The 53,100-nt window shown below is 43.7% G+C and overlaps 1 non-coding gene and 1 pseudogene across 1 annotated transcript; both read left to right on the forward strand.

Moving 5' to 3' along the window:
* The first annotated feature begins 13,291 nt into the window (after positions 1-13,291).
* LOC146350681 (plasma membrane calcium-transporting ATPase 1 pseudogene) lies at positions 13,292-16,639 on the forward strand (annotated as a pseudogene).
* Positions 16,640-38,072: 21,433 nt separating this feature from the next.
* TRNAS-UGA (transfer RNA serine (anticodon UGA)) lies at positions 38,073-38,154 on the forward strand. Its single transcript has one exon. It is a non-coding gene; the product is annotated as a tRNA-Ser (tRNA).
* Positions 38,155-53,100: the final 14,946 nt, after the last annotated feature.

The raw sequence follows: 53,100 nt of genomic DNA on the forward strand, positions 1-53,100 counted from the left end.
TTCCTTCTCTTCTGGCTAACCTCTGGAATTTTGCATTTAATTGGGCATATCCCCCCTATCACTGTTGCCTTTGCTTTCCTTCTTTCTTGGGCTGCTTCCAGTGTCTCAGCAGACAGCCATCTTGCCTTCTTGGTTTTCTTTTTCTTTGGGACGTTTTTTGTTGCCACCTCCTGAACAATGTTGCGAACTTCTGTCCATAGTTCTTCCGGGACCCTATCTACTAAATCTAGTCCCTTAAATCTATTCTTCACCTCCACTGCATATTCATTAGGAATATTAGTGAGCTCATATTTAACTGCTCTGTGGGTCTTCCCTATTCTCTTTAGTCTGATTCTAAATTGTGCAATAAGAAGTTCGTGATCTGAACTACAGTCAGCTCCAGGTCCTGTTCTTACCGACTGTGTAGATGTCCACCACCTTTGGCTACAAAGAATGTAGTCAATCTGTTTTTGGTGTTGACCATCTGGTGAAGTCCATGTATAATGTTGGAAGGGAGTGTTTGTTATGCACAGTGAGTTGTCTTGGCAAATTCTATCAGCCTATGTCCTGCTTCATTTTGTTCTCCCAGACCATGCTTGCCTGTAATTCCAGGTGTCGTTTGACTACCCACCTTAGCATTCCAGTCTCCTGTAATGAAAATAACATCTCTTTTTGGCGTATTATCCAGTAGGTGCTTCAGATCCTCATAGAACTGATCTGCTTCTGCTTCTTCAGCATCTGTGACTGGGGCGTATATTTGGTTATATGGCTTACCCTGAATTCAAATTGAGATCATTCTATCATTTTTTGGATTGTATCCAAGCACTGCTTTAGCCACTTTATTATTAATTATGAAGGGTACTCCATTTCTTCTGTGGTCCTCTTGTCCACAGTAGTAGATCTGGTGGTGGTCATCTGATGTGAAGTGGCCCATTCCAGTCCATTTCAGTTCACTGACACCCAAAATGTCTATATTTAATCTTGACATCTCCCCAATAACCACATCCAATTTGCCCTGGCTCACAGATTTTACATTCCAGGTTCCTGTGGTGTATTGATCTTTAGAACATCGGATTCGTTGTTCACCACCAGCACCATCAGCCGCTAGCTGTCCTTTCGGCTTTGAGCTAGCTGCGTCATCACATCTGGGGCTAATTGAACTTATCCTCTGTTCCTCCCCAGTAGCATTTTGACCATCTTCCGACCTGGGAGTCCCATCTTCCGATGGTATACCGACATATCTCTGGTTGTACTGATCCATTTAGTTTTCACGGCAAGAATACTGGGGTGGGTTGCCATTACCTTCCCCAGGGATCGTATTCAGTCTGACCTCTCTGTCATGACCTTCCCGTCTTGGGTGTCTCTTCACGGTTTAGCTCATGATGTCATTTTGGTGCTCAAGCTCCAGCATCATGATAAGGTAACGATCTCCTTTGCTGAAGCCTGGTTGCCTACCCCTCACAAATTATCAAAGTCTAAGGAATGATGATGGCATTCCAGTTGTGAAAATGGTGAGAGATAATCATTTTACAAGGGTTTTGTATAGTTTGATAGCTGAAGGTATTTGCTTACTGAGTGTTGATGGACAATTGATACCCTTATAGCAGGGGTGTTAAACCTCTTTCAGCCCAAGGACTAAATTCCATTTTGGAGAATCTTTCAGGGGCTGCATTCCAGTGGCAAGTGGGGCCAAACATGCAAAAAAAAATATACCAGCATATTTTAGCTTAACACTGTGGTAACTAAGCCTTAGGAGAGGCACTTCAACTTTTTAGAATGGAGAGAAAAACTGCACAAAAGCCAGGAAACCACCAAACAATCAGTAGTAAGGGAAGGGGTGGGGCAAGAGGAAGGGGGTGGGGCCTTCTGGGGAACCCTGAAGGGCTGGATTTGGCCCCCAGGTGAGCTAGATTTGGCCCCAGGCCTGAGGGCCTGTACCCATGCCTTAGAGTCTAAAATTCAGGTAATACGTTACCTGCAAGGATGAAGGATGAAGGCCAAATTACACATTGTAATAAACGTGCAGTTGCATTTAGTGTGTCTGATGGTTTAAAAATTAAAAGTAGTGGTGGGGTCACCCTGTTCAGGACCATGTTACACAGGGAACGAAGTTTAACCCTTTCCATCTGCACCCAGGTCCTGGTGAAAATTACTTCCCCACTTTCTCCCAAATTGCTGTTTGCTCTTGGAAATAGCAGTCAGTTTGATTTCCACCCATATGCTGCAGTCATTGCTTTATTTTTTTTTTTAAGTATGTTAAAAGAGATCAGCATTTAACATGTAGTTTGGCCCTGAAACCCAAGTGCTGGAGTGTTTGTGTGTGAGAGTAAAGACAGGAAACAAGAAGCCAAAATGGCTGAGTTTTGTTTCAAAGTGGCAGACAAACAGCCTTGCAGAGATCCTAAAATGAGCTCTTATGTTTAGGGACTGATGCTGTTTAAAGAATAGTACTGCCTGTTTGGGTTCTAGTTCTCACGAAGTGCAGATGAGGTGGTAAACCTGTGCCTAAACTGGACTGTACCATTTCAGATTGCAGGTCAGGACTAACATAATGGAATGTTCCTCCATAGAAAATAGTTATCTGCTCAAGGAAGACTTGATGTCAAGAACAGGGGGTTCTAGCGTAGCATTTCGTTTGACATTTACATTTGAAGGGCCCATCAAGTGAGCCCCCACTTGGAATCCAAAGTGATGCAGTCAACACACAGGTTTGCTATTTTATCTAGTTTTTGTGAGAACTAGGTCCCAGGTATTTGCCTTCTCCCTGCCACTCAAAAGTTTGTCTATAAATAAATGTTACAAATATCTCCAGTATTCTTGCCTCACTAGAAAACTGAGCATATAAAAGGCTAACCATAAAATGTCCTACTGATCATGAAATGGGAAACATGAAATGACATCTGACCAAGAAAGAGAATTTTAGTAAGATACTCAACTCACAATTGTACTAGAGTATGTTTCCTAGGGCGCCATCGCACGAGGCTTTTATCATGCACTCGTGGTGGGTCACTCACAGAAGTTTGTGGGTCGTTTCCATGACATCATCAACCTCCAGGGCACATCCAGCAGTATTTCCCGGTTTTTCCATGTTAAAAAGATCCGGAGATAATGAGCTAATAAAATATCCTGGATTTTCCTTACTGTGCATAGTCGTTGCGCTATTAAAACAGCCACTAGATGGTGCTGTTTCACTGATCTCTATGGAACCTTGAAAATTGAAAACCTCCCCTCTCAGCAATCACGTGGTCGCAGTCTGGGAGCCTGCAGTAAATGCAGAAAAGCTCCACAATGGGAGGACTGCTGGGGGGTTTCTTTAATGTAGAAATGCCCTTAGAAGGAGAGTTCTAGTCTTCATCCCAAAGAATAAGAAGCCTGTAAGTTTCTCTTTCAAAATACTTGTTTTCTCATCTAGAAGATGCGCATATTATGACTAGTTCTGTTGCATTGGGTGCCTGTTGAAGAAAAGCAATTGAAAAACTATTGTTATTGATAATTCACTTTGATAATTCTCTTTTTCCTTTATTTTCGTAGAGTATTGCCAAGTAGAAGGCCTCTTTCCTTGATTCTTGGCAAATGTCACTTGGACGAAAACAGCAGCCAGCTGGGGATATTTCTATGAAGAAGGATAAACTGGATTCTCCCATTTCTTTATCCAGAGGTACATGACATTTACTTGCATTTGCAATTGTGAAAGACTCTCCCGCAAGAGCCCTTTTCAGACCTAGTGTTTCTGGGGAAAATACTGCTGGAAAAAATAATCTTGAGTCTCGCCCTGCCATTTGTGTATTCCCTTCACATTTTTGAGGAAGTAAAAGTGACCATATCTCTTCTGTACAGAAAAGGGAGGAAATGGTACTGTCCCTATGAACGTATCTAATGCAGTAACACATAATAATTAAACACTACCAGTACTATCAGTAATCTGATCATAATTGCTAGCACTGATAGATTGACAATAATAACTGGGATTAGATGTAAGAAGATAATCATAACTATCTCTTCATCAACCAGTGTAGAGGTGGATGTTCTCCCTTTCCAAGTTTCAGGGCCGGCAGATCATATACAGGTCAGGTTTGTGTACAAGTAGTACTTTCTGTTGGTTAGGTCATTAGACATGTATTCCTCTCACAACTCCCTAACCACAGAATAGCCTTTTTAGTAGCACTCGGTGGCTGCAGTCGCATGTCTCACTAAACCACCCTGCAAATAAGCTACACAATGTGGGTGGTTTGTGGAACAACCCACAGCACACCTGACAGACAATCCAGCTCACCGAAGCTTGTTCCATCCTTCCCCCTCACTCCTCCAGCCGGTATCCCAGTGTTGTTCGCAGCAGAACCCCTCTTGTCTAGAACCTCAGAAAATTGCACAATTGCATTCATAATTTTTCTTAAATATTACCATTTTTTGTCAGTCTTTCACAAGTGCACAAAGGCCTGAGAAGGTGGCTGCATGGGATGGAGTGAATGGAGCCCCAATGGTGGGGGGGTGGGTGTAAGTACTACTGGTGCCCCATTTGCTCTGTCCCATTTTTGCCACTAAAGTTTTTTCCCAATTTTGGGAAAATTTGCATATTTGGGGGGACTGGGAAATATACTCAAATTAATGGCTGGGACGTAAATGAAGGGGAATTTTGCATAAATTTAATGGCTGGAAGTTCATGGAGGGGAAATTTGAATACCTGCAGTAATGGAGCAATTAATAGCGGATCTGTAGCTGCTCCCTGCAACCCATGATGAAATTGCTTTCCTGGGTTCAGATGGCATGACAACCCATTGTGGGTTGAACAACCCCTAGAACAAGCCATGGGTTGTCAGGGTGGCTTGTTGCCGAAAAATAAGCCACCCTGAGGGAAGCAGTCTGAATTCAGATGACACAACAATGGGTTGTCGTGTTGTGTGTACCCACCCAGTGTCATAAATGTGTATATCTATTGTGTCAGCTTTGTATACAGGTAGACTTTTCAGATAACCAGGTCATCTGGTTGCACTGAGCATCACAAGCATGTCAGCTTTGTATATCAGTAGTACTGACAATTTTAATTAATTCTTTTCTTTACTCTGTGTACATCAGGTGTTTTTTTAACCATAGACAAAATGCCACTTTCCATGGCTCCTGCAAAAGCCAGCTCTTGAAAACAAAACAAAAAATTATGGTTTAAAAAGGCAGCCAGCTATGCTAGCAGTGGTAGGACCAGCTGGCTTTTTAAACTGCTAAAAATATATATTAAAGAACTGCACTGCATCAGCAGTGGAAAGTGGTGGTTTCTCTATGATTAGAAAAGAAAAGAAACCAAGTAGCACTACTATCGCCATGCTAAACATCCATTCTGCACCCACTCTGAACCACATAAACCATTTTGCCCTCCTCCCACCCTAAAAACCATTGACAGTTGGGAAGGTTGTCTGGCTTAGCTCTATCTTATACAGATTTTCTATAGTGCAGTGAAATCTGATTCCAGTTGTGGGTAACGAAAAGGCATAGGGCTTCAGTTGCTGCTATTGAGCAGCATGCTCAGTAACATGACATATAAAATTATTACAGGCATATAAAAAGAGTTGATACACTGGGTTCAAGTTTGAGAATGCCCTGAACAAAATGCCCTCTGGTTGGCCTCTTCCTGTATTGAAGAGCCGCAGTAGCAGCACTCTGAATCAATGCTGGGTGACTGGAGCTGCCCTTAAAATTTCCCACAATGCCCTAGAGCAATTTTACATCAAGGACATTGTGAGAAAAATAAGAGTTACCTATTTCCCAGCTGCTCAGCACAGAGAACTTTTCTACAGGAGGCATTTATCATGCACTTGTTATTCCCTACTCACAGTTGTATTTGCACTACTCCATTATATCGCAGTGCCACCTAGAGGTTATGTAGCAGAAAAGCAAGAAAGGAAATGCGCCTCATGTAGCACTCAGATCTCAATTCTGCGACAAAACTGAAAATAGATACAGTGGATTAACCACCTCATGTAGGAAAGCTGTTACAGTGCCAGAAAAAGCTTTTTCAAAGAGGTAACCAGAGCAGGCATCAGCAGTGGCCCCTGCCAGGCTCTGGCAGCTGTCAGATGGTGCCCCATGCTGAGACCAGATCTACCAAATCCCCAGGAAGGCCCAGAGAATCTCCCTTCACTTTGCTCTGATGCAAATGTTCCTCCATTTTCCTCAACATCTTTGGATTCCAAGCTGGAAATATTAGAGACTAATATTAGACTGGGAGGAGTACTTGCAAAAGGAATTGCTTCTGTAGAAAGCATCAGGGGGAGGGGGTTCTTCATAACAATGGAATGAGAAGCACGTTGGAATATTATCCGGATTTTCATGGAATCGGTTTTGGTCCTTCAAGGACACATGAAGCAAGATAAGCCCAATGTAGTGTACCTTTAAAACTGGTTTTCAGGGGTCACACAGTCCTTGAAAGGAACATACTTCTGGGTGGGGTGTGGGGAGTAGAACTGAACATCATCACTGGCTGGGGCTGCTCAACCAATGGGAAAGATTTGTTTCCTGGCCCATGTCCAGACGCCCCACTGCTGGTACATTATTATGAATGAAGAGCAACTAATTTTTCCCCATGTGTGCAGATTTCCCTGAAGAAGCCAAAATCCCCAATTCTTGAGTGCAGCATCTGAAGGCTCCCTATGGGAGCATCCCCCTGCACATTTTGCCACATTCCAGCAAACTGTCACGAAGTTACTCCTCTCTTCCCCTGTCCCCCAATGTGTGTACTTTTGCCTTGAGAGCCCAGAATCCCTGGTTCTCGAGTGCAGCATCTGAAAGCTCCCCCTGAGAGCACTCCCTCCCCCAATTTTGCTTCATTCCAGTGAACTGTTGCAGAGTTATTGCTTCCACCACCACCCCTTTCTCCTCCTCTGGGCACTTTCTCCCTTCTTGCAATGACAGGCTCCCAAGATCTCACCAGATTGGAGAAGTGACTTTACATAACATCAAAGAAGTGACTTTACACAATATCGGAGATGCAATTTAACACAACAATGGAGTAGCAAACATCAGAGAAGTGCATCATCAGGGAGGCTAGTTACTGGTGAAATGGGAGTGCAGGATGATTCTGAAGGCTGGAAAGGCTCAATGAGGTCACAGCCAGGTGAAAGACACACCCCTGGGCAGGGCTGTCATGCCAAAGTAAATGTGGAGTATAACGCAGTAAAAGTAGTCTCAGAAAATCCAGCTTTTCCAACAAAATCTCCGGGGTGGTTGCAGATTGGCCACAATGTCATCTGCTGCCAACAATCTTGAAATGCTCCCAATTCACAGCAAATCCCCCATGAGGACAGCCCCTGGGAAGATTAGGATTTAGGTAAACTGGTAGATGTTATGGATCCCTGGCAGCCTCCTAACAGATGCATTTGGCAGAGATAATCTTCTGCCTTCACATCCCTCTCTCCCTCTACACACACACACACACACACACGATACATGCACACTGCTTTTCATTCCATATCTTTCTACTTCGGCTGCCCAGACATATCCACATGGGGAAGGGATATTGCAGAATTATGTGCTTCTACACACACGCACACACATACACACTGTTCTCTCACTTAACAGGGTTATTGGAGGAGATTGCTAACATATGTCCTCCCTGAACACATAAGCAAGGGTAAGCATATTCAGGAATACACCGATTTAAGGGACTTTTAAGACTGGTTGTAGTGAGCCTTGGCAGATTTGTCCCAATGATGCAAGCTAGGGATGTCAGAGAAAACCACAATGGGTTCAGATAAATCCAGATTTCTATGAATCCAACCTGTGAATTCCTCAGCAGACTGGCTTTTTTGAGTCATGCTGACTGGTTTTTTACTTGGGGGGGGTGCAAATTCACACTTACACTAATGCACACTTGCACAACTGGAACAAAATTCTCCTACAGCCCTAAAAAAAAATGATTACATCATTGAGCAGACAACAGAACAAAAGATACCTGACAATCCATGAAACATAGACAGAATGGATATAACAAAATCTGTACATCCCTAATGCATGCGCAAACACACACACAAGCCTTTTCCAAAACAGGGGGATTTTATTAAACCTGCAAAAATAAAAAATATACATAATAACTACTTTGGGACTTTGCTACTAAAATGGAGAGGAGGAGGATTATGTACACTGTCTTGGGTTCCTTAAGGAGGAAAAAAGGCAAGATAGAAATGAAATAAATAAATAAATAAATAAATGGCATTATATGAACTCCAGTATGGAAGTAATCATTTCATTTATTATAAACAAACCTACACATAATAAGCACATAAGACAAAATGAATACCATAGACATCCATGCACTGGGTTTGAATGGTGGGGAAGTTAGTTCAAAGGCCTGCTCGGCGTCTAAACACAGAAGACTAAGCTATGGACATGCATGGTATGTCTGGACTTGGAAGGGTTGGACTAAAGTTCTGGAGGTTCTGAAGATGTCAGGACTAAACAAATCTGGGTTCTACAGAGATGAAGAATAAGGGGGTTCTGGAGAGGAGGAGGAAGAAAGGGGTTCTGGAGAGGAGGAAGGTAAGAGCAGAGAGGCAAGGGAGACCAATAATGGTCTGTCTCTAGCCACGGGCAGTGCACAGAGGCTAGCCCTTGGACACAGTCACCCTAGCAAAAGGGGAGAGCAGGACAAATGGAGTACCTAAACTAAGCACACTCACACCAATTACGTACCAGTGCCTTGTGCACAACCCATTTCTTCTTTCAGCTGTGAACAGTTAGAGCCAATGGGACTCCAGCTTACACTGTGTGTCAAAACAACTCTTCTGGGAGACCTACTGTATCTTGACTGCAATGGGTACGGAGTGGAAGCACGGAGAAACAGAGGAGGAGGCCTGGCCATAATCTTTCCCACTGGATTACTGCAGCAAGACTCCCAAGCTTTAACTTACTCCGTGCATTTCTTACAGTGACAACACTATCTCACTTTGAGATTGGGGTAAAGTGTTCTCAGGTGTTCCTGCCAAGCAGTCTGCCAACAAGAAGCTTCAGCCTCTGATCTCTCACACTGCAGGAGAACACTGGAGGAGAGGCTTGGAACGAGGACTGAAGCAGAGTGTGGATCTTTTGTGCATTTTCCTCCAGTAATTTCAGGAACAAATTAGATAGAACAAGTGAGATCAGTGTCTGGATCTCCAAATATTTCCTATTGTTCTTAGAAGCCACCTCCTCTCACCCTGCCCCAGATTAGATCAGGGCTGCACTGGATGGATGGATGGATGGATGGATGGATGGATGGATGGATGGATGAATGGATGAAGCCTTTCCCCATGTTATTCTCCCAACCAAAATTCCCCACCCAAACTGTTTTGGTCTGCTAGGGAAAACATACAGGTACCTGCATGTCTTTCCTACCTGAGCAGACAGCAACTTTGGAGCCGGGGGATGTACATTGGAAAAACAGCACAGTGGGAAAGGTTGCAACTTCCTTCCCCCAGAACTGCTGCCTCAATCCAGTCCTCCCCCAGCACTCTGATCAGATCTTCCAGCATTTCTTATTTTTCTTAAAAGCAATCATGTGCTTTCCTCTGTAGTTCTCCTCACCTATATCTGGGGCACGGAACAAACAGGAGTTGTAAGACCTATAGTATTCTAGTTGTTGCTCATATATACAGGTTACAAAAGTACTCAAATGTGAAGTCCCATAGAACAAAATAATACCATTTCGAACGTATATAGCATTTTAGGGCGTTCAGAGCTCTACATATCGCGTTGAATTAAGACACCAAGAAAAAAAGACAAATTTAAAGCAAGTTTTCTATTTTAACATTTATGTATTTCCTGAACAAGTGTGCATATTAACTGTTTGCTGCAACAATTAAAACATTGCTGTCCAACTAAATGAGCCTCTATACAACGTAGGAGCATAATCCATAATCGTTGGTTATGTAGTACACCTGCACTACAGAATTATATCTGAGACAGATTTCTATTTGGCTCTTTTTGTACATATTCAAGGATACTAAGCAAGACCACTTACTCAAAGGCTAAGGTTCCTTTATTTATTTGTAACCAACAATGCAATCTTATGCCTGTTGAGACCCACTGATTTCAATGAGACCTGCTCCCTAGCAAGTGTGCATAGGATTGCACTAGAAGTCCCATTGAACAAAGTGGGGATTACTCCCCAGCAAACATGCCTAAAATCAAGCTGTAAGTACCCAGAAATTTCCATGAGCAAGAGAAATTACTGGTAGTTATTGGGCAAAATATTATCCCTGGGCCGTGTTACCACGACAACAGAAGGAGAAGCTAATGGAGGAGTACCGGATTTTTTTTTAAAGGAATCAGCTTTGCTCTGAGCAGGGTTCCATGAGCAGATTCTCCGGCCCAGTAAAAATCGCTTCACAGAACATACTTCCTGGTGGGGGTGGGAGTTGGAGTGAATGTCATCTGACTGGCAGGGGCTGCTCAACCAATAAGAGAGGCTTCCCGCTCTCCCCCCACCTTTCTCCTTTCCCCTGAACGTCCAGATGCACATGCATTTCAGGAGAAAGCCTTATTGTGTACAGTGGGAGTTACTTCTGAGTAGACACACAAATGCTTGTGCTGGGAAGGGTGGGGAGTAGGGATGGGCGGATTCCCTACCTGCTGGTCTGGGTGGAAATATGCCCTTGGCAGGAGGTGATCTGTCCCTCCCCCCCCCCCCAGAATACATCCAGGCTGGTTCCGCTCCACAGCAATCCTGCAGAGCTGGCTGCCAGGTCCGCATCGCTGGCGATATGGCCAGCCGCCATTGCCGTGCCATATTGCTGGGCTAACTCTGGATGCAAATGGCATCCACTATGCCATTTGCGGCCGTAAAGCTGTTAGGTTAACCTAAATGCAGCCATTTATGGCTGCATTTAGGTTAACCTAACAGCTTTACGGCCGCAAATGGCGTAGTGGACACCATTTGCATCTGGAGTTAGCCCAGGGATATGGCAATGGTGGGCGGCCATATCGCCAGCGATGCAGACCAGGCGGCCGGCTCCACAGGATCGCTGCATGGAGGAGCCGGCCCGGACAGATTCTGGAAAGAGGCGGAGGTGAGTGCCCTGTTCCGCCACGGACTCCGGAGGCCAGATTCTTTGGAATCCAGCCTCACTGGGGTCCTTGGCGGAATTCTCCACCATCCCTAGCAGGGAGAACACAAAGAGGGAAGCCAGCCCCCATGGTAACCCGCAGGACCTCATTGACTGCAATGGGAGTTATTTCTGAGGAGACAGTAATGGGTTTGTTGTGGGAAAGAGATGGAAACCAGCCCCCATTTTGATGCACAGGATCTCTATAAGGAAGCTGTGAAGTAGTTACTTCCTGAGGCAATGAATGGGAGCCTTGAGATTGCACTTAATCGCACTTAAGGAATTGGGCTTTAAAATGTGCCATGTCAATTGAGGGGCTTCTCTGTTATTTCTGTGGGCATTCACAGTGCAAGCCTCATTCAGTACAACAGGAGAAAACACCCCTTGACCGGGGTCATGGTGAAAGGCACACCCCTGGGCAGGGCTAGCCCAGGGCTAAATGCGGGGCTTGGGGCATACAACAACTATACTGGGGAGAGCCTGACTTAAGGAAAAGAATTGGACTTTAAGCAGTCTCAGGAAATCCAGTTTTTCCCTCATAAATTCCAGGATGGCTGCTGGATGGCCATGACATCATATATCCCTAACAACCTCAACACAGAGCTGGCTTGGAGTAAATTGGTGGTGGAAACACCCCCCTGGACTATTTGAGAACTGAGCATATTGCAAAGCCTGGGTGTTTGGAGTGTATAAAATAGGAGTACAAAATCATCCATATGGGTTCCATGAATAAAATAGGTTGGCATCTCCTGGATCCTAACACTGTGATGACTTATTGGTCCTTGGATCCAATAGGAAGACCGCAAAAAGAAACACCCACCTTGAGGGGGATAACTCTGAAAGGTGACCCATAAATACAGAAATAAATATAAATAAATATACGGCATTGTGTCATTTATAATTCTTAGTCTCCAAAGACAAATATTTTCCCCATTTTAAAAAAACAGAAAAGCAGCTTTTAACTCAGTTTGTTTGCTTAGATGGTCATGGTTCCACTTTAACAGATGAGGATTTTAATGTGCATTTATATGAAATGTGGATTTAATTTTAAACTAGGTTATTTTTAAGAATAATTGAAATTTGAAACTAAGGACACAGTCCTATCCGGATGCCTCTCAGCCTCCAGACTCAGAGGCTGATGGGCATCCTATGCAGAGCGAGAAGAGCACAGAAGCGATTGCCGCCTTGGTGCTCCCTTGCTATGCAGTTTAGCTAGACGGGTATTTTTGCTGACTGGTTTTTTACTGGGGGGGGGATTTGTGGAAATTCGCACTTACACTAATGCACGCTTGCACAAGAGGAACGAAATTCTCATACATCCCTAAAAAATTCGATTCCATCAGTGAGCAGAAGACAGAACGAAAGACACCCAACAATCCATGAAACACAGACGGAATGGACCGAGAGGTGTCGGGGAGCAGGAGGGAAGGAGGCTGGGGCAGCTGAACAATTGTTCGTAAACCAGCTGCCCCAGTCTTCTCCGCTCCCCCCAGCCCACCCCCTTCCTCTCCTCTCCGAGCTCACATTTGCAGGCTTGTAGAGGCAGCCAGTGCAGTTCTCTTTGTTCTGGCTGCGGGGGTGGGGGAGGAGCTTGGGCTCCTGGGTCCGAGTTCAGAGCACCATCTCCAACCTCAGATCCAGGACTCTGAACTATCCTGTGCTCCCCCACCCCCGATGCTGTCTAGGGGCCATAGGATTGCTCTCCAAGTTATCCATCCTGCTTCATATACATTGTTTTATCATAATTACAGTAAACCTATAAGGTAGGCCAGTATTTTTATCCCAGTATTATTGATGCAAGGCAGCTGAGGCTAAGAGAGAGCAGATTGCCTAAGGGCCAGGCTAGAAGAGATGGCAGGAAATCCATTATTGGAACATCCATGGTTTTATGTCAGTTGAACCATTGGGGCCTAAATCAGCTTGGTATGGCATTGCTCAGATAGGGAATGGTTAACCCTTTCCTCCATGGCATTTCCCCAGTCTAAAAAGGGCGTGGGGAAAAAGATTAAATTACAGTCATAGGAGAAAGGGCTTGTTCATTCATCAAGAAAGGGATGGCTCACAGCCAGTAAAACCCTTAGTTTCATTTGCTGTATCCCCTGATTTAGATATATATATATAAATGTCCTTTATAAATATTGAATTGTCTTTGTAGGTAGATGCAAAAAAGTGTGTTTCTAAGCTTCAGTTTTTAATGCTATTAAAGGTTTCTCAATTGTCATTGTAAATTACAGGAAGGCACTGTGATGGTGACTCCAGTTCAGCTTGTGGCAGAAGACTTCAAAATAACTCTCCTAGAGCTGCAAAATTTGATGGCATTACGAAAGAACAACGCAGTGACAAAAATAGAAGAAATGTATGGTGACATCTTTGAAATCTGTGAACGGCTGCAAACCTCTCCTCTGAATGGGATATCTGCTACCCAACAAGAATTAGAGATCAGGAGATCTGTATTTGGAAAGAATTTAATACCCCCTAAAAAACCTCTAACGTTCCTGGAATTAATATGGGAAGCACTGCAGGATATGACTTTATGTATCTTAGAAATTGCAGCCATTATATCATTGGGACTCTCCTTTTATCATCCACCAGGAGGAAGTGTGGTAGCGTGTCATGCAGATGATTTTGGAGAAGAAGAAAAAGTTGGGGAGGCGGATTGGATTGAAGGTGCTGCAATACTTTTGTCAGTAGTTTGTGTAGTGTTGGTGACTGCTTTCAATGACTGGAGTAAGGAAAAACAATTTAGGGGGTTGCAGCATCGCATTGAAAAGGAACAAAAGTTTACAGTCATCCGGAAAGGGGAACTAACACAGGTGGCAGTAGCCGACTTAGTGGTTGGGGATGTTGCACAGATCAAATATGGTGACCTTCTACCAGCTGATGGGTTGCTTCTCCAAGGATATGATCTGAAAATTGATGAGAGCTCCCTCACAGGTGAATCAGATCATGTCAAGAAATCTTTGTCTGGGGATCCCATGTTGCTTTCAGGTACCCATGTGATGGAAGGCTCTGGAAAGATGGTTATTACAGCTGTAGGTGTAAACTCGCAAACAGGAATTATCCTCACTTTACTTGGAGTGGGAGATGATAATGAGAAAGCAAAACAGACAGAGAAAAAACCAAAAAAGGCAGACAACTCTCCTGAGAACTGCAAGGATGCAAAAAAGGTGTGTGAAGCTGCTGGAAACAAAACAAAGGAGATGCAACAACATTCAAAGAAACCAACTTCACACAAAAAAGAAAAATCAGTTCTCCAAGCAAAACTCACAAGATTAGCAGTTCAGATTGGCAAAGCAGGGCTGGCAATGTCTGTAATCACTGTTATTGTCCTTATAGTCTCTTTTTTAGTTCAAACTTTTGTGACTGAGAAGCATGTTTGGACTGTTGAATGTACACCAGTTTACATACAATATATTGTTAAGTTCTTTATTATTGGTGTTACAATCTTAGTCGTAGCAGTGCCAGAGGGCCTTCCACTTGCAGTCACCATCTCACTTGCCTACTCTGTGAAGAAAATGATGAAGGATAATAATCTAGTGAGACATTTGGATGCCTGTGAAACTATGGGTAATGCAACTGCAATTTGTTCAGATAAAACAGGAACTTTAACCATGAACAGAATGACAGTAGTCCAAATTTTCATTGGTGGCACACATTATAAAGTTGTTCCTACACCTGATTTAATTCACCCAACCATGTTGAAGTATCTGCTTAAAGGTATTTCTGTAAATTGCGCTTATACTTCTAAAATACTGACTCCTGAAAGAGAGGGAGGCCTGCCCCGTCAAATTGGCAATAAAACTGAATGTGCCTTATTGGCCTTGCTTTTGGAATTAGAGCAGGATTATGAGGCTGTAAGGACTAAGATACCAGAAGAGAAACTGCATAAAGTGTACACGTTCAATTCCGACAGGAAATCTATGAGCACAGTTGTGAAAAATGCTGATGGTAGTTATCAACTGTTCAGCAAAGGTGCTTCTGAAATACTCCTTCAAAAATGCAACCGACTATTGAACGCTGCTGGGGGACCTGACCCCTTTTCAAAAAAAGACCGGGAAAATGTGATGAAAAATGTGATTGCACCTATGGCCTCTGAGGGACTTCGAACCATATGTCTAGCTTTCAGAGATTTCCCAGCTGATCATTCAGAACCAATGTGGGACAATGAGGATGATATCATCAAGGAATTGACATGTATTGGAATTGTAGGTATTGAAGACCCGGTGAGACCGGAAGTTCCTGATGCAATAAGGAAATGTCAGAATGCTGGCATTGTTGTGCGTATGGTCACTGGAGATAACATTAACACTGCTCGCGCAATAGCTGCAAAGTGTGGCATCCTGCGACCCGGGGAAACATTTGTGTGCTTAGAGGGGACTGACTTTAACAGGCTGATACATGGCCCAGACGGGGAGATTAAACAAGAGCTTCTTGACAGGATTTGGCCTACACTTTGCGTGCTTGCGAGGTCCTCACCTACTGACAAGTACAACTTAGTAGAAGGGATCATTAACAGCAATATCACAGAAGAGAGGCAAGTGGTAGCAGTAACTGGTGATGGCACTAACGATGGGCCTGCATTAAAAAAAGCTGATGTTGGCTTTGCAATGGGTATTGCTGGGACAGATGTGGCTAAGGAAGCTTCCGATATCATTCTTACAGATGACAACTTCTCAAGCATTGTTAAAGCCGTTATGTGGGGTAGGAATGTATATGACAGCATTTCCAAATTCCTTCAGTTCCAGCTTACTGTCAATGTAGTGGCAGTGATAGTTGCATTTACAGGAGCCTGTGTCACCCAGAATTCCCCTCTCAAAGCTGTGCAGATGCTGTGGGTCAATCTCATAATGGATACATTTGCTTCTCTTGCCTTAGCAACAGAAAAGCCAACAGAAGCTCTGCTGAAACGAAAGCCTTATGGTCGAGACAAACCCCTCATCTCCCGTACAATGCTGAAAAATATTTTGTGTCATGCCATTTATCAGCTTGTAGTTGTCTTCGTGCTTGTGTTTGCAGGTGAAAAACTATTTGATATTGAAAATGGCCGACTTGCACCACTGCAGTCCCCACCTACCCAGCATTACACTATTGTCTTTAACACATTTGTAATGATGCAGATTTTTAATGAAATCAATGCACGAAAAATTCACGGGGAAAGGAATGTTTTTTCAGGAATATTCACAAATACCATTTTCTGTTGTGTCACTGTGGGAACACTGATTGTGCAAATCATCATTGTCGAGGTGGGGGGCAAGCCCTTTAGCTGTGCAAAGCTTACGCTAGAGCAGTGGCTGTGGTCACTGTTCTTTGGCTTTGGGACATTGCTATGGGGACAGCTGGTCGTAAGTATTCCAAACAGGTATCTTTGCTGCCTAAGGGCAGTTGGTGGGGGACCACCAAAACAGGAAATTATTGAAGAAGAACTAGCTGAAGGGACAACAGAGATTGACTATGGAGAGCGGGAACTGCGTCACAGTCAGATTTTATGGTTTAGGGGCCTGAGCAGGATACAAGCTCAGTGCAGAGTAGTGAGAGCCTTTCAGGCTCCCTTATATAAGGAAACACACCCAACAGGTAGCTCTAAAACTATCTAACAGAACATGAGTAGTGAAGATGAAACCGTCTTGGTTTGTTATTGAATTTACTTTTTAAAAAAGAGTAATGTGCATATTAGTATTATTAAGAAATGAATGGGGGTTTTCTTCATAGCAACCCATCAGTGAGACACATTTTTGAAGCTATCTAGCAATATATCGAGACTTTTTTTTTAGAGGATATAAGGAAAAACATGAGAAATCAAAATAACAGTTCAAAATAACAATTCAAACTTTCTTCATATATGGGTCTGAGCATTATGTTAGCAGACCTTTACTGGATCTTGAGCCTTTAAATTTATTCATGCAAGGGGTGTCTTCAGAAAAAGACACTGAGTGATGAAGCCAAAAGCCATCTCTTGAATTCTTGATTTTTTTATATTTATTGATTAAAAGGTGATGTAAATAATAGCAGTTAAACTGTACATAGTCTTTTACTTTTCCTCCTGTTTATACTTATAACTGGTATCAATTGGCTGAGCTGCCTTAGGCCATTGATCGCCTGTTTGGCAATCTGCTATTTTCTCAAGTATTTTGGATCTTTTCTTTAGCTGCTGGGCTGTGATTCCTAAGGGAGTGGGGATAGATCTGGCTACTAGTAGGCTAAGCTTATTTGCATTTTGTTCCTGATAGTTGCTTATAGGCAAAGATTATTGAATAATAAAAAATTGCTAAAAACCTTCTTTACTTGGGTTGCTTAATTAAAGGGAAGCCAAAAAAATTCCTTAGGATTGTGCCAAAATAACAGTTAGTTACACTACGAGCTTTTCTACGTGAGGCTGTTAATCCACTGTTAATCTGCTATATCTACTTTCAGGGTTTTTTTAAGAATTGATATCCAAGCACTACATAAGAAGTGTTTCCTGGTTTTCTGCTACATAACCTCTAGGTAGCACTAGCATGAATACACAATAGGAAATTGCACTTTTTCACTTTCACAATTAAATGCCCCATTTTCCCTACTGAAAAAAACTTGCCAAAGTGCTGGTTAGACATAGAACCAAAACTGGAGGGTCATGATGTTGTCTAAAGAGCCCATAACCATGAGTAGGGAATGATGATCATACAATAAATGCCTCATGTAGAAAAGCCATTACAAAAAGAGCTGTTGTAGACCACTGACCCTACAATTCCTTCACCCCAATATATTATGGATTTTTCATTCCCTTAAACAGGTCTACCAGGGATAGCTACCCTGTAAAAAGTTGACAACCCTCGTTTTAGCCTACCCTTCGATGAAGATCTTTCAGATTCTACACTTCATCCTTGATCAAGAACCCATTCCTTAAAGATTCTGAGATGTGAAGAAGTTAAATGAATCTAACACTTTCCTTTAGAGTGCACAGTGACAAAGGATAACTGATTCTGCCAAGCATGTCTCCATCACACAGATTTTAAAGGGGCAGATGGCCTGCCTAAGATGGAATCCAGCAACTCTCCTTCCATCCCCAGCTGCTCAAGAACCAAAGCAATATTCCCAATCAATTGTATCTTTGTACTTGAAATATATACTCATTACTTAGTTATCACACATTACATGGCAGCAAGCCTAAGTTGGAGGTGCAGCCAATCCTTGCCTCCTTTACCCATATAATACAAATGTTTATAGACACCTTTTACACTCATGCTTGACATGATCAGAAATATACTTTTCAAAAGTATACAAAAATGTGAGAAAAAATGACCCTAAATTATTACAGATGTCATTTCTAAACAGAGTTTTATCAGCAGGCTGAATATCCTATCTCCCAAAAGCTGGAGGGGAAAAAAAAACCTCTGTGATTTTGGAGTAATAGATCTTCTGTCAGAATCAACCACCTTTATACAAAGGTAATTAAACTTAAACAACCCGCAGTGGACTGTTTTGACTGTGAGACCCAGCCAAGTAAGTTTGATAGGTCATCTACTCCCATAACTACAGCACTGGGACAAGAAAAGCTGTACCTATTAATTCCTCTCTGCCACATGAGCCAAAAGCTGACAAATTGACTTTCCTTGTTACACTCTTGCTCTAAGAGCTGGCGTGCCACCTAACTGAGATTCATCCTAATCAGAAGGAAGACTGAGAGAGCCAGGTAGCTTCGACAGGTGGCTCCTACTGCTACCCTATCATAGCTTTGTTGTGAGCTAGAAGCAGAATTGCAATTGACTTTCCACACTATCATGAGTACTGCACATTTTCTATTTGCACATCCTATCGTATTCTATCCATGCCAGTGGGCATGACATAGTTGCTGCAAGTGGGGCCATTTGAAGCTCACTACACACTCATTGTAACTTCTGAGGTGGATACTAGTTTATGACCCCAAGTGATTCCTGATGGAGGGCTCCTACCGCTACAAATCAATGCTCTTCCACTGTAACCTACAAGTGGGATTGCAGTTGACTCTCCACACTTCAGGAGGTCTTTGTGCGTGATCCACAGCTTCAGGTGACAGTTCTGTGTGGATAAACCTTTGGTGACTGGTATCTTTGGTGCTTGTGGGACCCTTTCCCTGGCCAAGAGGTTCTGTGTGCATGCATGAGAGAGAAAGAGAGACAGAGAGAGAGAGATGAGCGGATTGGGGCAACCGATGTCTCTGGTGGTGGCACCCTCTCCCGGCCAAAAAGTTAAATATTAACCTGGAGTGACAGATCTGCAGTCACCACTGCTCAAAATTGCTCCTGGGCACATTAGCTTTTTAAAATAAATAACATAATATAATATAATATAATATAATATAATATAATATAATAGTTCCACTATTTCTCCATAGTGCAATTTTGCTAATAATAAGTCATTTAAAAAAGAGTGCTTCGGGGCAAAATTCCTGCATGTGTGTGTGTACACACACTGTATTACCAGTTGCAGAGCCATTTTGTGTCTTGCACTGCAAATTCTTTCCCTCCATCAAAAATAACTCTGACAGCAGTCCTCAACTAATTAGTTGCTTGAGATATCTTTAACCCCCACACTTTAATTAGCTCATTAATTGGGGGATCAAACTATGCGATAGAAATGTCACTGGAAAAGACCCTGATGCTGGGAAAGACTGAAGGCAAAAGGAGAAGGGGACGGCAGAGGATGAGATGGCTAGATAGCATCACCGATGCAATGAATATGAACTTGGGCACACTCCGGGAGAGAGCGGAGGACAGGAAGGCCTGGCGTGCTATGGTCCAGGGGGTCACAAAGAGTCGGACACGACTGAACGACTGAACAACAACAACAACAACAAAACTATGCCATTGGTCTTGTTTAATGATCGTGTGTATTGTTTTGGTACTGCTTAGTGCCCCCATTGAAAATATCAGTGCTTACATCTGACAAAATGCACCATCCTCACAGACACAATTGGACTGTGGTACAATCCTGATCCGTTAGTAAGGAGAAATGCAGGAACTGATTGGTCCTGGTAGCATCAAGGGCAAAATTATATGTTACCTTAAAGACGTAGATTGTGGCATCAAAAGTACAAAAAAGTGCTATTTCATCTGTGAATTGTTGGAAGGTATGAGACAGGACACAGTGGTGGCTGGAGGAGGAGGCAGAAATCACATCTACCTGCTTAAAGAAAAGAACTGCACAAAGTTTTGTTGTTGTTGTTCAGTCCTTAGGTTGTGCCTGACTCTTCGTGACCCCATGAACCATAGCATGCCAGGCCTTCCTTCCCATATAAATACATTATCAAGGAAGAGTGAGCTTAATCAGAGATGGGGCTTAAATCTATTAGAATTTTCCTTTCATTACTGAATCAAATGAAGAAAACTATACCTCTGCAGAGACCCAAGACTGATAATAATAATAATATTATATATATATATATATATATATATATATAAAATAATAATAAAGGCATTTAAACCTAGAAATGTTAAAGTTTAAAGAAATCAATTAGTGATATTTAAATCTTGAAAAGAAAGCTTTTTAACAGTTCCTTTGCCTGCATAAAACCTCAATAAAATACATGGAGAGAGCAATCCTATGGCCCGCTAGACACTGTCTAGCGGGCCATAGGATATGCTCATTTCCGGGAACTGACCTTGGAGCCCACGCTTCAAGGTTGGCTCCTGGAAAACCAACTGCCCCTCTTGGCTGCACTGCCTTGGAGGCAGCGCAGAAAAGCCCCATCCTCCACACTTGAAAGAGGAGCGCGGAGCGACTGAAAAGGGGCAGGGCTGGGGGGTGTTCTGGGGCGGGAAAAGTGGTGCTGCACGTACAACACATCCAATGTGTCGTATGGCAGCTTCCTCTCCCAGCTGGGCTACCCGCCACTAGACAGCTGAAAATGGCTGTCTAGCAAAAAAAAGCAAGGCAGGACAGGCAGGGAGGGAACGATCCCCCCGTGCCTCTCCTGTCTTGCTTTGGATAGGTGGCTGCCCCCAAGTTCGGAGGCGGCCACCTATCTAGTTAGGATTGCGCCCTAAATGGTGTGTGTGGGGGGTGGGGTGATATATTGAGAATGCATTTTTACCTATCTAGCATCAAGGTTCAATTAATAGATCAGTTCACGTCTCATGCGAAGTGCTTTGGTTGATTAAATTAAACCAAAAAAGCTTTCTCTTATAGTTTATCATAATAGAAGTGCCATTATCAACATGCTTCTTCTATTTTTCATTTCACAAATGCAGAGACAAGTGAATAAAGCTTAATAAAGCATTCAGAAGCGATTTTGTTGAAGTTTCATTATTATCTGCTGGAAAAAATGCTCTTCAGCAAGGCCAATGGGAATCCACAGTTGCTCTTTTACTCCTATGGCCAGAGGGTTTCCATACTACCAGCTTCTTTATACTGTAGCAGCCATATTGGGGGTCAGACTAAGTAGCCTCATGCAGTCTCATGCTTCATGTTCTTGCTGAGCTCTTTCTCCCTCGAATATATTGTTGTAAGCTGACGAGACACAGGAATTCCTTATCTTGTCAAAGGTCATACAATTGTATATCTTGTTCTCTGCTGTTCTCTTCTGTTCTCTCCTTATCATGGCTACCCTATAATCCAGTTCTTGTATTATAAACAATGGTGCTAAGAGAAGAAATGTTGAGGACTGCAACCCCACGCGGGAGGGGGAGGAGGAGCCATTTCATATGTGTCACAATGTCTATAAAACCAATGTGCTGATGTATTTCGGGGCTTCTGGCTCTTTGGAAATGATTCCAGCCTTAAGCCCGCGCGTTAAATAAAGAATCTCTTTTTCCTTCACTCCGTGTTCTCTCTGACTCTGGGTTCTGCAACATAAATGGTGCCGTGACTCGGATGTGGCAGGCTCTGAGCCAGACAGGTGGCAGTTGCCTGCTCTTGATCGCCGCACCGGGAAGACGAGCTCGGCGCATGCCTCCCTTTCTTGGCGCCACCGACCTTTTTGTCGAGTGAATGGGAGAAAGCCTGCACCGGGATCGCCCAAACGGCAGCGAGCGGCAAGAGAACCTTGGGAAGTGGAGGAAGGAACTTGAGCCTTGCCTGTATCGCAGCTGCAATTGAGTTGAAACCCACATTGGAAGCCTTCAGGAGAAAGGCAAGTATATGGGAAAAAGAGGGCCCCGCCTTTAGGGAGAAAGGCCACTGGGCAGAAAAAAAGAGGGCCCCGCCTTATGAAGAAGGTCAGTGTTGGTGGTATACGTATACAAAAAGAACCTACTCCTTGCGGGTAGAAGGGGGGCCTGATCACACCCCCGAGCGGGCGCCAGTACCCAGCACGCCAGTACTCAGTAGGAAGCTGAGGAAGCTGGGGAAGCCGTTTTCCGCTCTGGTAAAAAGTGGGAAAAGTGGGTGGCAGGGACATATGGATGCAGTGGAGAGAATGATGATTGTGTGAGTGGCTACTGCGGTTTCTGAAGCATACCATTGACCGTCCGGGTACCCAGGCCAGTAGCAAAGTGCGTGGTGTGTAAAATCCTCTTGTGTCGGCCAGTGAGACCCCTTACTCACTGACCAATTCCCATTCCCTAATTGTGTCTGTCTTCAATTTAGGAGGGAGGCTATGGGTGGTGGGGGAAGCAAACCTTGCACCCCCTTGGGATGTATGTCAAACAAAGAAGGAAAAAGGTTTTTTTAAAAAAAAAAAAAAAGATTCAGAATAGAGAGAGAAAACAGCAAAAAGCTCAAGGTCGAGCTGAGAGGGAAAAAAAAAACAAGATCTGAGGCTGTTAATTAGAGAAATGTTGCAGGACAGCCTGGCTTTTAACAAAGCGTGGGAGCGTGAGAGTGTAAGGCCGAAGAAGTAGCTGTTAGCCTAGCGCGCCGAGGGGGGGGGGGGGCAGGAAAATTGCCCACAACGTTCTGAGTTGTGCAACATCATCACCTCGCCTAATTGAGATGAAATCCCTAAGAAATGGAAACTGAAAATGAAGACCCAGAAGATGAAGGCAAAATAGAAAATAAAGGTGAAGAATCAGCCCCCAGAGCACAGACTAGACCCCTCTTCGAGTGAAAAGTGTGCCATAAGACTGTCCCAAAGCAGAATGAAGCGGAAAGACCACGTTGAAGATCTCTGTCAAGGTAACCGTGTTTAGCTTTGAACTGTGTTAAAATTGCATAGAGCCTGTAGCTACTGACCATCGGCTATATGATTTCTAAAGAGCGTAACCATTAAGCTTTTGCCGTGGGATTCCCTGCAATGAAGAAATCTCACTGATTTGAGTGTCCAGTGTTACACTGCCTAAATGTGTGTGCTGAAGAGACCAAGAAACCAGACAGCATGTTCCTGGCCAAGCCAAAATCACGCTACTACCATGCTCCTAAAAGCTGCAATAAACTGTGTAAGCTGGGAGACCCAACCTGACTGAAAAGAAAAGAAGATATTGGAGCAACTGTCTTAAAAAAACAATGAGATCTGTGTAGCTGGCTGGCTGACGCTGTCAGTGATGTTACAACTTTAAATTAAGACTGTTTTCCTGTTTGAGACCCCAGCGAAAAAAGCTGACCCGAGTTATTTGTTGCCCGTGCCAAAGCAAGAATTTGGCTGCCCTGTACCTCATTGTGTCCTGTTTTAAGCTTGGGATTTACAAATACAGACAAACTGAGAAGCTTGCCTTTGAAGTCCTGCAAATCACCCCACCGCCTCCCTGAAGATTAATGGCTGCCTGAAAAATGCAAGTATAAGGCGATGCCCATCACCCCCCAGCGTCCTGAGTTTCGGCACTCAGTGTTTCAGTGCTTTCGTGTACCAGGTTAAAAGAAAAAAAAAAAGTAAGTTTTTAAAATGTCTGTGAGAGAACCTGACAGAAGTAAAATAAAATTTACAGAGGAGTTGCCCAGGTTAAAGCGTCATGGCTAGAGAGCTGAGCTGTGCCGCTCTGTTTAGACAGAGGCCTTGCTAAAAAGTTAAAGGCCCTTGTCTGTCAGAAGGGGTGTAGGGCCACACTTTCCCTTTTTAAACTGATGCAAAAGTGGAGAGCCTTTGCTGGAAACATCTCATCTTCATTGCCCAGAGCCTTCTCTGTTTGCCTCCATCATCATCTGGACTTTTTAGAGACACTCTGCACATGAACTAAAATTTTAAATTGTCAAAGACTTGCCATGGACAGTGCTGTGAAGCTTTTGATAAACTCTCATCGCTGTGGACCGTGTGTCTGTGTTTGTAGTTAGCTCAGTGTACAGCAGGCTGAGTTTGATCTATGACTTTTAGATTTCCTTCTGCTAGAACTCATGCAGCATAGAGTTGCCGATGCAAAAATGGTGACCTAGAACTCTTTGCGTGTGTGGGTATGCCCGTCCCTTAATTTTAATGGGCCCTGAGCTTTCAGCCAGAAGAGCAGTATGATTGCTGGATCTGCTCCATCATGCCTTACCATGCAAAAAGTGTTTTCCATTCATTGTGTTAAATTGCAGGAAAAGTTTGTTGTATATATTTTATGATTTCTTAGATATCATAAAATATATGTGATATTTGCAGATTAGTGTTAGTTGCAACTCCAAATGATACTAAGTGTGGTTCCCGATGGATGACAAGGAGAAAAGACAAAGGCAAGTAGAAAAAGAAGGAAATAGAGAAAGTAGAAGACAGATAGAGAAGGGGGAAAAAAAGAAGAAAGAAAAGGCAAGAGGCAAAGAAAAAAAACATTTGTAGAAAAGAAGCGTGGCCATAGTTGCCCCCAGGGTAAATTAAAAGCAGCTGATTGTGCCTGGAGCTTATTACCTCGGGTAAAGTAGCCACAATAATGTAATAGTTCTTTAAGATGAAAAAAATGTAACTAGAAGGAGAAGAAGAGCCTATCCCAAATGTGTGTCATTGGGACTAGTGTAAGGCAGAAAGGTTTAAGTAAGTGAGTTTAACTTTAAAAAGACAAATAAAGAGACAAGGCTGGTGCATGGAGCAGAAAGTTTTATATAAAAAGTTTGAAACATGATCTGCAATACAGGCAGATCAGCAAAGAAAAAGAAAGCAAAAGAAAGAGAAAAAATTTGTCTTCCCATACTAATGAATTAAAGTGTTATCAAGCACTTTGGGAAGCGAAGTTGTTTACAGGAAGCTGTGCCTGAGAACCAAACACTTCTAGCCTATGCTGAAAATGCTTGCTAGTGTTGTGCTGCCTCATGGGTAACATGTATAGTATAAAAACCCATTTAGCCCAATAGCTCATGGTTCAGAGAAGCTGTCTGATCCAACCATTAAGTACGCCTGTGTGCTGTAAGTTACCCAATAAAGTCTCCTTGTAAGTAACCCCCCCCCCGCCCCGCTGGAATCCCAAAACACAAGTGGGGCTAGAGCACCTCACCCAGTATCAAACCCTGCTGTTAAAAGCCATAAAGGCAGGTATAAAGAAGTCAATTAATATGACCAAAGTGTCTAAAGTGCTGCAAGGTGCCACCGAGGCCCCAGAGCGCACTTGGAGCGTCTTTCAAATGCCTATCGCCAGTATACCTCCCTCAACCCAGAGGCCCAAGAAGACGTGGATGAAAGAAGAAAAGAAGAAGACCCGGCAGAGGCAGAAGATTCTTAAAAAAGAACCAGTATGCCCAGTGTGGACAAGATGGACATTAGTGGCATGAATGCCCAAATAAAATAAATCAAATACACAAAGGAGAAAACCAAAGGGGCCAGAATGGGCGAAGAGGGAGACAGCTTGAGAGGGGCCGTGACATTGACTGTGGGGGGCCGTGACATTGACTTCATGATTGACACTGGAGTGGTATCAAGAGCAAGCAAACGTTAGCCTTAAACAAGAAGTCCAAACACTGAGCAAAGTTCTTCAAGCCCAGCGTCGCTTTGTCTTAGAAAATAAGCCATTCCCATCACAGAAGCTCATCCTTTCCAACCAAGAGTTAAAGTATGAGTTAAAGAGGGAAAAATAACCCTTTGACTCCCAGATGGAGAAGACTGAAAACTGTCATACTTTCCACCCCCGCAGCTATGAAAGCAGCTGGAGTTAAACCCTGGATACATTGGACACGAGTCAAGAGAGTGAGAGGGGGAGAGTAAACTATGAACAAAAATCCTAAAAATCCTTTGAAAGGATTTCTTTCCTTTTCAAAAATCCTTTAAAAATCATTCTGAAAAAGCAGTAAGAAGACTCAGGCTAGACCTTACTGTGGACACACCGGGAGACTGTCCCCCTGCGTACGGTCAGACCTGCAACTGGAGAATTGAAGAAGGGGACTAGACCCTACTGCAGCTTGCCAGGTGAATAGCTGCCCAGCGTACGGTCAGATCCCAAAGAAGATCAAACATGCATGTAGTGTTAGTAGTGTTGCATTGTGTTTCCTTAATAAGGTGCAAAAAGGGGGGCCAGCCCCTGAAAGGAAAAGTTTGTCCCAGTGATTTGCTGATAATTACTGGCTTCACCTGGCTAACATCACAAGAGTAAAACATTTTTGTTTGCCAAGAGGTATACCTGCAAACAGGCTTATTAGCTCTTGCCTATTACCTGTCTGTAGACATCCTGGGAAAATTCAAAAAGATACCATGTTAAGAGTTTATGGTGTAAGTTTAACTTATTCCCAAAATGCTAATTGGGGCGTAGTTGCAAAGATCCTACCCCCTACAGAGTTCACTCTACGCACCCCCATTGTTGCTGAAACAAATGCTACGTGTGCACGAATGCTTAATTGTTAAAAATTTTCCAGAAAATACAAAGCTATCCCTGGCCCCCTTCCACTGTAATAAAATTCAAAACATATCTTTTAATGATGCCCACATACTTTTGCCTCATGGATGGTTTTAGACATGTAGTTCCCGCACTTGGTCATTCATTCCTGCCAACTTGTCTAATAACCACCCATGTTGCCTCAGCCGCCAATTGAACTGGTGCCAATTCTTCCCCTGTGGCCCGAGAAAATCCGTCGACGGCAGCCTCGAGCACTCCAACTAACTAAAAATTGTAATAGTCATGTGCAGTTATATTCTGACTCAGAAAAATTGGCCTTAACAATGTCACTGGTTGGGGTTCCAGGTTTAGCCTTGGCTAATAGTCTGGAGATCAACCGGTTAGCTTGCAGCTTAGCCAAAAGCATAAATGCCACCTCCCGAGCATTGTCATTGTTAAATAAAGAGTTGCGTGATCTAAGAGGTGCAGTTCTAGAAAATAGAGCTGGTATAGATTACCTCTTCCTTCTTCATCATTTAAGTTGTGAGACACACCAAAAGCTCTGTTGTTTTAACTTAACTGATAATGGCAATGCTGTAGATGAACAGATCAACAAGCTGCACAATATAGTAGCTAACAAAACAATAAGACAAAACAATTAGCTCAATTAGTTAACCCCTTGGCTTCCAGATCTTAGCTGGCTTGAAGCATTGTTCATCCTAATTCTACCAGTGTTGTTCATCAAAGTTCTGTTATGTCTCTGCATTCCTTGTCTTATGCGCTGTTTAACCAATCTGTTTTATGTCTCAGCTAGTAAAACTGCTGCCCTCTACGCTCTAATAGCCCAACAAGAGGCTAAGTAATATGTATGTCACAAAAAGCTTTGTATGGTTATCAAAAATGCTATAATTGTAATGAAATTATGCATTTAAGGGGGGAATGTAGCAGCCATATTGGGGGTCAGACTAAGTAGCCTCATGCAGTCTCATGCTTCATGTTCTTGCTGAGCTCTTTCTCCCTCGAATATATTGTTGTAAGCTGACGAGACACAGGAATTCCTTATCTTGTCAAAGGTCATACAATTGTATATCTTGTTCTCTGCTGTTCTCTTCTGTTCTCTCCTTATCATGGCTACCCTATAATCCAGTTCTTGTATTATAAACAATGGTGCTAAGAGAAGAAATGTTGAGGACTGCAACCCCACGCGGGAGGGGGAGGAAGAGCCGTTTCATATGTGTCACAATGTCTGTAAAACCAATGTGCTGATGTATTTCGGGGCTTCTGGCTCTTTGGAAATGATTCCAGCCTTAAGCCCGCGCGTTAAATAAAGAATCTCTTTTTCCTTCACTCCGTGGTCTCTCTGACTCTGGGTTCTACAACAATACCACCAAATTTTTTGCACACTCATGATTGGCCACACACGGAAGTCTGTGGGTCGATTATGCAACGTCCTCAACATCCAGGACCACTCCTGCATTTTTGCAGGTTTATCCTGCTGTAAAAAACATCAGACAAAATCTGATCTTTAAAGAATCGGTAGCATGTAATGCAGCTATAGCACTATGTTTCTGCCACTAGATGGTGCTGTCTAAAGGAAAACATAAGAAAAGTGCCAAAATGGAAGATTTCAATTCAAACCACGTGGTCGCCCATCAGCTAACGAAGCTGATCATAATCCTGCAAAGAATCCAGGAGCAGAAAGCCCCAGTAAAGCGGCTGGATTTTCCATTAATGTGGAGAAGCCCTACTATTATACAATGCTGTGCTACGCTAAGCAATTAAAGTATGGATAAAAGGGAATGGGTATACAAATATAGACTGAAAAAAATGGAGAGGGAGAGAAGAAAGGTGGGGCAAAAATGAAGCAATGTTTCCTCCTTTTGTCTTCCCACTCAACCCACACTTCCTTGCCTTCATCCAACTAGGGTGGCCATGTGTCCTCTACCAGAAGGCTACCAGAGGACTGTCCTCTGTTTTGAATATGTCCTCTCATTGAAGGGTTGGCCAGTCCAAGTCTGGTTTAAAGATAAAGAACCATCCAAAGGAAGAGCTGGGCCTTGAGATTAAACAGCAAACTGACCAAAACACACATGTCATCTAGTTGCAGTCTTCCACCAGATGATGAGATGAGTTGTAATTCTATTTAAATTATTATAATAATTTCCACTTAAAGCAATGCAGTGTGTACAGATTCTGCATTTGTGTGGAAGGGATGAACAATTTTTAAAACTTCAATTATAATAACTATTTTTTAAGGGTAAATCATTGATAACTGGCTGTAATGCTTTCAGTGTGAATTTACTAATTCAAGCTTATTAGTAAGTAGTTTACATGGTTATAAAGATGGTAATAGACCACAAGTTAAACTAACCTAATTTGAATGGAACCAATTCCCTAGGGAGGTAGTGGGCTCTCCCACACTGGAGGCATTCAAGATGAAGCTGGACAGCCATCTGTCAGAGATGCTTTGACTTAGATTCCTGCATTGAGCAGGGGACTGGACTTGACGGTCTTATAGGCCCCTTCCAACCCTACTATTCTATGATTCTATGAATCAGAATTGGGCTAGGTAGAAGTATACAAGCCAGCACTTGCTGCAGGGAGCAAAAACCCTTTGCAAAAATTGTATTAATTTTCAGGGAGGCAAATGTTGCAGCACGTTCAGGCAGGTGGATTTACGTTTTGAAGAGGGGGCTGAGGGAGTTTTTTTTAATTAACTAAATATGCTGCTACTCCAAGCAGTGGCTTAGCTGTTCTCATGAGCCCAACTGCCACTTGGAAAGGAACGTTAGCTTTTTCTTTTTTTAAAAAAAAGGTTTAAAGTAAGTATATAAATAATCATTAGCCACCTCATCAAAAAGTCCACCCTACACTCAAAAGTGTTCCCTCACCCACCCCGAGAGTCACTGATATTCTCTATCTCACTTTTGAGAGGTATGAATGGTCCTGGGAAGAGGTGGAATCCCAGTTGGTCCTAAAAATCACCCTTCCTTCTCCCTGCTCTCTGAGCACTGAATCTAGGTACATTGTGAAGCAACCAGAAGACTCTATCACCACAAGCTCACTGAAATGTAGATCAAGCTAAATATGCAATCTGGCATACACAAAAGAGTTTAGTGAACAAGACTTGAAAAGCATATAATGTAGATTCTGATCTAACTAAGAACTGTGAAAAGGAATTGAATTGAGAATGTTCAAGTCAGCTTGGCTTAGCAATTGGCATTACAAATTAACCAATTTTAATTTTTAATTAGATATTCTAATAAAATAAGGGTGAGAAAAAGAAAGCATGGTATGCAATTATATCTTCAAGAAAAAGAAGAGGGGGGAAAAACCACTGTGAAGATATAGGATGTTGCTCCATGGACCACCAATCAATTTAAACAGTGAGGCAACCAAGTTACCAGTCTTACACTGGTGACAGATAGATAGATAGATAGATAGATAGATAGATAGATAGATAGATAGATAGATAGATATGCTTATTACATAGAGATATGCATGAGCCTTGCGCCCATGCATTCCATCCCCATTTAGCCCCTTCCTCCCTTCCCAGTGCACTAAAATTCAACACTTTCTGGGTATAATAACCTGTTTCCCAATCACATCCAAACCAGGAAACTGTGTCTATCTGGATTGGTACAAACCAGGATCTTAAACCACAGTTTGAAGTTGATTTAAGAATAAGATTCTGGTTTGTTTTGATTCTGATAACCACTATGGCTAATTAACCCAGAAAGGCTTGAATTGTGGCACATTGAGCATGGAAGGGTAACACAATGGTGAAACACAGGCACAATGCTCATACATATCTTGATTTAGTTAGCTGAGATATATATATATATATATATATATATATATATATATATATATCTAAACTAGGCCACTGATGGAACTGGAGTTGCCAAATAGTGTTCTGTCAGGATTCCTGTACCTTTAAAAGCTATGAGAAATTCAGCAGGTGAAGGATTTCCCCACCTGCAAATGAGATTTAGTGATGAAAGTTTCACCTGTTGTGATTGTCATGCAGCTGTTAAAGACACAGAAGGCCTGCCAGAAAAAGGTTGTCAACCCTGATTACAATAGTGGTCTGAGGTGGGAAAAGGGAGGGCCATGCTCTGATGTTTGCCCCAGTCAAGACAAATACAAGAATTGGACTTGGGTATGTTCAGGGTAAAACTTATGTCTCCCTCCACCTACAACTGTTTGCGCCTCTATAGGAAAACCTGCATCATATGTTAAGATTTCTCACGTTTGGTAGGTATTATGTTTTGGACACCTAGACTTCTGATGCTAAATGATTCATTGGCATGACTGTGGGCATATTAGCATACCAGTGCAGTGTTTATTCAAATATATGGTGGCATTTGCAAATTTTAATCATGAACTTTTTCATCAATATAATGCAAGGCAAAGCATGAAAAACACAAATAGGACTCCCTGCTACAGTATGCAGTTTCTCTTTGGTTCATTCATGCCTTAGGGCACCTTTTCATTCTTCTGTTGCGATGTGACTCAACATTTGATGTAGCTGACATTTTCTTGCTTTGACATTAAATTATAAAAGATTCCAGCTTCAGAGATGATGAAAATTAACTTGTCTGTTTTTAAAAATTAAAAATTCAGTGTAGTGTTGCCAACCTCTTTACCAGAAGCTCAGATTCAGCCAAATGCTGCCAAACTGATAGGACGCCGCTTCATATTGCAGATAGATAATGACCCAAAACATACAGCAAAAGCTACCCAAGAGTTTCTGAAGGCAAAGAAGTGGGATGTTCTTCAATGGCCAAGTCAGTCATCTGATCTCAACCCAATAGAGCATGCTTTTCACTTACTGAAGACAAGACTGAAGGCAGAAAAACCCACAAACAAGCAGCAGCTGAAGGCAGCTGCAGTAAAGGCCTGGCAAAGCATCTCCAGGGAGGAAACTCAGCATTTGGTCCTGTCCATGGGTTCCAGACTTCAGGCAGTCATTGACTGCAAAGGATTTTCATCCAGGTATTAAAGGCGATCCTTAAGTTTGAAATGATGTTGGTTTGTTCCATTGCTTGTGAGCCACCAACGATGGGTGTGTGTATGCCACTGGCTGTACTTCCTGAATGGTTAGTGCCCCCCTTCTGTCAAACCCCTTGAATTACAGCTGAAAGTCCTGACTTCGCTCCCATCTGGGTGTGTTTCCTTTCAACTTCAATGTGGTAGTATACAGAGGCCAACTGCCAAAACAGTTGTCCTTGTTCCAATATTTCTGGCCCTGACTGTACCTTCCCCTTACAAAATAGCATAATCAAGAGTGAAGAACAAAAGGAGTGCATTTAAAAGAAGGACCACAAGTAGCAGATGTCTACCTGCTGTATCCTTATCAGCCTGGGCATCTGGGCTAATGCTACATTTATCTAGCAGTCCTAGAAAGTTCAAAGACTTCCTTAGTAATTTGTTGAACTACCCAGCTATTCATCTGAAATGTATTTCTACCTCTCTTCTTATAAAAGTCTGTTCCTTCCTTGTTCTGCCTGTACAAGTAATCAAATGAAATAATGTTTCCCTTTCCCATATAGATCCTTAATGCTGTACTCAATGATCCAGTTTGCATGATTACCGCTGCTCACTGTGGCTTGTTTAAGCCACAGTGAGCCACGGTGCATGCCAGCAGTTTTTGAATATTCAAACCACAGCCACGGCTTATTATATCCAAACCCAGGGACCATGGATTATGCAAGAGTTAAACAGTCCTCGCATAACCCATGGTGTGTTGTTCGTTTATGCAAGGGTTGTTTAACCCTTGCAAAAACCACAGTCCCCAGGTTTGGACAACACCACAAGCCACAGCCATGGCTTGACTATTCAGAATGGCCACCTGCACACACCACAGCCCACCATGGCTTAAATAAGCCACACGGGGCTGTTTGATTGTGCAAACTGCCCCAATAGCTTAATGCTGTACTTTCTGCCACGGCCACTCACATCCATCATGGAGATGTTCTTTGCAGTAATTTGTCTGCAACTTGCACAAGGAACACCTGAGGGCGCTCTAGTACCATATTAGTTCATCTGTATGCTACAGGGTGATTTTTTTGTTTGTTTTAAATAACAGAACTTCTATCCATCTTCAAGCACTACTGGAACAAGAGCACCTTAGAGCACCATCCTATAAGTTATGCTGTTGACAGACAGAGGGCTCTGAGTTCAGAGACCTCCATCTATCCTATACCCTGCTGGCAAGAACCAGGCAGAGTGGGAGTAGGAAGTAGGCAATTTCACCTCTGTTCCTCTATTTAAATTGCAAAAAGCAAGCAGCTAGATGAGCCTCTGAGCCCACCTAGCTGATTTACCTTTCAGTGGACAGGGTGAGGACTGAAGAGGCTATAGGATTCTGTATATGCTGGCCTCTCCTCTTCCCTCCCCTCTTCATCCATCAGCACACACCCTTTTCTCCAACTTTTCCGGCGGGCGGGGTGGGCAGGATGTAAGCTCCATGATCAGATCTCCCCTTCTGTGCTTGTTGCTCTGTCTACAGACACAGAGGAGGCAATCCACGGCATTTACCCAGCATTCCTAGAAAGTTCAAAGCCTCCCTTAATAATTTGTTCCACTACCCAGCTATTCATCTAAAATGTATTTATACCTCACATGCTGGCTGGGGAATGCTGGGAGTTGTAGGGCTTTTTTTCTGTCTAAATATGCATAGGATTGCTCCTTTAATTGTAATTAGTTTCTATCAATCCCTTACTTCAGTACATCTCTAAAAATAGCACAATGTTAAATGTTGATGGGACTATTTTTCCCTGATGTTGTGTTTGTAAGCATTCTAATCCTAGCAGACAATAATTTGTAGATATTTATAGGATCAACAAGGAGCTTAAGCTTTCTTACAGTATTTACTATATTGAATTGTAAGATGTATTAAGGTTGTGTTATTTATTTTAGAAGTAGCTAAAGATGCATAAACTTTGATAGCAGGGTGGAGAATTTTGATTCTTTGCCCACCATCCACACACCCATTCTCAAAGTAGGGAAGCTGCCCTGACTCTACCTGCTACACAATTCTGTAAAGTTGTTAGTAAATGTAGTGTAGTGTACACTTGGAGCCAGTGTAGTGTAGTGGTGAGAGTGACGGACTGGGAGCCCGGAGATCCGGGTTCTAGTCCCCACTTGGCCATGGAAGCTTACTGGGTGACTTTGGGCCAGTCACAGACTCTCAGCCCAACCTACCTCACAGGGTTGTTGTTGTGAGGATACAATGGTGAGGAGGAGGATAATGTAAGCCCCCTTGAGTTCCTTGCAAGAGGGAGAAAGGCGGGGTATAAATGCAATAAATAAATAAATGAAATGTCAGCAAAGTTCTCTCAGCCCAGACTTGGAAATTAACTTTAGGGACTTGTAAAAGTCCACCTCAAAGGAGAAACAAGCTTTACAAATCCCAACATTTTTCTCTGATTTGGATTAAAGTCTGAGCCAGAGAAGAATTCCCTGATGTGCAAGCATCAGGGGAGCACAACCAGAAGAAGCATCTCCACCAAAATAACAAAATGTTGAGGTAAGGAATTAGGCAGACAGGAGAGTTAAGCAGTTGTGTGAAGAGAAGCAGAAACTGGGAGGGGCTAAAAAGAGGTATAAAACTAAGACAAATTTATGAGGAGCCCAGCTCTATGAGCAAGAGGGGAGCCCTAGCTGACTAAGTGTCAAGGTAAACAGTTAAGTAGACAGGTGAGTTAAGCACCTGTGTGAGTTTAGCAATAAGGCATTGAAGCCAGGGCTGTCAGAAGGCCCCACAGAATCTTTCATAACTTAACTGTGTCAGGAGAGAAGCTGTCAGGAGAGAAGCTGTCACCTTGGAAATGGCACACTGCTATCCTGTGCAGGAAGGCCTCATCCAGAAACCTCTCTGCCCATCTCAGTTTCCCCTTGTCAGCTACCTCGGCCCCAAGGGAACAACCCTGTTCCCTGAGAACCAGGAATTTTTTCTACTGACCACACACCCATAACATCTGCCCAGCTGGCAGATAGTCATACATTTGGCAATCTGTGCAATACATTGGATAGCTCCAATATCCCTGCTGGCTTTCTATCTTCATAGCTGTTTTTGCTTATTGGGCATGCTTATTTGGAAAAGTACACCAGGTTGGGGTAGTACACCAGGTTGGGGAAGGCTGACATAGACAATTGACTAGGATATCTCTTGCCATAAAAACAGTCAGTTTCTAAGGTGCCACAACTCCTTTTTGTTGCTACATTTTAACATTGCTGTTTCTCTGGATTTTCTTTATAATCAGTCTACCTTTCGTGCATTTCCCCTGAACTGTCAGAGACAGAAATCTGGATTTAATGGACTATTGGTCCGACACAAAAAATGCTAGTATTATGTTGCTATTTAGTAAGTGGAAATCTGGCATGGAATAGCAGAATGGTTAATGAACAAGTAAATATGTAACTAGAAAGAAAGGAAAAACAATTTATTTTCTTCCTCAAATGTTCAAAGTAGAATCCTCTTAAGTTCTGACGTCAGTGGCAGGGAATCTATACAAATACATTGTTTTTCCAATAAAAAGTCTTCACAGGCAGTAAATAAATTGTCTTTGCTTTATGACAGTAGTGTAATTGTGAGAGTCAGGCACGCAAGTATTTTCCAGACAAAGTTCTCAGAGTTTGAATGATAGTTTGCCTCTAAAACATGGGACTTTTTATTAGGAATAATTCCTTGGCCTCTCAGATATTAAACAACATAGTCCCTATTCTTCAAAGAAACTACTTTCAGACAGTGGAAAGTACTGCATTAACCTCAGAAGCAGTTGGTTCTTAAAATGTTCACTTCAAAGTAAATACAATTTTCTCAGGTGAATTTGTCCCCATAAGCCACCATACATGTAAGATAGACTGTGTTGATTTGGTGAGTTCCACTCTGCAGCCCTGTTTGAGGGTCACAACATAATGAATGGACAGAGAACTGTATAGCGCAGCTTTCCCCAACCTGGTGCCATCCAGATGTGCCAGACTAACAATGGCCATGCTGGCTGGGGGATTCTGGGAGTTGTATCTGGGAGGGATGTGATCATGCGGAAACTGGTTGATAGTACCTCTGAATGGAGAAGGGTGTGAAGCAAATAAATGGAGATGCTTTGTACAGGAGGCTGAAGGGAGTTTGAGGAGGAAGGGGAAATGCATTTAGCATATAGAGGTGCATAGGACAGAAGAAAACAAAGTAGTGTTGGCTTCTGTTATCATCATTCTGCATTAACAGAGGGCAAAATCCAACATAAGTCCTATGTCAAGATATTGAAATTAACAGGAATTAAGTTAGTCCTGACTAACTTAAGTCCCGTTAATTTCAATATTTTTACTCTAAGTAGAACTTACGTTGGATTTTGCCCAGAGTATGCCCATATCTATGTGGAGGACCCATAACTCAATAGTAGAGCCTATGCTTTGCATGTAACAGACCCCAAGTTCAGTCCCTTCCATCTCCAGCTTAAAAAAAAAAAATCAGATAGCAGGGCTGGGAAAGACCTGTAGCTTAGGAACTTAGACAAATTGATAGTTGGAGTGGGCAGTACTTGGCTAGATGGACCACTGGTCTGCCTCAATATAAAATTGCTTCATATGTCCTGGGGAAATTATTTTTTCTATGCAGCTATTTAAAGCATAGATTTTCCTAGGTCAAATGGGCAGTCTATGAGTGGGACGATTACGTGTGGCAGAAGAAATGGTTGGTGAAGAAGCAATTGTGTAGATTTTTATAAGCATTAACACCCAGCACCCTTGGGCAGTTGATGGGGCCTCACCACCACAGCAGGGTCCACAGACACCTGTACCAGCTCCGGGACTCCAATGCAGGGCAGCTGAATCCATGAACCACCATTTTAAACTTCCCAATGCAGCATACTTCCAGGGTATTGTGGGAAATATAAAATGGTGGTTTGTGGCCACCCACTACTGCCACCAGTTAAGCCAATGACCAGGGCCCACCAACCTAGGATGGAGCTCACTGGAAGGTACTTTGCCAATTGCCAAGGACCTCCCAGCCCTGGGGAGATCTGTTAGGGAATGTAAGTTGTCGGGGCAAGTTGTGAAGAGCGACCGCTACCAAGAGTGTTGGACTAGGAGCTGGGAGATCCGGGTTCTAGTCCCCACTCGGCCATGGAAGTTCACTGGGTGACTTTGGGCCAGTCACACACTGTCAGCCCAACCCACCTCACAGGGTTGTTGTTGTGAGGATAAAATGGAGAGGAGGAGGATAATGTCAGCCGCCTTGGGTTCCTTGCAAGAGGAAAAAAGGCAGGGTATAAATGAAATAAATAAATAAATAAATAAATAAAAATGAATGAGAGGAATAGCATAGCTGGAGTATGCCTGGGGTAAGGGGACCTTAAATAGAGCTTAGAAGGGCTGATGATGAAAGAGGGCATTTGAGAGGGTAACTGAGCAGGGATGATGAGCAGAGGGGTAGCTCTGTTAGTCTGTTGTAGCAAAACAACAGAGTCTTGTGACACCTTAAAGTCCAGCGGAATGTATTACGGCATGAACTTGCCTGAAGTACGGTCCACCCCATCAGATATGCAATGAAGTATTATCTTGAGCTGCAGGTATATACACATTTGCGGGGGAGCACACAGTGAAGTCATTGGGGAATGAAATGCAGAAAGTATAGAGAACAATTACATTATTAGCAATTAACATTATTAACAATGTAATTGTCGCTGTCCGCACTTCCTACATTTCATGCTCCTGGCGCCGCTGTTCATCTCGCCCTCCCCATCTGTATATATCCCTGCAGCTCAGGATAACACTTCATGCATGTGAGGAAGCGGGCCCTTAGTCCACGAGAATTTATGGCGTAAGAAATGCGTTGGGCTTTAAGGTGCCGCAAGAAGCCTCGTCGTTTTTGTTCCGGGATAGCGATGGAAGCCCAGGACGTCTGAGGGGGAAAGTCACCCTGCTGTGGAGCTGCTGGGTGGAGAAACTGGCGCCTCCTGGTCGGTGCGGCCGCTCCCCACAGGCACCCCTCCGGCCTCAGCGGCTTTCCCTTCTACGGTGGCAACCTTTGTGTAAATAGGAGGGAAATTATGCGTGGTGAGGTGGGTGGGCGAGAGGACTGGCAAGGGAAAGGACGAAAATGAGCGGCGAAGGGGAATGAACGTTTGCACGAGGAAGACTTGCGAAGCCCCGAACGCCTCTCTAAGGCGAGCAGACGCGGAATGACAGCGGTCGCGCGCTTGTTTATATAGCGCCGCCCGAGCCTTCCCGTTGCCGCGCGGTGCTGTCGTCTAAGGAACAGAGCAGCTTCCGTAAAAGCCCGCCTTTTCCCGGTTTCGATTGGAGAGGCGGAGACACACTTTTTTCTAATTGGGTGTTCCAGCTATGACGGGCGGGCTAAGGTAATGGCATACGCCACTTCCTGTTCTGCTAAATACTTCTGTTTGCCTACGGAGTCTGTGGAGCAGCGATGGCCGAGTGGTTAAGGCGTTGGACTTGAAATCCAATGGGGTCTCCCCGCGCAGGTTCGAACCCTGCTCGCTGCGGAAGTGTGAGGGTCACACTTTTCTTTTCAATACAAGCCCAATCTGGAAAGCCGAATGTACGGCGCTATAGGTGATGCTAACAAAACTGTGAACTGAGTGAAATGTCTGTCATACCAAATTTAACGTTGCCTCGTTTCTGCCCACATGTGTGGTGTGAGCGTGTGCTGCCATGCAGTCTTTCATTTATTTACAAAAATAAAATAAATCCTAATGCAACATGATATAATGCTTCAAATAACACTGTAAATCAGTTTGAGCAGAATGGCACAGCTCTTTTTTATCGTCTTGATGCAACAGTTGCCACGGTGCGTAAGCAGAATCTTAGCGCCAGTTCTTTGCATGAAAGCAACCAGCAGGTTTAACTCTTAAACCGCTGCGCAAATTTCATTTGTTATTCTATTCATTAGTCTGAGCATACATGTGATATGCCCCTGCTTTTTGCGTATACACACCCTGCTTCCACGTGTGCAGTCAACTCAGAATTGTTCATCCAGAGAAACAGAAAGATACCTCGGATATATAAAGAAAATGGACAGTGAGCTGTAATTATTCCTTCCACCCTTCAGGGAAATAGTGACTTTTTTCTCACATCCTCCAGCGCAGCCTTCCCCAGCCTTCTGGTGCTCTCCAGAAGTTTTGGCCCACAACTCCCAGCGTTCCAGACCATTGGCCATACCGGCTGGGGCTGATGGGAGTGGAAGTCCAAAAACATCTGGAGAGCACCAGGTTGGGGAAGGCAGCTCTAGAGCTTGAATCAGTGGAGGCTGGTGGCTCTGATTTGGCTGGGGCTGTGAATCCATGCTGGGTTTCAGCCAGAACCACCCAGAACTCTAGAGGAGCTATCCAAGGTGCTGAACCCTGTCCCTAAAATAGGTTCCGCACCTTGGATAGCTCCTCTAGAGTTCTGGTTTGTTCTAACTGAAACCCAGAATGGATTCACAACCCCACCGAAATCAGAGCCACCAGCCTCCACCGGCTTGAATGCACATCTTCAGAGATACATAGAGCAACGTGTAACTCGGAAGCGGTATACGCATTAGTCATTTTCAGACCTCCAAATTGCAATTGTGGATAGAGGGTGCCCGTGGTGGTGATGGGGATCGAACCCGTGCCCTGAGCCGCTGATTGTTTGAATAATTAGGTCTGTATTTATAGAGCGTCCCCTTCATGGATCACTGCCTTGTTGTGGCGAAGGGGCTTGCGTAACTCAGTGAAGCCATAAGCTATGCCGTGCAGGGCCACCCAAGACGGACAGGTCATGGCAGAGAGTTCTGACAAAATGTGGTCCACTGGAGAAGGAAATGGCAACCCACTCCAGTATTCTTGCCAAGAAAACCCCATGGAACGTATCACAAGGCTAAAAGAGATGACGCCGGAAGATGAGCCCCTCAGGTCGGAAGGTGTCCAATATGCTACTGGGGAAGAGCAGAGGGTATTTCCAAGTAGCGCCAGAAAGAGTGAAGCGGCTGGGCCAAAGCCAAAAGGACACTCAGCTGTGGATGTGTCTGGTGGTGAAAAGAAAATCCGATGCTGTAAAGAACAATATTGTTTAGGAACCTGGAATGTCAGATCAATGAATCAAGGTAAGCTGGAGGTGGTCAAACATGAGATGGCAAGATTGAACATCGACATCTTGGGAATCAGCGAACTCAAATGGACAGGCATGGGCGAATTTAATTCAGGTGACTATCATATCTACTATTGTGGGCAAGAATCCCTTAGAAGAAATGGAGTAGCACTCATAGTCAACAAAAGGGTGGGAAAAGCAGTACTGGGGTACAATCTTAAAAACGATAGAATGATCTCAGTACAAATCCAAGGCAAACCATTCAACATCACAGTAATTCAAGTCTATGCCCCAACCACTGAGGCCGAAGAAGCTGAGGTTGATCGGTTCTATGAAGACCTACAACACCTTCTAGAACTAACACCAAAAAAAGATGTCCTCTTCATCATAGGGGATTGGAATGCTAAAGTAGGAAGTCAAGAAATCACCAGGATAACAGGCAGGCATGGCCTTGGTGTACAAAATGAAGCAGGACAAAAGCTAATAGAGTTTTGCCAAGAGAACATGCTGATCATAGCAAAAACTCTTTTCCAACAGCACAAGAGGCGACTCTACACATGGACATCACCAGATGGTCAATATCGAAATCAGATTGATTATGTCCTTTGCAGCCAAAGATGGAGAAGCTCCATACAGTCAGTAAAAACAAGACCTGGAGCTGACTGTGGCTCAGATCATGAGCTGCTTCTTGCAAAATTTCGGCTTAAATTGAAGAACGTCGGGAAAACCACTAAACCGTTCAGGTATGACCTAAATCATATCCCTGATGAATATAGAGTGGAGGTGAGGAATAGATTTCAGGGATTAGACCTGATAGACAGAGTGCCTGAGGAACTATGGACGGAGGTCCGTAACATTGTTCAGGAGGCAGCAACGAAATCCATCCCAAAGAAAAAGAAATGCAAGAAAGCAAAATGGCTGTCTGATGAGGCTTTACAAGTAGCTCACGAAAGAAGGGAAGCGAAAAGCAAGGGAGAAAGGGGAAGATATACCCAACTGAATGCAGAGTTCCAGAGAATAGCAAGGAGAGACAAGAAGGCCTTCTTAAATGAACAATGCAAAGAAATCGAGGAAAACAACAGAATGGGAAAGACTAGAGATCTCTTCAAGAAAATTGGAGATCTCAAGGGAACGTTTTGTGCAAAGACGGCCAAGATAAAGGACAAAAAAGGCAGGGACCTAACAGAAGCAGATGAGATTAAGAAGAGGTGGCAAGAATACACAGAAGAACTATACAGGAAAGATCTGAATGTCCCTGATAGCCATGATAGTGCGGTCACTGAACTTGAGCCGGACATCCTAGAGAGTGAAGTCAAGTGGGCCTTAGGAAGCATTAGTAACAACAAAGCTAGCGGAGATGACAGTATTCCAGCCGAGCTATTTAAAATCCTAAAAGATGATGCTGTTAAAGTGCTGCATTCAATATGCCAACAAATCTGGAACACTCAACAGTGGTCACAAGACTGGAAAAGGTCAGTTTACATTCCAATTCCAAAGAAGGGCAACGCCAAAGAGTGTTCACACTACCGTACAATTGCGCTCATTTCACATGCCAGCAAGGTGATGCTCAAAATCCTACAAGCTAGGCTTCAGCAGTATGCGAACCGAGAACTACCGGAAGTACAAGCTGGGTTTCGAAGAGGCAGAGGAACTAGAGATCAAATCGCCAACATTCGCTGCATCATGGAGAAAGCAAGAGAATTCCAGAAAAACGTCTATTTCTGCTTCATTGACTACGCTAAAGCCTTAGATTGTGTGGATCACAACAAACTGTGGCAAATTCTTCAAGTGATGGGAGTACCAGACCACCTTACCTGTCTCCTGAGAAACCTGTACGAGGGTCAAGAAGCAACAGTAAGAACCAGACATGGAACAACCAATTGGTTCAAAATTGGGAAAGGAGTACGACAAGGCTGCATATTGTCACCCTGCTTATTTAACTTATATGCAGAGTACATCATGAGAAATGCCGGGTTGGATGAATCACAGGTCGGAATTAAGATTGCCGGGAGAATTATCAACAACCTCTGATATGCAGATGATACCACCCTAATGGCAGAAAGCGAAGAGGATCTAAAGAGCCTCTTCTTGAGGGTGAAAGAGGAGAGTGCAAAAGCTGGTTTGAAACTCAACATTAAAAAAACTAAGATCATGGCATCTGGCCCCATCACTTCCTGGCATATAGAAGGGGAAGAAATGGAAGCAGTGACAGATTTTACTTTCTTGGGCTCCAAGATCACTGCAGACGGTGACTGTAGCCATGAAATTAAAAGACGCTTGCTCCTTGGGAGGAAAGCTATGGCCAACCTAGACAGCATAGTAAGAAGCAGAGACATCACCTTGCCGACAAAGGTCCGTCTAATCAAAGCTATGGTTTTCCCAGTAGTAATGTATGGCTGTGAGAGCTGGACTATAAGGAAGGCTGAGCGCCGAAGAATTGATGCTTTCGAACTGTGGTGCTGGAGAAGACTCTTACGAGTGCCCTGGACTGCAAGGAGGTCAAATCAGTCCATCCTAAAGGAAATCAACCCTGAGTGCTCATTGGAAGGACAGATAATGAAGCTGAAGCTCCAATATTTTGGCCACCTAATGCGAAGAGAAAACTCCCTGGAAAAGACCCTGATGCTGGGAAAGACTGAAGGCCAAAGGAGAAGGGGACGGCAGAGGATGAGATGGCTAGATAGCATCACGGATGCAATGAATATGAACTTGAGCAGGCTCCGGGAGAGAGCGCAGGACAGGAAGGCCTGGCGTGCTATGGTCCATGGGGTCACGAAGAGTCGGACACGACTGAACGACTGAACAACAACAACAAATTTATAGAGCGTAGCATGCACACTTGTACGTGCGCAGACTCGCAGAGTCTCTCTATGCAATGGGCAACCCTGAGACATCCGTACAACTTGTACGAGCCTAAGTTGTGTAGACACGCAGCCCATCAAAGCGTGGAAGCAGTGAGTGGGGACAGCGGGCGTGAGCCTGCTCGCCCTGCACGTGTTGTTGTTACATGGAAATTCAAAGGTTGGAAAGGATTGACCTTAGCAAGGATCCAGAATATGGTGCAACTCTTTTGTGTTTTAGATTAGTGGTGGTAATTTTTAGATTTGTTCATATTGCTGTATGTTTTATTTCGTTATTAAGTTGCCTCGAATGCTAGCTGTTAGACAGGCAAGACATGTATAGATCTGTGAAAAAATTCACGTTTGTGTATTTTGCTCCTACCATTTTGCTCACCCACCCGCCATTTAAAAGACATAAAACAGACAAATGTGTTTAATTTAAAAATAACGTTCCAGATTTTGTTTATATTTATTTCTGCATGCAGTTGTTCCATGTTGCTACAGTTTGTTTTGTAATGTGTATTTTGCATTGCAAACAGGCTAAGGCTGCAATCCTATGCCCACTTACTTGGGAATAAGCCCCACTGAAGTCATTGGGACGCCAGGGTGGATGAGCATAGGATTGCACTGTAATTGTACAAATGAAATTTGTACATGCTTTCACTATTTTTAAACACCCTTTTATGCGTTTTAATACAATTCTTTCTGTTGTTGTTTTTTTAATTTCTAACTGGTCCTTTTGTTCAAGGTCAGCCTTGTCAACAGTTTTCTCCTCACGGTATTTCTGTTTAAATATTCAGATTCATAGATTTCATCTATCCTTTCTTACATTCCCAGAGTTTATTTTCTTTCTGACTGTTAATAATTGTGGCTGTCCTAACTTATCTATGGTTTTGTAAATGCCAACGCTTTTTCTCCCCCCTTTCTTTAGATGTACAATATTTCCCTGTTGTTCCCTTTCTCTTTGCTTTTTTATTGTTAACATAAGAACAGACAAAAGAGATCAAGGGGGTGATCTAGACTTTGGTGGGTAGAAGGTAGATCAGGATCTACTGATAGACCATTGGATGTTTTGCAGTAGATCAGCAAGGGTTCCTGACTCTTTAACAATAGCAACAAAAGGGTTTCTTCCCTCCCCACTTCTAAATTAGGCTGTTAGAATCTCTGATCTGTAGTAACTCAGAGGTAGATTTGTACTCATATGGATGTCATCCCAGGGTGTTTCCAGAGCATCCCTACACTAGCCTAAAATTCTGCATTTAAAATGGGGCTTTCTGCTTCAGTTTTACATGCAGGATCACAATGGACTCCCTTTACACGTGCTCCCTTCCCCTCTTTCCCCCCCTCCCCCCTCCTTTTCCCCTTTATCTGGGTCTTCCATGTAGAATCATAGAATAGTAGGGCTGGAAGGGGTCTATAAGACCAGAGTCCAAGTTCCTGCTCAGTGCAGGAATCCAAGTTTCATTATACAATGGCTAGATAGCACTGTGGTCTAGCTCCTCTTATGGTGGCTTTTCCTTTTTCACAAGGGAACTGAAGCAGAACTCAAGTGCTGTAATTTGATAGCTCATTATCTCCGATCTTTTAAAAATGGAATAAAGGTAATTTAGTGCAAGAGACAGCCTGGAGGTTCATGACATCATCTAAAGGACCCGCAAACTTCCTTGTGTAACCAATCTCAATAGCAGGATAAAAGGTCTTATGTGAAGATGCCCCAGACGCCTGGTGCTAAGTAACAATCAGAAGGTTCTGTGCAGTTGTTTCCTCTTTGCTTTCGTAACTGGTTTGTTCTGGTAAGAAGAGAAGAAAAGTGGGGCGTGTTTCCATGCTATCAGCTTCACTTTGTGTGCAACTTTCCCCAATCTCATCTTCTCCTTTTCCAGTTTCCACAGTGCTTAAAGTCCCGGCTATCATCGCTGTAGCCTGGGGCTTTGTGCTGTTTCCACTGAGCGCTAATGGAATTATTTTCTTGATGGAGTCTGGGTTGGGTCTGATTACCTCATCAGTGTTCCCACCTCCTTGGCTGTGTTTCCAGGACAATGGAATGAGAAGCTAATGGAGGAGTACGGGATTTTTAAAAAGGAATCAGCTTTGCTGTGAAGAGAGCCCCCCCCACACACACACACACACCTTTCCCCTGAAAGTCCAGATGCACCGGCATTTCAGGAGCAAGCCTCATTTTGTACACTGGGAGTTACTTCTGAGTACACATACACATGCTTGTGCTGGGAAGGACGGGGAGAACACAAAGAGGGAAACTAGCCCTCATTTTAACCCAGAGGCCCTCATTGACCACAATGGGAATTACTTCTGACAAGACAGTGATGTGTTTGTTGTAGGAAAGAGACGAAACCAGCCCGCATTTTAACTCATACGATCTCTATATGGCAGCTGTGAATGAGTTACATCCTAAGACCAAAGCCTCGAGATCGCGCTTAATCGCATTTAAGGAATCGGGCTTAAAAGTGTGCCATTTCAATTGAGGTGGAATCTCTGTAAGTTCTGATGTAGGCATTCAAAGGCAAGACTCATTCAGCACAATGGGAGTTACTTCTGAGGAGACACTAATGGGTTTCTTGTGGAAAAGAGACAGAAATCAGTCCCTGTTTTAACGCACAGGATCTCTACATGGAAGCTGTGAAGGAGTTACATCCTAAAGCAATGGATCGAAGCCTCAAGATCACGCTTCATCGCATTTAAGGAATTGGGCTTTAAAATGTGCCGTGTCAATTGAGGGGCTTCCCTGTTATTTCTGTGGTCACTGAGAGGGCAAGCCTCATTCAGCACAATGGGAGAAAACACCCCTTGACTGGGGTCATGGGCTGTGTTCTGGTGCTTATTTTCAATGATGTTTTAAAAGTTGGTCCCTCGGCATCCTGCTCCAAACCTGCAATGAAACTTCTGGAAAACAGAGAGGGAAAGGGTTGGGTCACTGGGGTCAGAGCGACACCCCCACAAAGGCTGGGCTACACGCCCCATGGGCAGGATTGTGATACCAGACCCAGTGTGATTGTGGAAACAGGTCAGTAATGGAGCCACGGTAAGCTGGAAAACTCGGACTATAAGCAGTCTCAAAAGAAGTGTTTTTTCAGCGATAAAATGCAGGGCTGCTGGCCACGACATTGTGGAAACACAGAGAACTCACCACGCAGCCAAGTTGGAGCAAATCGCTGGTGGAAACACAGCCGTGGTTGGAAAAGAAATTGAAGATAATGTCATCTGGACTGCCCCCACCCCCACACCACTCCCTGTAAAATTCTGTAAAGGAGGGAGTGCAATTGCATAATAAAAACCGTGTCTGGAAGCACTCCCAATTCATTTATTTATTATGACATTTCTATTCTACCTTTTTTCCTCTTGCAAGGAACCCAAGGCAGCTCACATTATCCTCCTCCTCTCCATTTCATCCTCACAACACCCTGTGAGGTAGGTTAGGCTAAGAGTCAGTGACTGGCCCAAAGTCACCCAGTGAGTTTTATGGCCAAGCAGGGACTAGAATCCAGATCTCCTAAGTCCCAGTCCAACACTCCAACCACTACACCACACTGGCCACTGTATGGCTCATGGGTAGAGATGTGAAAGCCTGAAAAAAACTAGAATAAAGGGGGGGACCAGAAAACTAGTGGAGGTTAGTATTTTGCACCATTTTTTCCCCGGGGATTTGGGAGGGGGGACTTTTTTTCAAAATGTCTCTGTTTCTTCCCCCCTTTTTTCCATTTTTCCCTGAGCCTTCAAATATCTCTTTATGGGGTACAGAAGGTAACTGGCTTTGCCTCTTCCTGAGCTGCTATTTTGCACTTGGCTCCACCCATCTTCCAGCCATCATTTTGTACCTGGCTCCACTTGGTGGATTTTAGGATCAATTAAAAAAAATAAGGAAGTAAATTGCAGAAGCTGAAGTCTGTCCACACCTGATCTAGACCAGTAGTGGCCAGCCAGACATTTCTACGAAGCCCACAAGTGGACTTCCCTGGTTTCTGGCCCTCCCAGCAACTGGTACACTGGCTCTGACCATTGAGGTTCCATTTAGCTATCATGGTGAAACAGCAGTTGACAGACGGTCATTCTTTTCACTCTTGCCTATTGCTCTGCTGGCGTCATCCTCTCAGAACACTGATTGTGTTCCCCTTTCCTTTGGTGTTTCCATGAAAATACCAAATATCCCAATCCCAGCAGAGATGACAGCCCTAAACTATATGCATTATAGCTGGAAATTTTAGCTGATGGAACATCTGTGGAAAATATATCTTTTTGTAATGAAAAGTCTTAGAAAAATATATCCCATTTCTTGTTCTCTCTTATGTTCATGCTGGCATGCTAATTCTGCGGTCTTGTTGATATAGCGATCGAGGCTGTATCTTTGCCTCCCCCTAAATTAATTTGCCTCATACAAAAAGAATACGCATTCGATATTTTCTCTCTCACTTGTTCTTAAACAATCCTAAGCATGCTTGTTCAAAAGAATAAGAACAAGAAGAGTCATGTTGGCCCTGACCAAAGGCCTATTTAGTCCAATATTCTCTTCCCACAGTGGCCAACCAGATGTCTATGGGACATGAGCACAACAGCACCCTCCCACCCAAGTTCCCCAGCAACTCTACTGAGATGGGGCTTACTCCCAAGTAAATGCAGATAGGATTGCAGTCTTAGGATACAATACTATGTACACTTAATTGGGAGCATATCCCACTGACATTAGTACCACATAGGTTCAAACTTCATATCTGATTTCTCTCCCCCACCCCTGCTACAATAGCAACAGCACCACATTTCTAAGAAAAATAAGTGGGCCTTCTTTCCTAAGAAAAATAAAACGTTTATTTCCCCAAAAGGCTCCTTGTCACAGCTGAATTTTCTAAACTGAGTTGAAGCACATTGTTCTGCCTCCATCTCCCCTGCCCCATGCAATGCCCAGAGGACAGACCTGATGTCCAGGGCTGGCCAGCATCAAGAGTAGGCATGTTCGGGCACATGCCAAGGGCCCCCACTCCAGCAGGGGCCCACTGACAAGAGCCCCTTGGAGTTGCTCCTCTTATCATTGCAACCTGCTTGTTCACCTGACTCGCTCTGGTGCAGGTGAGAAGCAGGAGCAATAGATGTGACCGCTTGCTTGGTCACTTGGTCAGTAGCCCTGCCTGTGAAGCAAGCAAGTGGCAGCAATGATGAGAAAGAGGAGGAAGAGGAGTAATAGCAGCTAGTGGCAATGGTGATGAGAGGATAGACTCATTGAGGGAGGGGACCCATTGGGGCTGTTCACATGTGACAGTAGCAAATCATGGGTTGATTAACCCATGATTTGCCATGGTACATGTTAGGTGCATTCCACAGCATTTTTGAATATTCAAGACCCAATAGGGGATTGCTATGTGATGTCCGAACTGGACACCATAGGTTAATCATGGGTTAAACAACCCACAGATAACTTACTATTAGTAGTTAGGTTACCTGTGGGTTGTTTAACCCATGATTAGCCTATAGCGTCTGGTTTTGGACATCACATAGCACCCTCCAATCTGGGGTTGAATATTCAAAATGGCAGCGGAACATGCCCAGCATGCACCACAGCAAATTGTGGGTTAATTAACCCACATGGATTAATTAACCCACATGAGTTACTTACTATTTACCTGCTGTTACATGGGAACTGGATCATTGAGGGTGTCTTGCCCAAGGGCCCTCAAAACACTGAAACCGGCAGGCAGTGCTGACGTGCATCGGACATGTGAAACTTTAATACGTTTTTTGTGCAGCTCCACAAGAAAGAAGATTCTTTTGTTTAAATTGTTCTTGAATTTAAACCAATTCAGCCCCATTGACGTCAATATGACTAAAATCTAATTTGAACTAAGATGCTTGCCTTAACGACTTTGTGGATTGTTAGATACATATGCGTAGTGGGGACTTATTGAAAGATTTCCCTGCCCCATCAGACATTTTTGTTAATAGCACTTATTAGAAAGGATGGTGAATACTCAGACACTCTGGCACCACAGTTTGGTAAAAGACTCCATTCCAGACATCTGCATCATCAAAGGCATGTGTTCTTAATTTTCATTACTCAACATGGACCTTAATAATAAGAGAAAATGACTACATGGTCACCGCATTTAATAACAACAATACTTGAAAATTTCCAGAATATACATTTTTCTGCATTCAGTTCTCTGTCTTGAAACACGTGCCATTGTTTTAATTTGTGCAAGAGGGCTGTATTCTGGATTGATTCATCTAATTATGTGTAAATGGTGGTAGCATGGGCTGAAGAACAAGGAAGAGTGGGCCCAAGAACTATAGATGAAGTACCAGAAACATGCATTTACTCCAGCTGTTGATTCAAGATATAGATATGTACACACACATAGGTTTGGGCCAAACTGCATGTTATAAGAAAAAAGAAGAAGAATTAAAACCCCAACGGCTGCTCTTTCTAGGGTAAACTTGCTCCAGGAGGTGGCAACTTTCAACACAGAATACGCCAGGTGAAGAGATGCTAAGGAAGCAATCCTATGGCCACTAGACACTGCCTATAGGGCCATAGGATATGCTCATTTCCGGGAACCAACCTCGGAGCCCGTGCTCTGAGGTTGGTTCCTGGAAAACTGACCGCCCCTCTCAGAGAAGCCCCATCCTCTGCGCTCGCAAAAGGAGCATGGAGTGACTGAAAAGGGACAGTGCTGGGTGGCATTCTGGGGGGCGGGGAGAGCGGAGCTGTGCGTACGACACATCCAATGTGTCGTACAGCAGGTTCCTCTCCGGGTCAACCCCCCCCCCCCACTAGGCAGCAGAAAAAGGCTATCTAGTGAAAAACAGCAAGGCAGGAGAGGCGCAGAGGGAACGATCCCCCCCCCCACCTTTCCTGCCTTGCTTTGGATAGGCAGTTGCCTCTGAGGTCAGCGAAGGCCTCCTATCTAGTTAGGATTGCGCCCTAAACCCTTCTTTCATCCAATGCATTTCAGCTGCACCCACCACCCCTTTCCTATAGGGTTCTAAATTTATTTATCTTCCACTAACACATCTAGAAACCTTCAGGGCAGGAAAGCAGCTTTGGGGGAAGGGAAGTGTTGCAGAAAAAAAGCAGAAGATAGGCGAAGGCTGGGTTAAACACTCCCCCACCCCAGCAAATCCACTTTTTGCTAGAAGCAGCCATTGAGGTTTAAGTACACCTAAGAGTGTAGCAAAGAGATATCACTTGTGGCATCTTAAAGACTAACAAGTCTTTAAGGTGCTGGGGTCCTTGAAAGCTTATGCCAGAATAAATCAATTTGATAGTCCTTAGGGTGCTATAAGGTTCTTTGCTGTTTTTGCTGCAAAGACAGCTGCCCCTTTGGAAATTCTAACACTAGTTTGGCAACTGCCTGAGAAGCTGTTTCAGAAAACAAACACTATTGATAATCATATACTTATGTAGAAGCAAAGGCCTAGTCATCCAAAGTGCCATGAAGAAAATTACAAAAATAAAACCATAGCCGTTCTTAAAGCGTAAGCACAGAGATGCAACCATACACCTGCATTGTTTTGTCAACCCACCATTTTTATAGCAGAGATCAGCCCCTATCCTGATGCAGCCAATGGAAAAATTCTCATTAATTTTTACTAGAACCAGAACTAAAGACACATCCACACTCAGGATCAAACTACATGTTATGCTAAGCATCTTAAAAGGTGTGCTTAGCACTGATCACTTTATCTTGTGAGAAAATGGCACTGTGCAGGGCCCTCAACCAGACCAGGACAATGGTTTGTGGGCAGGGGTTAATCCTTTCCTCTCTGTGCTGTTTTTCCCACCAAAAATCTCTTTCCCCCTGCCACTACTATTTGCTACCAAACATACTGTTTGTAGTATTTGCATGAAGCAGCACCTTTGGAGGAGGGAGAAAGAAGCTGTGCCAGGATGGGGGGAGAGGCATTTTCAGCTAAAAAACGGTACAGGGAGGAAAAAGTTTAAAAAAACAAACAAACACCCTCTTCCTTTGCAGCATAGTCCCAATTTGGATCAGGGCTCATCCGGCTGTGTTTTCTCAGAAAAGAAAGCTTTTTAGAACATGCACACTTAGCATAATGCATCATTTGACTCTTGGTTTTAGGCCTAGTTTTCACTGAAGCTGTAAACTTCACTGTAACCAGTACTGAAGGAGTTGCACTGGTTACCAGTTGTTTTCCAGGCCAAATTCAAGGTGTTGGTTTTGACCTTTAAAACCCTATATGGTTCCGGCCCAGCCTATCTTAAGGAGCGCCTCCAGCAACACCAGACAGGCCGCTTAACAAGATCAGCCTCAGATGGCCTTCTCTCTGTCCCATCAGCCAGGACAGCTAGACTGGTGGGGACGAGGGAGAGGGCCTTCTCTGTGGTGGCCCCCACTCTGTGGAACTCCCTCCCTAGGGAACTCCGTCATGCCCCCTCTTTAATGAGCTTCCGTCGTGCATTAAAAACGTGGTTGTTCAGGCAGGCATTTGGGGTGGGTTAGGGTATTTAAAAAAAAAAAATTATGGTAAAATTTTATTGTTTTAAATTGTTTTATGGTGGGTTATACATCACCCAGAGCGGCTGGGTGACCAGTCAGATGGGTGATTAATAAATTTAATAAATAAATAAATAAATAAACCTATGCCTGCTGTGTTTAAAACCACTTTAGGCTGCAGGTTGGAGCTAACCAGCTGGAAATTCTACTAGAGTTGTGCTGCTAGTCCACCTAGGTGCTAACAGATCAGGTCAGCCTTCCCCAACCTGGGGCCCTCCAATTCCCATCAGCCCCAGGCAGCATGGTCAAGGATCAGGAGTACTGGGAGTTGTCGTCCAAAGGCTTTCTAGTTCAAGACCAGCTGAAAAGCTAAAGAACCTTAAAAAGGGAGAGCAACAGGGGCCTTGAGGTTGCTCATCAACAGCAACTGGAGAGCAGACAGGCCTGTTCACCATCTTCCTCACTATGGTCGGATGTGCCGTATTTCTATTTAAATTTAGAAAATTAATTTCTAAATTTACATCTCTACATGTAAATTAGCATATGCAAATGTGCATCCTCTCTTTTTCCCCTCCTTTCTGGTGATGCTTTTCCTCCTTCTGGGTGATACATAAGTGGCTGTCCTACCGCTACAAATGGTTGGCCTGGCCCAAAGAGGAACACGTTTTCTAAAAGCCCAATTTTTTGAAGGACCGGCAGCACACAAACATCTTCTAAGACCAAAGCACAAGTTGTTTCTCTATAAAAAAGACACCAATCCTACCACACTGTGGGAATGGATGAATGTGCTAACACTCATGCTTGACTCTTTCCCTGCTTGCGAAGAGTGGAATGGGAGTGCACAGCCATGGTAGAACTGGGAAGGAAGGAAGGAAGGAAGGAAGGAGCTTTAGGGAATGGGAGGGCACTCTCAGTGGTATCCACTGCCTTTTTATTGTTGTTCAAGAGCTAGCTCTTCTCTCCCCACACCTTTTATTATTGCTGGTTAAGACTGAAAGCCTAGTTCATAACATACCTGTTGGCTGCTAGTCCTTCACACAGAAGCCACTCCCTGCTTTCTTTTCTAGTGTCATCTTTTCACCCATCTTCTAAACTGGCCTTCTGTCAACCACCCAAAGCTCAGTGGTAGAGCACCTGTGTTGCATGCAGGAGGTCTTAGGTTCAACTCCTGGCCTGTCCAAGCACATCTGGAAAAATTCTTACCTGAACCCTGGAGAGCCACTGCCAGTCAGTGTCAACAATACTGAGCTAGATGGACCAATGGTCAGTATAAGGCAGCTTGCATTGTTCCTAAGGCTCCTTCAACCCACCATTTGGAAAATGCAGAAGCAGCCAACTGCAGGGAATGGTAGAGAATGGGTCAAAGGAGGGCTGGGGAACCTATGGCCCTCCAAATGTGGTTCGATTCCAATTCCTTTCAGCCCCAGCCAGCCTGGCCAATGGTGAGGGATGGTGGGAACTGTAGTTCAACAACATCTGGAGGGCCACAGGCTTCCCATTCCTGGGCCAATGGAACAAGCCATTGCCCAAACACAGAAAATTGCAGCTTGATACTGGAGCCTAGGCAGCACTGCTGATGCCAATAAGTCAGAACAGATGCTGAGAAGCAATAACACCAAGCACAAGCAGCTGATGTGTATCAGAACATCCAAACCTGAAAGTATATAAAGTATTTTATTGTGCAAGGCAGTTTTATCACTTACTCTGCAGTTACATCAGCTTCATAACATTTCATTCCCTGCCAGCCACGACAAACTGCCTTGCCCGTTCATTTGTTATGAATTGAGAAAGGGATGGCGATGGCCTTCAGGAAATTAAAACCCCCCAGTAACCATATTACTCATCAATAGCGCTTGCTATTCCTGATCAATACGGCGCTATTGTCCTATTTCTCAGAAGAAAAGGAAGCAATCTCTCTTGCTGCTTAGTCATAGTGAGATAAGGATTTAGAATGACAGCTTATTTGCTTCCATGCTATGCTGCATGACGATATATTTCAGTTTGGAGGGGTGGGTTACAATGTTCATTACACTTAAAAGGCATTGGAACTATTTTAGCCCCAGATCAGTGCCGGCTCCAG

This window comes from Heloderma suspectum, chromosome 3, assembly GCF_057233095.1.
Source record: "Heloderma suspectum isolate Gila_16-S chromosome 3, 16-S_ref, whole genome shotgun sequence".
NCBI lineage: Eukaryota > Metazoa > Chordata > Lepidosauria > Squamata > Helodermatidae > Heloderma > Heloderma suspectum.